This window comes from Homalodisca vitripennis, chromosome 2, assembly GCF_021130785.1.
Source record: "Homalodisca vitripennis isolate AUS2020 chromosome 2, UT_GWSS_2.1, whole genome shotgun sequence".
In the NCBI taxonomy this organism is placed as follows: domain Eukaryota; kingdom Metazoa; phylum Arthropoda; class Insecta; order Hemiptera; family Cicadellidae; genus Homalodisca; species Homalodisca vitripennis.
The window spans coordinates 42,333,218-42,405,306 of record NC_060208.1 but is presented as its reverse complement, the minus strand read 5'-3'; the positions used below and the strand labels follow the sequence as shown (position 1 = coordinate 42,405,306).

General features: G+C 31.3%; 1 protein-coding gene across 2 annotated transcripts; it reads right to left on the bottom strand.

Moving 5' to 3' along the window:
- Positions 1-35,458: 35,458 nt before the first annotated feature.
- On the bottom strand, positions 35,459-43,838 carry LOC124353844. 2 transcript variants are annotated; one of them, XM_046803867.1, is made up of 5 exons: positions 43,720-43,838; positions 38,930-39,227; positions 38,097-38,494; positions 36,877-37,180; positions 35,459-35,941 (listed from the first exon to the last, which is right to left on the bottom strand). In XM_046803867.1, the coding sequence occupies exons 1-5, from the start codon at positions 43,759-43,761 to the stop codon at positions 35,514-35,516; spliced, it is 1,470 nt and encodes a 489-aa protein (XP_046659823.1). In that variant the 5' UTR covers positions 43,762-43,838; the 3' UTR covers positions 35,459-35,513. The 2 variants fall into 2 exon arrangements, with proteins under 2 accessions (XP_046659823.1, XP_046659824.1); XM_046803868.1 differs by lacking the exon at positions 43,720-43,838 and adding an exon at positions 41,520-41,652.
- Between the last annotated feature and the right edge of the window lie 28,251 nt (positions 43,839-72,089).

The window sequence follows — 72,089 nt, the reverse complement described above, 5'->3', positions numbered from 1 at the left end:
CAAGCTCTCGCATTATTTTGTTAATCTAATGCCGCCTGGAACATGTATATAGCTACCTTGTAGAATTTTTGGGGTGGTTCCTTTAGGCAGCCCCTAAACTGACTAAGATATTTGACTCAAAGATATCCTACGCATTTGAAAACAATACTTTGTACTTTGAACAGTTTTTTATTGTTGTTAAATAAATCCTATTACCGTTAAATTCGTTTTAAACCCATTAAAGCTTTTTTATAATTTTCATAATTCTAATAACGCGGTTGATGAAACGTTTGTTTATAGTGCATTTACATTTTTATTTGAATTATAGTGCAATTTTTACGTGTTAAGTGCTGAAAGCTTTTTGTGCTGCTGTTTCTTATATACAAGTTACTACGACATAAACGTAGTCTTTTACTGAAAATTAGTACAGATGCTTACTTATGTACATCATTGGAATAAAAAGTTACATAAATATAAAATAATTTTTTTTACAGGAAATGGTTCCCAATAAAATGATAGTTTATTCTTATACCTGTTATATGAAACACAAAACACCTTGAATAATAAATCACCGTCTAGTTGATGAAAGGCACCTGATTTCTGATAATTTCCCAAGAGATTTGTGGCTTATTGTCTTTTAATATTTAATCAGCTCTACTGCCTGACTGTTCTTATAACAGGGAATCCATACTTAAAACAGTATTTTTAATAATCCCAGCTTACAAATCAAAACTTGCGTAAAACACTAATTCATAATAAAGTAACTTTACCGGCAGGGAATGTATTTTTACTTTATGGTAATTACAACATTCCATCAAAACTTATGACAAATTATAACTGGAATATATTACAATTTATAACTTTCTTGAATTACAAATTGATATTTAATAGTCTTTATTGTAACTGCGCAATTAGAGCAATTTTTGAACGTACTTTGTTTTATAATTTGTCCTAAAAACATATTAAAGGGGAAATTTGCAAATATTCTATGAAGGGTAATTTATTTTTATTATCTTTTAACTATTCAATTATAGAATTATTAAAGTTAAATGTAAGTTATGAATAAAATAATTTTGTTATAAAACTATAGCATCATAGAGAAACATTTTATATGGGAGGATGGGTGAAAGGAACCCAGATATTATTGAACACTAATTGTAACAACAGGAGGACAACGTTTCTTATCCTGACTGATTCAGTAGATTATTGTGTACTCTACTAATATTGTTTCACCTTTTGATAAGGAAAAGTATTACTGGGTTTTGTATGATTTATTCCAACCAGTATGTTCAACAGGGTTGCTTTGAACTTATACAAGTAAAATTGTGTCTGAAAAGTATAAAGTAGACTGTTGGTTTAACAATAAATACCACTGATGCATTTTTCCACGTCACAATGAATAGACTAATAGTATTTGAGCAATCTCATTTATTTCCACTAAATATATAAGCGGTATGGAAGACAAGTAAGATCATTTGGAGCGTATCATGTTGTGGCTTTAATACAAAGTGCTTCTACGTAACTAACCATCAATGTCAGTATGCTCATCACTATCATCCCCCATAAATGTGACGCAGGATAATGCACAATATACGTTATTGGTTGACGGTATATGTAATTTTGTGTAATACATGTTAATGGGTTTGGTAGTTGCTATTTTTAATAATTTAATATTGAAATACAGTATTATGCAAAAAATCGCCTCTGCCGTAAATTGTGATTTCAAGTATCTTATACAAGGTATTTTAATAATAAAATTTATAAATTTTAAGAGTCTCAAATATTGTTAGGACTAGTTGAAATATTACAGAAACTGCAAACCATTATCCGCTTATCCAAAGCTAACATCAGATCAAAATACAGTAACAATAATACTCAGATTTAACTAAGTTTATCACTCCTGGGCTGATAGAAATTAATATATGGCTCTCTGTTTGTCAATCTGCCTGCTTGTCTTTATGATATCTTAAAGTCAAACTGGCCTATAGACTTTAAATTGTGCATAAAGCTTCATTTCTGTACGAGGAACAATGAGTTCGATGATGGTGCATGTTACTACATGAGTGTTAGTGAATATTTATACATTGGTCTTAAAGGTAACCAAATTGACAACGAACAAATAGCAGAATAAGTAAATAACAAGTACTTAAAGAAGTACACAAAATTTGAACTATCTTTTACTCATTAAGTCAGAGACTATTGGTAGTAGAAGCATCATCATGACTTAGTCTCAAAGAATCCACAGTTTTGTTAGTAACAGAAATTACCGGATCATCGGCAAATAAATATGGATATTTGTTGATAGTTCATCCTGCACCTGAGAGGGGAGATCGTTAATATAAATAATAAAAAAGAAGGGGCTAAAACAGAGCCCTGTGGAATTCCGTGCTCTACTAGCTCAAAACTAGGCAACACACCAATTCAAAATCACAGCATGGTATCTATTAGTAAGAGAAAACTTTATAAGAGTAATACTATAGTTAATAAAGCCATAGAAAGAGCACATACTCAACAGAACGGCATGAGACACAGTGTCAAATCTCTTACTTAGATCAAACATCCTACTACCAACACACTGGCCACTTCCAAAGACTATCAGAGCATTTTTGAATAAGAGACATTACAGCCCCTATAGCACGATGCTTAGCTCTGAAGCCATGTTGGCAATTTGAATGGAACATACTTGACATACTTGAGAGCACTTGGAAACTCCAGATTGCATACAAGAGTTAATTACGTAAATTATTAGTTCACTTACAAAATAAGCTGCTTGTTTTAAGATTATTTCATTCAGACCAAACACATCTAAGGCATGACTATTCTGGAGATTCATAATAAAATAAAACAATTTTTCAACACTAATGGGTACAAAATTGAAATCAATACAAGTCTTATTTACGTTTCCTAAGAAATTCATGTAGTTGTTTACACGAGGTGTAAAATCAAACTTAGCAATAAAGAATGTATTAAATTCGTCAGATGTAAACCTATTTACAGAACTAGTAGATTTAGCTTTTGCATTTTTACTGGTCAATGAATTTACAATGAATCAAGGGGCTTTGGGTTTATTTGCTGATTTTTTTTCAAAAGTTTGGTGAAGTAATCACTCTTTGCTTCAGTCAAATTGTTTTTATAGATGCGCCTTAGACCATTATACTCATTTTTCAACCTTTTACAACCACTTTATTTTAAAGAATGACAAAGTATTAATGATAAAGTAAGACAACTATTCTTATTAAATATAGGGCTTATTCACTAGCGCTAAAAATGAAGATAATAAATCATTTGAACTCTATAGAATCACTGAGACAGTTCAAACTAAGCCAATTAAAAGTACTCAAGAGAAAGTTAAATAAAGACAGTCAAAATTTACCAGTCCTCTTGAAGAATGCATAGGCGAGTAGCAGGATCGTGTCCTTAGTTAAGTACAACTTCCATAACTGTAACACTGTGATCGGAAGTCAAATCCGGAACTACCGTTGTAGAAATACGCCCAGTGTGGATGTTTATTACAAACTTACTAATACATGAGCCAACATTGTCAGTACTACTATTAGGTCTGGTGATTTCCATAATAGCAGAACGTAGGCCAAACATACTACTAATATTGAGAAATCCCGAGGAGTTGTACCGTTATTATAGTACATATATTATATTACTTTGGAGCTAATACTTTATAAATCAAAACAACTTTTCGGAAATACTTGATTTATTCCGAATTAAAGTTCACCCCAAAAAATGAACAAAGTTTACAAAACTTTAGATTTGATTTTCTTCAAAAACCTTCTCACAATCGATCAAATCTAATTAAGAGTCTGATAAAAAGAATTAAAATTAAAAATGAAACTCCAAAAGTGGTTTTAAATTAACAAAATAAAATAAAAAGTTCTCTTCTCAAAATATTCAAAAATCAATATAACACAAAACTTGATATTAACTTTACGACCAAAATTTAATTCACAATAATTCAAAAATTGAATTAATTCTCAGACTTTGTAATATGGGAAATTTTACAAAATATAATCACAAACAGTATAAAAATAAAAGATACAGTGGCGAACAAATTAATCCGAACAAGATGAATTTTTGACAGAAAACTTTATTTGTACATGTATAGTATACAATGAAACAACTTACACGCTATTAGTAGTTTTATATGACCTCCCTTATTTTTGATGAGCTCATTAACCCTCTTTGGCATTGATTCCACCAGTGTAAGAACAATGGTTTTTAATGTCTTCATCGTGAAACCAGACCCGAATTAACCGACTTGATTAGTTCATCTTTTCTGCAACAATCCATTTTCCCAAGTTTTTTCTTTCAATATTGCCCAACAGATTCTCTATTGGGTTTAGATCGGGAGAGTTCCCTGGCCACGACAAAACCTCAATATGTTGATTTCCTGAAGAATGCTTTCATTTTTTAGAAGTGTGACATGGCGCAAGATCCTGTTGGAAAATGAGATCTGGATTCCTTTGCATGAGTGGGACGATTTTCTACGTTTGGCATATGTCCATGTACTGGTCCGATTTCATCATTCCTTCTACAGGTACAAGTGCTCCTGTCCCCTCATGGGTAAAATAACCCCAAAACATTTTTTTTGTGGGTATTTTAGGAGCTTGTTTGCAAATGGGCAGGCGACAACTTCTCATCTGCTGACTTACGGACGTAGGTACTTTCTCGCCTTGTACAAAGAAATGCGTCTCATCCGAAAAAATCACATTTTTTCCACATTTCAATAGTCCAGTCTTTATGATTTTTTGCCCATTGGAGTCTTTTTGACATCATGGCTTTGGTCAATAACTGTTTTCTTTTTAGGTTTGATAGCAACCCTCCCAGCTGCGAGCAATCTCCTACGAACTGTCATGTCAGAAACATTGGTCCCCACTAGCTCTTAAATCCTATTAAGATCAACAGTGGTCATTCTCGGATTTATTTTAACTTTTTCTTACCAGTAATCTGTCTTGTGTTGGCGTAGTTTTTCTTTTTTCGGCCACATTTTCCTTTCCTTTTTGGTGTATCACGGAAACGTTTTGATAATGTCATTCACTGTACCTAACCCTACACTACACTCACTAAAGCAATCTGTCTTTGAGTCATTTGTGTGTGATGAGACAATGCAACAATTTTTGAGCGTTTCCGTGGAGTAATATCCATTGCTGCAGACTGTACGTCTTTGTGACTTGATACACTAAATATGGTAATACACAGAAACTAATATAAATCCACTTATATAACCAGATAAAAACACTTAAATCAGTATGTGTACATATCAGCAACATAACCTCAATTACCAAACATGAACTTATTGCATTCTGGGTAAGCAGGCTGCCACTGAGGGGAAAATTCCCAACAATAGACCAAAATTTCCCTTTGTTCGGATTAATTTGTTCGCCACTGTATTAACTAAACGCTGGTACGGACTTACTACTTTGAATAATATGGAGGCTGATAGGAAACTAAAAACGCACTAAAGAAAATTAATAACTTGATTTAAATTTACACCCGATAAAAAGAATTACTCTAGATCCCAAACTATAGGATTTCGAGGAAGAACTACTGCTTCTCAGCTGGACGTCTCTACCCTGTCGTTGTCACTTCAATACTGGTCCCCTCCTCTCTCGGGGAACCGGCTCGGGAACGTATCACCGTAGACATCTCGATCAGCTGATTTACCGGTCTAAACCAACAAACAATATCCACGCACCCGCGTCTCGTTAACAAAAGAGCCTACTTCCTACTGCGATTCAGCATAAATAATTACAACTACGGTACAGAGTTATAGTCTTTAGAAATAAGGTCGACATTAAAAACACTAGTCCCCACAATTTACAAGCAAGAAACTCAGTGAAGACATGGTTTAAAACCTCAAATAATTCCATAGCCATTATAAGTTTATCCTGTATTCTGTACATGTTTTTAACTGCTGTACTGAAGCATGCATAAAAACTGCACACACTTCAAACTCCTTACAACTATTATACTTATTCAAATAATAATATGCATGGTCTTACATTCTACGTTGTCTTTCAAGAATATATCAGACCCACCATTTTAGTACATAACCTGCTATAAACTAGTAGCTACATAGTAACTACATATTGTTATCAGGGCCAATTTATCCACAGATAACCAGTGTTCAATCAAACATAACACATCGGGGTTAAATCCACCTGTCAGCACATTAAGATGGTATAATTTACGTAAAAGGTCCTGTACATTCCAGTTTATGAAATATAGAGTCGAAGTAACACCGCCAAAGTGCTCTACAGCTAACACATTAGGGTTAAATTCACCTGTCAGCACATTAAGATGGTATAATTTACGTAAAAGGTCCTGAACATTCCAGTTTATGAAAGATAGGGTCGAAGTAACACCGCCAAAGTGCTCTACAGCTAACAAATTAGGGTTAAATTCACCTGTCAGCACATTAAGATGGTATAATTTACGTAAAAGGTCCTGTACATTCCAGTTTATGAAAGATAGGGTCGAAGTAACACCGCCAAAGTGCTCTACAGCTAACACATTGTGGTTAAATCCACCTGTCAGCACATTAAGATGGTATAATTTACGTAAAAGGTCCTGTACATTCCAGTTTATGAAAGATAGAGTCGAAGTAACACCGCCAAAGTGCTCTACAGCTAACACATTAGGGTTAAATTCACCTGTCAGCACATTAAGATGGTATAATTTACGTAAAAGGTCCTGTACATTCCAGTTTATGAAAGATAGGGTCGAAGTAACACCGCCAAAGTGCTCTACAGCTAAGCTTTACCGGTTAGATAGACAACACGTGGAGCAAACTATCTTAGAATTCAACACTAACACCAAGCTTGAAAGATTTATGGGAAGAAAATTGGGGAACAACTTCCTCACATAAGTAACCAGAAACATCATTACTGTACCAATTAAGTAGTCTACAACATCAACCTTCGTCACGTTGGTTGGTAACCTAGAAATAAAAAATAAAATGTAATTGATTCAAACTACCCAACTTGGTTATACCATCAACAATAGGCTTTTCACAACAACTGTCAGAGGCCCGACTTTGTGTTTCTTAACGTTGTTACTTTTATTAGCGTCAGTATATATTTTTTTTGCGATAAACACATATTTTCAACAGCTATGTTAGATATTTTATCGCTGTAGTCAGTTAGAGTTTTTAAATAACAATTGTTTACATTTAGGTTAGTTTTAGCTTTTGCAAAAGTATTCGAGCGGTTGACCTCAATACTTGAACTAGCATTGTTACCATTGTTCGAATTCCGTTATCCATGCGACATCTTCTGCACATTTTTAGTGGTCCTTGATTAGTCCCGCTCCACAGGATTCACAGACATAGTCCGAAAGGTATGCAACGTACTGAAAGAACATGGAATATAAAATGAAGCAGACGAATACTGTTTGTTAATTACTCTAACTTGTTGATCCGTTAAAACTCAGTTTATTATTTAATTCCAAGTTGTCATCTATAACCTCGTTAACAAGACTGATAAGGTTATCAACAGTCAAGTGTAAATTTAGAATATCTTCAAAGATATTAATGAAAATATCAAACCGATTTGCACAATATTCACAAAACTACCTCACAATAAAACTTGTCATTAATCTTTTGGCACTGATCTGTTGAACATTCACACAATCAATATGGTACCGTTTTTTACATACACCTTTACACTGTAAACCATTATCTGCTTTATTTGCTACAACTTTATATTTCGCACATAAAGAATCTGTGACACCGCCGGCCATTGCCATCTTGATGTAAAGGTCTGGTCGATTACAGTTTTTACCTTAATTCAACCCCGTTTTTTTATAAAGGGAGCATTCTAATGGACTTTATTGTACCAAAAATACAATAAAATGATTTTACAAAGTTTTGATGTTTTTAAAATATACAAATTAGTGTAAAGGTAAGTTCTAGGATATAAATTGGATAAATTAATTGGGAATAATAAATTATGTTTTTTATATTCTCTAATTAAAACTTAGAATAATTCAGCTGGGTCATGGTTAATCAATTAATTAACTGTAGCAAGCAAACGTGAATATAGGTCATTGTTAATTAATTAATTAACTGTAGCAGCCAAACGTAAAGATTCATGTTTGTTCTCGTGAATACAGTGAAATCTTATTTGAAGTTGTGGTTTTTATATAAATAATTTGTTTAAGTAATCCATAAACCAGTCTTCTGATGCGTAGGCTATTACTTCATGTAATGTGGCATATCGATTTAAGTTCCGTCACAACCTTTCACTCGTCTTCCTAATAACACCATTCTTTATGGAGGATATATTCGTTAACACATGTATAACGGTGCAGTATTTCATGTTTATTCGTTGTGCAGATTATATTTAAATTAGACTTGTTACACAAATACAGTTAGAGTTTACTATAAAGTCCGACACTTAGGAATAGATTTGTTTGTGTCATTGTTAGTTTAGAAACCACTTTTATTCCAAGCAAAAAAATGTCTGAAATATCAACAGCATTCTTGGAATAGATTGATACAAGTCAATTAACCATCGAATCTGATGAGAACAAGTGCTGGTATGTGTGGAAATACAGGTAAACATTATACGCAATATCCATTGTAATCTCAGAACCGTATTTGTAAGTGGAAAAATATGTGTTGGAATACGTGTTATAGGATTAATATTTGTTTCTAATATTCCTCAAGAAATATTTAAATATTCCTCGTAGTTAAATATACGTGGGTAAATGTAAAAAGATTATAATAATAAAATGTAATAAATTTATTATTCGATATAAAATAAAATAAATCAAAATTTTTAAATATACGATAATAAGAATGCAAAATAAGTCGTTCATCAACTTTGTAAATAATAATATATATCCAACATTAGGAATATATTATCTTTTGCCCGTCATTCTTATATGCTGCCCAAAATAAAATGATATATCTCATTGACAACGTAAATGTTACGAGTAACTTAAAATTTGCTTCTGTCAATATTGAAATGCTCATTTCCAAGGCCATTCACTAGTAAGATGATTTTCAACGATTATAGAAAACATAGATTTCTTATTTATGGGAAACGTACATTTTACAGTTGTTATGAAGAACTAGACTTTCACATCATACACAAAACAGAAAATCTAGACGATACGTTATTGATTCATCATGCCTTCTCCTTTAAATCAACATTTTCTTAACATATTACTTTCCTTGGCATATTATTATGTCATGCATAATTTTTATTCAAATATAAAACTTAAATTTTTTGATAAACTTATGGACTTATTTTTCCAATTTTCACCAACAGTAAAATTATTACAAATCATTATACCTTAATTTAATTTTTTTAATATATATATATATATATATATATATATATATATATATGTATATATATATATATATATGCCATATATAGAAAACATTTTGTATATGTAATTAGAAACTTCCTAAATATTAGTTTTTTATTTACGGTTAAAGTTATTTAGTCCAGTATGTGCATATGAAGCTTACCAGTATCATCACAACTTAAATCTTTCCTTTTTCCTTAACTAAGGAAATCTAAAAAGATTATACAAATTAACAAACAAAATTCGTAACTTGTGCTCGGGACTTGCATTCTGTGCAGAGACAACGCCTGGACTGAACTCTAAGCAGCTTTTGGGTATGTTTGAACCGTTTGATTTCCCTTCTTTACTTCTTTCTGTTCTTCATTTTTGTATGTATTACTAACCCTCCTCCCCTAACGAAGAAGTTAGATTCCAATCCTCGAAACACTGTGTTACTTATATCGGTGGCAAATATCCGAAATCCTATAATCCTTACATATTTGTTGCTCTATTAATCATCTTTCTTAAATAGTAATAAACAGTTAGTAATTACTCTTTTGTGGTTAAGCAAACGCTTAAATAATGTTATGAAGACATGATATACACAAGAGTCTCATAACCAAATGAAACGATCCGGTAAATGAGTAATTACAGATCTATAAATAATTACTGACTCATGATAATTATATATCCATTATAATTATGGAAATTAATATATTCAATTATAAGAGAAGGATTCGTCTAATTTTAAACTGATAACTTTAACTGCAATATTAGTTTCCCGCATCTAGATTGAATAAAATGAGTATTATTAGATTTTTCATTAATGCATTGTATAATGTACAGAAAAAATGTCAAAAAGTATCAAATTTCAATTTATTTTTTAATATAATCTCATATGTCTAATATATGAGCATTAGAATAAAAATGGCTCCAGTGTGATTAACTATAGCCCCATTATTCTGTAATTGGTTTTAAAGCAGTAAATAGAAAGTAATATCGCAATAATCCACCATGCCAGCCCACACAATATGACGATATGACTAGCCTTAATACACTGGCAGTTTTATTAAATCTTAAGCCAGCTTACATCATCTTAAATTTCCTATCATATATCAATGCGAGTCTTTTCTGCCCCTAAATCTTTAAAGGTTATTAGGTGAAATTTATAAATGATTATAATTTAAACTGTTTTATAATTTATACTTATTGCAATATATATTAATTTACCCTATACATAACATATCTCAAAATGAAAAAGTAAGCAACCGTTCTTTGAATACTCATAAATTTTCTTTAAATAAATATACTATTCTGAACGGCTCAAATTCTTATAAAGTATGTATTTTCGTACTAAATGTATGGAGTCTCTGAAATAAATATTCATGAAATGAGAATACACTCGTACTTATTAGGGTTAAATAAATAATTACTTCTGTCTATAACATCAGAAGTAGAAAACGAGAATCTTCTAAAAAGATAATCGTATCGGAACATTACAAGCAACAATACACAGGATGATAAACTCAAGGAGGCCACCAATTGGATCTCGGAAAGTATTAATTTTACAGAAAATTTTGAATTGGGAGCTTTAAATTCGGTCACCATTTTAATATTGCAGTCAATTTTGAAATATTGTATGATGGCTCTTATTTTTATAATGAGATATTTGGGTTTGATATGCAATTCTAACACTATTTTATTCTTGGTGTTTGACTTAACCGTCTAGCCACTAGGAACACAGAAAGTTTCAGAAACTCTTCTTTCAGGAAATATTAAAGAGGATTCCTTTATTGCTTGCAAAGCAATAACATTTAACTTATTGAGTCTAATAATAATAATTTACTCAATGGAATGTAAAAAAGATATTGCATGTTCACAAATATTTTATTTTATACAAACCACTTATAACCGTGACATTCGCCACTATTCAAAAATTGGTCTCATCTGTCAAATAATACTGTGTGAGAAACCAGGGTTGTAACAAACACTTCAGCCAGTTAAGCGCAAAACGTGTCTCCTTACTTCATCTCCAGGCATCAAGAACGGGCGTAAACTAGTAAGGGTGGTAATTGTACTTACGAAGTACTTGTGTTATTGATCCGAATGATAAATTAAGCTGACATGACACACTTCTGATTCATGCCTTCGAGTGCACAGCACAATTTGCTAAGATATCTGCGTCAACATTTTCGGTCGCAACTCTGGGTTGGCATTGTTGTTTCTTAACAAAAGAAACATTCCGTCTTAGATTTCCAACCCATATTGTTAACTTTTGGAGCTTGCTGCCCCATCCGGGATCTCTTTCAGCGTAGAGGTTTTTGCTGCCAAGTAAATGTTCTTTCCACATCGAAAATAAATATCCTCGTGTCTATTTTTTCAACGTCAGTAAACTCCATATTTACAACATAAAAATGTGTAACAAAAGAGTATGCTTCCGTATAACCAATTCTTTAAAAGAAAGAACTTTACAATAAATATTTCAAGTAAACTTAAACAACAGTGAAACAGAACTAATAAATATTATATTCAAAACTACTGCAGATCCTGTTTAATTGTACCAACGCCAGAAAGAAAACAAATACTACTAAAGCAGATGAGGTAAAATCAATTTCCTTGATTTAGTCGAGGTTACATCAATTTTGTAGTAACTAATCAGTATCATATTGTACATTTGTGCAAAATGGACTTGAAGCCCTATAACATTAAAGTTTTATTTCCATCAAAAAATTGCACGGTGCTTGTAGAGCATTACTTTTTTATCCAATTTGCAATGTTTCCTGCTATTTTAATCCTAGAGCGACTGGTCCTTTGAGTCATAATATCCAAATGACTAACGAAATCAATTAAAGTGCCTTACATGCAAGTATTTACAATTATGTTGGTAAATACATTTTATAATAATATTTAATTTAATAAATCATAAGGACATTCTGACTTAATAAGACAACTTTCGCACACATTTATAACCAATTAAACACAGTGTTTATATTATATCGTTTACCCATAATTTTAATCTTTTTAACACTTTTTACGTTAATGAGTTACTCTCCATTAAAGGTTAGATCTGCCAAAGTAATAGTTTTTCTTGTATATGAAACAGCTGATTTTCACTCTTCCAAACATAATTTTCCTTATGTAACCAGTTCTTTCCCTATGTAAACATCTCTTGCTCAGCATAAATAATTTAAATGCCTCGTTTGACAACAGGAGCACGAAAGGTTTTTGTTTAAAAATTATGAGAAGAAAGTTATTTGTTTTGACCGTCCATTGTTTAAACAACTTATATTTACTTCAAGATTATTTATACGGTTTCTGAAGGAACAATATTTTCTAGACTGAAATTTCATCTAACCTTTTAAAATACATTGTTTGCTTTATTACCTCGCGAAGAAATATCGTTTTATATTCGTCTCGAAAGATCTATTGCGGACTTCGTTCGATTTTTAAACTTCGACTCGTGCGTAGATACAATCTCTCCTTGCAATAAGTCATATTCAAGACTAGTGATAAAATGTACTATTTCCTAACACATTTTGTAAACAAAGCGCAATTTATTTTTTCACACAGAATTAAATTTAGCTGTTTCAACCGGCTGGCTCATAGTACGCTTGTTAGTGGATTAGAGTGAGTGCCTGATCAACAAGTGCATTTTAGTATTTAGCTGTTTTAAAATAAATAAGAACGTCACATAAAACCAAGATTAGATATTTTTGAAACTCGTGGGGCAGAGCCTTACAGTCGACTGCACTTGTAATCCACCAAAGGCTCGTCTAGGCGTAGTAATTTTTGGTATATGGAAGATAATTATGAAAATAGTAGATTGATTCCAGGCACTCCCGGTTAATAGACTAACACATTACGCAATATAAATTTTACTTCAGATTAAAATTGAGAATACAATGCTTATTTTATAACTTGTAAAAACTATAATTATAATTAACAAGCTATTGAATAATCTTAAAACCTGTTTTGTATAGTTTAGCTAAAAATAATGTTCCTTATTGTGGAATAACGAGCATATTTTCTAACCAGATATTTTTTTGTGGAATACATTTCTGGTAAAGTCCGAGTGATAAGAAAAGTACGAACAAAAGCGTATACAGGAGGTTAAAGAAAGGAACTGCACGACATCTTGTGTTGCTTTGTGTGTAAACTTTTTATGTCCTTTGTTACGAAATATCATTCATCTTGGTAACGAAAAAGGGTACTTAGATTTACCCTGTATTGCCATTGTTCATTCCTTCGCTGAAATGTTAATATCATGCAAGTTTCCAATTAATCATTTTTTTACATGAGTATTGGTCTAAGTAAACGTAGCATTCACTGTAAATTATATTGTTAAAATATGTTATTATATGTAATAATTTACTTAATAATTTATACAAGTAGTAGAGTATACATTTATTATTTCATTCTTTTAGTATTTAGTATTATCAAAAACCGATATTATATCTTTGTTTTAATTTTTCCTGCTCTATTTTTCAATTTTATGTTTTTATAAACAAAGAAAATCTTTTAATACGACTTTTAATTTTCTTAGTGGAACATTCAAAGAGAAAATGTGGGTTATCTATTTAAAAAAAACCAAAGAGATCCCATAATACGAATTGATAGTTACTTAAATATTACAAGTTATTTAAAACCTTTTCCTCTAAAGTTCGTGTCTGAGGAAACATTCCAGTTTTGCGGGACCTTTAGCCCGATCTGTAGAAAATTAGTTAACCCATTGTTGATTATAAATATCCGTTTAAAACAGCGTATTATTTCACGAGTAAGCTAAATTACATAACTTCAATTGCCATATCGAAACGCAGTGTTTTTTATAATCAAATTAACCAAAATATTATTTCACATATATAGTTTTACTATAATAACTACCCCTACACCCTTGAAATAACTATGAAGGAAACGTTATCGGTGTGCTAAAAGATAAGTTAAGTATAGCAGGAATGTAACTTCGTCAGAAAGCTAATCAGTAGTATATTATAATTATTAATAAAGCTTTTATTGTGATCAAAACTTTAATTTGTGTATTAAGAGCTCATAACCATTAATCATATCAGAATTTATGGCATCCTAATAACTCACTACATCCTTTAGATCCTTAAATCAATATGCGTTCATGTTTTTATAAATTAACTAGTATCAAGTATTAGAGCACATGTTTAGAATAATTACTATATTATATCAACTTAAGTTTGAGGTATACGTGAGTTTTATTTTAGTACAAAGCTAATCAAGAGCAACATTTAAAAGAAACTGTTAAGAAATTTCGAAATATTTTTGGAACATTATCGAAACTAGCACTAACTTCATAAATGTTTTGTTTAATAGGTTTCACGAGTAACCAATACTTAATCGTTAACATAACGAGACAGGACTTGATAAGTACCATTTGGAAGGCAGTAGCTAATTTTATAATTAAATAGTACAGATTTTTTCAAAAAATTTGTTCAAGTAAGTAATTATGAAATACTAAATAAACTATACAATTTCTGTTGCACTAACAGTGTTTTCCAACTCTGTATTGGGGTTGTAGCAAATAATCGCATAACAGAAGTATTACATGAATAAAACTGCTTTTATATTTAGCAATAGAAATATTCACATAATTATGTATTTTTTATATTTAAAGGTGAAGTAAATTCGCATATACACATTTTTAACTATTTCACTACCAATACTTGTAGGTAATTTTTTTAGTAGGTAGGTAGGTAGGTAATACTTTAGTAGGTAATTTCTACTAAACAACTTACCAATTTTTCTGTTAACTTCTGTGTGTGAATGAAACTCTGTAGTAAAACGCACTTTTAAAATTGACGTATATTATTCTTAAACTTATATTCTTATAAAATAATAGTACTTGTTTCATGATAAACGTTGTATGCTATTATTCAACAATGTATTGTTGTTAGGATCACATTTTCAAAATATAGTTTTAAACGTAAGAATAACTATAAAATATACACAACCATTTAGATGAATTACCATAATAGACCTATAGAGCAGAAAAACGTATGTATCTGTGATAAATGAGCACCCGTCACCTCAGCCTTATCTGTACAACCAGGTATGCTGGCGCTATCTCACTGGTATTAGGTCGCTGTAAACCTTCCCGAGCGTCTGTTGCTTCTTAAATAAATAATACTACGTAGCTGACACAACCTTCTACACTCTGCAAAATTTTATCAGGGAGTTAATGCTATTTCATTATTACAAAGTGACCCCTGTCTTACTTAAGAATTGGCAGTAATATCTTCTACTTACTCCAGTTATAGTACTACAGTTGATGTCTTGGAACATTTGAATCATTTTTATATTTCTCTATATATTGGCATTCACAAAACGAGTAACAAGTAAAATGAAAAAATAGAGATATTTATTTAAACTTATTGTTTCATGTAAAATTTATAAATTATATTACAAGTACATAATGATGGAAAAGTTTAGTTACAAAATAATACTTGATAGTAACATTTATATCATACAGTTAAGTAAATCGAACGCTCATACGTCCTAAAAAAATCACAAGTTTAATTAAACGAGTTTGTAACTTGCCAAGTACATCATTTTAATTTAAAACCAATAAGGTTCATATTAAAAAAATTTAAGCAGGAAAATTTAAAAGTATCGTTTTTGCCAATCGATTTTAAGGGACGACAATCTAAGTTTTGTTTCTTGTATTGTTACTATGTATTTCATTCCTACTGTGTCCATGCCAATAAATTTTGGTATAAATAATAATTGATATCTTATTAATACCCAATAGTTCTTGACTTAGGTTTATACAAATATTACGTAGTTCCGTACTATATAACTTGCTACGTGAAATAAATACTGTTCATTTAAAAGTTTTTGTGTACGACGACGTCAATTATGATATTATCTCAAGACTACTTCATAAATTAATACAGCCTTGTACATGAGAGCCTATATAGGAACATTTTCAGACGTGAAATGTTTAATCGAATTTTATTTTTGCTCTTATGAGTCATACTAAGAGATAAATCTTAATGCCATTCACCATAGCGTAGGGGTTTGGTTTCCTAACCGAGAAGTCACGGGATCGATTCTCAGGGAGGTCAATAAAAAGTTATGGGATTGGATCGCTATCCCGTAGAAATTTGTTGTAGTGATCAAATAAAAGTAACATTGGTGTAGACTAAAGTGATTTGGGTTTAAATATAACAGTTATCTGGGGCTGTCTTCCAGAATACACTACTTTGGATTATGTGCTTGTAATTTAAAATATTTATTTAACATGTACACTAAAATTTATGTGTAGATAAATATAAGTGAATATTTACAAAACGTAAATTGTTTTCTGATAACGAAATATGAATTATTGAAATTGAAAGGGTCAGTGGACAATGTACCACAAACAAATGGAATTCGTTTCTGGCGTTCGTCAATGTAAAGTTACGTTAGTCACAATGGATCACACTACGGTTGTCACCACTCATATTGTGATTTTCACTGTGGTGATTTACCTCTTCAATGTCAACGTTAAGATCGTATCTTCTCGGTAATTGCTGTTTACCAATCCGTATCCGTATCGGATCAGACGTTTCATAAATGGAGTTTACGAACTCTCCGGAAATATTTCGGAAATTTGTTCTTCATGTCAAGACAAACAAAAACTTAATATAAACTTGGATCAGAAATAATTATTATACCGTTCTTTATTTTGTTTTTTACTTTTTTATTTCCGTAAACTAGTAAAGCAGAAATTTACCACAATTATTTAAGTCTCAAATCAAGAGAATAATTCATAATATATTATCCTCACGTTTTTAGATAGCGTATATTTGATGCTTTTAATGTGTAACATCGTAAAAACTAATACAATTATGAAAATTATTAAATAACTATCAGTTAGCCCTGGCTACACAAGTAATTTTTAAAATAGAAGTGCGTAACCTTTTTGTTGAAAGTATTTATGATGCAGTATAACGCATTATGAGAGTATTTTAACAGAAATAGGCCTAAATAGAGTATTTTTAAATGTAATTTTACATGGTTAAGAGATTTAAAAGTTAAATAAAAGCTTTACTGGTTTATATGGGCGTGGAAAGGCATATATTTCTGGTTTGAATCAATTATATTTCTGGTGCTACTGTTGAGTTTGCCTGCTCGTTCGACAATATTTTTAAGTGCCATAGTTGAGCCTGCCTTTTTAAAATAATTAATAAAATTATATAAATATAATACTTGCGTACGACTGAAAGGTTACTGCGTAAAAAATACCTACTCCGGATGCTTTACATTAACATCGTGTGTAATTGAATTAGCTTCCAATGTAGAATTCGCGTTATTGCCTCAACCAAGAAAATATATACATATATAGGTTTCGTAAACCAACTTACTTTAAGAAGCGTTTATTTCAAAACAAAATATTTCTGTTGCTATACTGTTGATTTTGATTTTTTCTTTGACCAAGAAAATAAGTAGATAAGTAAGCTTACTTTAGTAGAACCATTTTGGTACAAAATGCATCTACTTGTGTTCAGCCTTCGGTATAGTGTGGGGAGAGTAGAAAACACTTGAAACTAATATTTAAAAATAATTGTATATCAAGTTTTGAAATATACATTATGACATCGTTTCGTATTATAGTCTAGGAAAAGAATGGCTCGTTGAGGCATGTTTGTGCCCGTGGTTTTACATTAAACCACGGCAAAAATTCCATTCATAATGTTCAGGGAACCAACCAGTTTTCAGTACCTTCTGTGCAAAGATTTAGAGAATGTTTGTTAAGATGAGTTTTATACCTAAGTTTAAATATTAATTTCGTTTCTTCAACCTGCATTACAGTACTGATCAACTACTGTGATTAACACTCTAAAATTTTACGTAAACGATCATTCCTGTCTCTTCTAACCTTCAAGCTCCAAGAGCTGTTTAGTGTCAGTTAAATCTGGATTATGTTTTTTAAATATTATAATTATTTTTTCTGAATTCTAGAACACTTTTGGAATCGACTTTTACCACCATCTTACCTGTAACTTCAAAGAATGTTAAACAAAATAATTAGTCGGATTGGTCCAGCCGTTTCCGATAATCGTACTTAGCAAACAATTTGGGGATTCAATTTTTATTTAAGGACGATAGCAAAAGTTGCTAAATATAATTTAATTACAAACATTTTGACACTTAAGTTATCATAATTGGTCAGTGAATAATATAGATATTAGCTTTTAACGGTGCTGATGTACGGTTAACAATGCCATTAACAAGTAAACAAATACAATTTTGCCGTACATTACAACAGCTGTAAGCTTACATTTGGATTATTTCTTTGCCAATTTTTTATTTCTTAAGTGTTAAAACTTCGGTTTTTTTGACAATGACTCGTGGAGCTTACCTATTCCCAAAACATAGCCTGCATGATATTTTTGAGTGTTGTGATGTACATTCTTATTATTAAATACTGTTATGAAGCATTACTTAATTATTAAAAAATGTTAATATATAAAGTGGCGAGGTAACTCGTGAAATAATTTATCAGTAGACTTAAAATATTTTATTAACCTTTTATACGTAGACAAGAATGAGCTGTATGATTGTCCCACCATGCGATCTGAATGAATGTATTGAACCAAAATTTCTGTCTAGTCTTCAAGGGGGCTGTAAAATGTTTCTGTCCGATTGTCAGTCTGTTCGCAGCTATAGACAAAATTTTGCGTACTCTTACTTTGCTAAACCCGACACCTATGACTGCAGATGATACCCTGATAAACATCATTTTTAGAAGCCTGCAGGTTAAAAATTAACAACAATTTATGTATATTGAAATATAATATTTTCTAGATGTAGTTGAAAAGCTTTTGTTAGTGAGAAATTCACATTTTTCTAATTTACATAGCAATAGACAGTGGAGGGTTTACTCCTATTAAGAAAATCACAGATTAATTAGGTTTGGTTAGCATTTAGCAGCCATAAGCCAGTTTGCATGACCTTCTTTGATATTAGTGAGGTTTGAATGTTCATCAAGGGATGAACTTGGTTTTACATATATCGGAACATTATATGTTAAATCGAAATCTATAATACTTGTTATCTATTGAACTAGCATGCACATTAAACGGATCCAAAGAAGGTAAAGTAATTAGAGGTATAGCTATTCCGCAGCCCGACATAAACCAAGTCAGTCCCTTGATGAATATTCAAACCTCGGTAATACCAAGCGTTGGAAGGTCACGCAAATTGCCTTATGTCGACTAATTGCTAAACCTACCCTAATTAATCGGTGACTGGCTTTAATAGGAGTAAACCCTCCACTGCCTATTTTAATTTAATTTAAAAAATACTAAATTGTTTAATTATTACAAAATTTGTAACCATGTCTAGAAGAAAACCGTTTTAAAATAAAATAACCATAGCTAATAGCATACAGTGTGTACTTCCCTTATTTAACTTTTATGCCAAATGATATGAAACTGAGTAAGGGTTGAATACTCATTAAATTAGCCATGTTATTGTCAATATAATAAACGCTGCATTGCTAAATGCTAGTTGTTTCATGAAATAGAAATACCATCACCAACCAATCCCAACCTTTACAGAATAAAATTTACATTCGACATGTACTTTCACTGGAACAACGAAAAATACTTTTTAAATTTTTCATTCTGTTCCTTTCTCAAAGTGACTAAATAAAATAAACTGTTCAATTATTGACATCCATATTGTGATGCATTTGAGTAAAGAAAAAAATTAAAACCATGGCTGAAAAACATAGTCCAATAAGTTTATATATAAAATAGCCACGTTACTATCTGGAATATTATATAATGGCTTACATAAAAACACCTACTACACTTATACAATTGCTGTAATAAGAGTGATTTAATTCTTAAAACAACTGTAATGACGCTAAATTAATGCTACTATCATAATAAATGTTGTCTTCCAAGAACTGGTTTAGCTTTGTGCTGCTTGGATCTCTTGTTTAAGAGCACGATTATAATTCCAATACCAATCAGTTGTGTTTTCTCTGACGCTCTACGCCAATAACTCATTGGCGTTCAGGGAGTTTAGCTACTAAGAGTTGTTTGGTACAACAGAAACAATGGTAACTGTTTATTTTGGCAGTTACAAATGATAATATTAAAGGCCATTTATAATAATAAACAAAATATTCATTTAAAGATAATAAAAAATACAAGAACCATTTCTGAAACTATTCTAATATAACATTTTTTTTAAACCTAATTATGTGAAAACCATACTAAATATTATGTGATTACTTTGCGTTCACATATTTTATACTAACTAATTTTCTTATAGTTTTTATGTTGTTTCTGACTTCTAGAAGCGATAACTGTCCTAAAGACTGTCGAATACACTACTGCCCAACCACATCCATTAAATACGCTAGTAAAACCTCACAATATTTTATAGGCCTATTTATTAAAAATAGACATCACTTTTATGTGAATAATTACTTCATATAGGGGTAACCAAATACTTAAGCGAATTCTTGTTTTGTTTTAATTTGGCATACCAAATAAACAAACTTGAGCTAACAAGAACCTTGTTAGAGTTTTGTAAAGGTAAAATGTTTAAAATAAGTCCCAGCTCTCTTCCTGTTGTTTACCTTGCAGCCTTTATTTGGTAATAATTGTAAATGAACTTCTTAATAGGACCATTGATATTAAGTTTAAATTTTTCCAAGTAGTCATTTACAGTTTTAAAAAAGTTTATCATTTCATACGAGTATAAAACTGTAATGAATTACCCGTATTTAAACCCGTGGCCAACTATTAATCCACTTGATGTGTTGTTTGTTATTTATATTATATCTATACGATTTATATTATTAAAATTAGTTAGGGAATAGTATATTATGTTACAGAGTTACAATAATTTACTACTTTTTAACACCCTGGCGCCATCTAGTAGTATTACCTGTTACAATAACTGTGTGGCACAATCATGTCACTAGTGTAATATCTATCTAAAGATAAACTTATGTAAACATTGCAGTCCTTAGTACTTATCTTAAATACTTACAAAATGATTGATACATTGTATGAATTTATCTCTTTGGCATAAATAAATATAGGCATGTTTGTTTATAATTAGTTACGTCTGAACTAATATGTAACAAATAATTTATTATCATTAAACTACAACCAATAAATACATACTCGTTCTATTGATAGCATATGGTAAGAGTACATTATCAGACTTTGTTATCAGCAACTTGCGAAATCACTGAAAATAAAGCGGTAAATATTGTATTACTAGAGACGAAATATTGTGGGTCTGTGATTACGTGTTTTGCAGCAAACAAATTATCATATTTGTAGTAAAATTCATTAAAATCGAAACATTTAAACGTTAAATTTTCCATTTTCCATTAAATTATATTATCACTCAGTATATCGTTTTACTCTATTTCAACTTTAATTCATTTCTTTATTGTGTTGAAGGAAAGAGGAATGATAAATGGGAGTGTTGTAAAGCAAAAATTCAAAATATGTGAACTATAAATATGTAAAATAAAGAGAGTTTTATGATAAAATGTAAGCAAAATTATTAATATCATTAATTGTATTTAAGGCTGTTTAACATAAAATATATAAGTACATGAGTAAAATATAAAAATAACTGTATAGTGAAATCTCTTTTTTGGAAATAAGAAGTCTTTCCCTCTATAGGAAAATATTTCCATTTTTTCTCTACACCTAATCATATTACAGATTATTTTAAATAGCAAAATTGAAAAATTTACAGATAATTTCTTTAATCTTTTGTGTCAACTTCACTATTCTTAATCCATTTATTCGTATTACGCATACCTTCATAAAGTTATACCTTCATCTGATAATATTTTGTAATTGAAAGTGCCCATGTAATATTCAAATAAAAATGTCAGTGCGTGTCTAAACGCCCACAAGAACGAACTGGGCCTTGTAATTTTTACCTTATATTGCTTAAAATTATTATTTAGATTTCTATTCTAATTTGTAAAAAAAATACATATAAACTCAATTTACAAAGAGTATTTTTATATTCTACTTAATAAAATCGATTTCAACAGAGACTTCTATCTCCGGTATTCTGTTTTAAATGTTATGCTTTCTATTTCTAGAACTAAATTTATTATGTTTTTTTTTCAGAATTTAGTCATTATTTTACCTCTGGAATCTACCGTTCACCGAAAATTCTGGAATTACTCGTAGAACTGCTAAATATGCTTCATTTGCCTTTCTAGCTCTAGATGGTCTCCATAAATACTTGTGTCTCTCTAAATATAAACATAAAATAAATAGTTAAATATAAAATATAAAATAATTTAAAAATATAAATATATTTATATTCTATAAATTATCTATGATTGTATCATATTTTATTGCAAACTCCTTAATGAGAAGAAATCCTCTCTGAAAATATGAGACGAAACGAATATTCAGCATAGAGCTTGTTTTCGCTCAATTGACTCGGGTTGTTCCAACCGATTCTTATTCGTATAGAAACCACAGAGTCAACTATCAGTATCAAAACACTCCAGATTTCTTCAATAAAACCAACAATCGTAATATCTAGAGAGTAAATGACTGGTATAAGGCTGTAGATATGCACCGTGGAAAGGGTTTTTGGCCACACCCTTGAGCACTTGAACCTAAAAATGTATAGAATTACAAAGTAAGTCTTATATTTCTTAAAAATATTATTACCATTATTTTCATACATAACACATGAAGAGGAGATGCAATGACCACTCCTGGATTCAATGTTTCCTCTCTAAACTTTAAGCATAATAAAATGTCTGCCTTTTCTTATTTAGTCGCAGTCTATTACCGCGCGTTCTAGGTTTCAAGTACATGTTTGTACTTAATAATGTTGTCAACTGAGGAAGAGTGTAGATTTCAATTTTCGAAACGTAGTGTTACATTTTCAACATATAAAGATGGCAAATGTAGTATCCTTTCAAGTAAATATTCTGAATAAATAAAAAGTCTAATTTTTAATTCAAGACGTCGACTATCATATCTTGATAAATAAGGAAATCATATTTGATTTTGTATGACTTTTTTCTCATTCCACTTTATTAATAGATGACCCTGACAAAGATGAAAAGTATCATAACAATTTTAGAAAAACTTCTTTTCGTCAAGTAAAAGCAAAATCTTTCTGTAATATTTGTTTGTCACATGTACCATAATCTCAAGTACCTATTGAGCTTTTAAATAGCGGGTAGTTCTATGAAAACAGTGCCTGGATTAATCTTCTTTGATTAGTGTGATTTCTACATATGAACGAATCAGATATATTTTTAAGGAAGAGTAGACAGCGGATGATAAGTACATAACACATTTCACTAGTAATCATGTCCATATACAGTATATCTTGATTGAATACTTATCGGTTAACCACAAATTTAATTGTGTTGGCTCATGAAAATTTTGAGTAGGTAGATGAATATAATTTGAATGATGAATATAATTTTAAAAGTTTCCATTCTTTTTCAAATTGAAAAATGATTTAGAATATCATGAAGATATAGATAACAGTACTATTTATCAATAATGCTGTACTGCTTTTTTTCTCTAGAAAACTAGGACACTGCAACAGAGAAATCAACGATACATTGGCATCTGTGTTTGTTCAAAACTATTTGCGTGGGAGAGAGGGGAAAGTTAAGAGATGGATGATAGGGTAGAGTTGGGAAAAGGAATGAATTGAATGTAAAAACATTTATGACGACTGTTTTCATTCCTTCTCAGTCACCTTCAGTGCAAGTAGGAATTCAAATAGAGGCGTATACTTTTACACTCGTAGATTGAAAAAATGTTGTAAATCAATTACAAAGTCATAACTAAATATAAATTTAAACAGAATGTACAACAGCGTTAAATTCAAAGCTTATGTCTCAATTTGACTGGTTTATTTAAATAAGGTTGTTTAAAGCTTTCTAACTTGATGAACAGAACTGGTATCGAAATTATATGTACTCCATTTTTAAAATATCTTTGCTTTTTGTGTGAAATTAAATGCGATTGCTATTTGATTTTTCCATTCTTCAGGATGTATAATAATGGAGCTTTTGGAGTAAGTAAAAAAATATAGCAGATTTATAAACAAACACAATTAAATTCCTCAACTAAATTCTATCTTAAATTTGTTTTTAAAATCAATATTGACATTGAATAATCCCTTCCTATTATAGCTACGTTACTGTTTTTAATATCTTCAGACGAACATGACTCCAGATTCCAGGATTCAAATCTGAAACAGCATCAGATTCCAAATGCTACTCTAAAAGGAAGGTGAACTGTAGCTAAAATCAACATTCACATTAAATAAACCTTATCTACTGTAGCTACGGTATTTTTGGAAAACTCTGTTTCTCAGTCGTACTCTGATATCGTGTCAGAAACACCATAGTACAGTCAATTGTGCACTTGATGTGATTCATCATATGAGAATACCTCTTCACCTAGATTACATTATATATTGTTATCTACGTGTTTCTAATCTTGAATCTTGAATGATGGAAAGAATTCATTTTGCGACTTTTTTCGGTCTCTTCAGACGAACATGACGATTGATTGAAGCAAGTAGCTCAAAAAAGAATGTTATTTCATGTTTACACTCTACCTTATATTATGCACTATAATCCATCAAAGATGATTCTTTGAATAAAACGTGTACACTAATTTTAAAAATATTATATTTAAATACAAATTATCAATATGATCAAGGGGTATTATGTTCATTTATATCACCCTATAATCATAAAATCAATATATACATTTAAATTACAGCTTGATCGTGTCCTTATTTTTTATGTTTGCGGGTTACGAAAAATATGTGAACTCATATCGAAAACTAGCAATTGCTAACTTTATGCTGTTGCTCTTGGAATGTAATGTATGAGAACATTTATTCCTTTCGTTGTTACTGATTAACAATACAAATTTTATAAATAAAGGTAAAGTAACTAAATATTAGTAGACAATTGTTGTACACTGTATAATATTGTATTTGGTAAAATGTAAATTTTAATACGTTAAAAACATTGCTACCAAACGAAAGAGAAGGGGTGTATTACTCTTCACGGAATATGTAAAGTAAGTGAACTGGTATAGCAAAACTGGTAATTGTGAACTGTACGTTGTTGCTCCTGGAATGTATGAGAACATTAATTGTTCCTTTCATAGTTACTGAATAACAACAAAACCTTTATTTACAAGGTTATCGTAACTAAATACATCCGGACAATTATAATATACTATATACTTTTATATTAAGTAAAATTTTAATGTTTATGAATAAAAATATAACCTACGAAATGAAAGTGAAAGAGGTATATAACTTACTCTCCAAATATATTTTTTACGAGTCAGCCATAAAATACGAGAGTGAACGTAAGTTGTGCTTAATCTTCCGGAAGTGATAGAGTTTTCTTCGTTTGTCAACCCGATATCGTTAATACTTAGTACCCTTTCTTCCTCTACTAAACATACTTAGTATAATGTCTCGTACTTCGAACTTTCTTCTTTTACATTTTAGTAGAATAGTTAGAATTTTGAGTACAAGTGAATAGCAGAAGGTGTTGTAGAATTACAATAATTTGCAACGTCAATTTCATTGTTGAGGGAAATCCGATCGTAGGGTATTTCCCTAAGTCAGCACCTTTTTCTACACAAATATTGGAAGCAAATTGAAATGAATGATCTTTTTAAAAAAACAATATCCGAGGTTAGCTGGGGTTAGAACCAAGCAAGAGGAGTCACTAGGCCAAAATCATCATGTATAGGCTATATATATAAATTTTCACCATGAATATTGTTCAGCGCCCTTTGAGATATTAGAGCGGAGTCCTAGAAACAATGTATTGTCTGAGTTAAGTGTCTATGCAGTCAGCTGCTATAATAAGAAAATGTTTTTGTTAAAAGTAACATACGACATTTAGAAGTCAGTGGAGCATAATTCTATAATCGAATAATTTTTAGGTAAAAAATGAAACGGCTAGTCTGTAACAGATTTCAATTTATACCACACACGTATGTAAAATAATAATTTTAGATACTTAAAATCGTCCTAAAATGATAAAGAAATTGTTTTAACAATGAAAATACTGAGATTTAATCAAGTAAAATTTCAAGTCTATAATACACTTCATTTCCAAAATTTCCTGAGGACAGACAGACAGACGGTGAAAAAACATGTTTACATCCACCCGGCAAGCAAAAGAGAAAATCTACCAGCCTATTGAGTGATATGAATCTGTAACTCAGCCAAATCACATGAATATACATACAACATTCCGTTTCATAAATCTTGTAAAACTTTTTGTGAGGAAATAATACATGTAAAATTAAAAATCTACGTACGAAACATTTATAACAGAGTTACAATATTCTTGAAATATCCAACAGGAAATAAACACATAGGCAGATAGATACTCATCCAGACAAACAGAAGAGAAATTTAATCAGAACTTTTGGTCATTGCTAAGGAAAATTTATAAAACTTCAAGTTTATAGCTTAATTCATTCCCGAGATAACATCCTGTGTTTTAGGTTCTCATAACGCTGAGCTAAATCTATGGAGGGACATGCAAAATCATAAAACTCTATTTCGTATTATTTACAAGTACATGTAACACGATGCGTAATGTTGATGACTTCATGACGAGGCCCTATGATATCTGAAAGTGTTGTGTCTGAAGTCAATGCTACTGTGTTTGAATGGGTGTACAATTGTTGGCTGAATGTGTATGAATGTCTCGAAAAGGCACTTATTGAATTAACAAATCTTTTGACAATTACGATACAATCTATATTGTGAGTACAATGCAACGGAAAGATTACTATAATTAACAGAGTATCAAATGCTCCAACAGATCGTAACGATGGTGTTTAGCAAACCACTCAAATTAAGTCATCTTATTACACATGCCTCAATGTGGCATTTTAAATTATAAAATTATTGTACTAAGATTATTAATATATTTATTTATCCTACGGTTTTATCGTTGCCGTCTGGGTTACCCATATGAACAGTGTATATGCGCTACCGCTCAACCAAACCCCATGGAGTGATATATAACATCATCAAACACTATTTCACATATACAGATGTATCTTGCACGATTTTAAGATCAATTCGTTTTAAACGTGTAATACATAGAAACGGAACTTAAATTTTCTCAACCAATCGACTGGTAAGCATCGTTAAAGCTAAGGAAATAAAGTATTATATTTTTAATAATAGATTCCCAACTAGTGAATAGGTCTTATACAACACGTATATAATCCTGATGATTTTATTAATGAAAAGTCAATAAATTGTCCACTGGCTAAATAACGAAGGTCACCTCGCTGTAGCTAGATGGAGATAATATGTGACATCTCCTTTACTAAGTTCTCCTAATTTATTGTTACTATACGGTCCTAGATTTATGGTTGTAGTGACTAGAAAAGGGCTGTTTGATACACTCAGAGTGACCTATTTAAATTATATTTTTTGATAGAAGCTATTTAAATCTACGATATAAATAATTCTGATTACAAAAATACCTGGTAAAATATTTCACAGCATTTCAGTTTTTTACACATCTATTTATTCTATTTTTTGTCAATACTGTAATTTTTACTATTCTTAACACTCTGATATTTTTTGTGTAAACGTCGCTGCCATTTGTAATTTCTCCCAAAAACCGATAGCGCTACTCTTTGGGCCAAAACTAATATAAGTACCAAGTTTAAAGTTCCCATAATATCATCAAGAGTTATCACATATATATATATATATATATATATATATATATATATATATATATATATATATATATATAAAAAATAGGTGGACGAACATAATGGCACCTACACAATATTTGTTGTTCTTTATTTACAGTTTCGAGAATATATGTTTGTATTTATAAGAAACTATCCTGTATTTTCTTGCTGTTCACTTGTAAGCTAAGGACTTTGCTATTTTATCTATTGTGTTAAGAAGCTTTATGGATGTTATTGATTTTACGGTTTTACGTTCAGCTCAATCTTATCGCAAGAGTATTTAATCATAAGTCCACCATGGTTAAACGCTGGACGGTATGTAACGTTACTCAGTCACCCGTATGACATAAGTATATTCTCCGTTAAAATATTACATTAAGAGTATTTGGAGATTTAAACACGATCCATAAATGTAATGAAAAGTACATGCATCACTTGGCACACTTCTTGATTGATCTACCCAAAATTGCAAATACATGATAAAAACTTTTATTTTGTTTTAAGCAATTTAGAGATTGTTTTGAAATTCTAGTTTGTGTCGTAATAATTATGGTGGAAATTGAACAACACCTGTGTAGTAAACTGGGATAGTGTACATACTTTTGCCAGTACACTACTATACAACGATAATAAACTATTTACATTTTTTTAATAACAGTAAAGCTTATGTTTCATAAAGTCCTAAAATTTACATACTGATTTAGTCTCCATAAATAATTGTGATGTTACAAATCACTTTTTTTAGAAGGCCGTGTTATGTTACTAAATCTCTAAAATGTTACTTGCTTACATTTTGACGTAATAAAACGTTATGACGCCTTTATAAAAAGATATCACTGAATGCGTGGACATCTTGGCTAAATCCTTTATTGCAATTTATCAAATAAATCTAATAGATTCATGCCTTAACCAAAGAAATACACATTTACATTCAATAATGCTGACCGTTATAGCTTTGAGCCACAAACAGAAGTTGGGATTGATTTTCAGCTCTGGTGGTGGAGAAACGGTAAAGCCCCCCAGCTATGATAGCGGTGTTTGCTTTTGAGATATTTGTATGGAGTTATTTAACATTGAGGAACGGGGAGGTGGGTATTTATACGCGGGGATGAGGAAGTTAACGTCAATAACATCATACAAATATTAACACGAGACTTTCATCGCTCCCACGTAAATATTACTTTTGCTAAAAAAAATTTCTTTGTGAAACATCCATAATGTACGTATTAGTGTCAAAAACATTTTAAAATGTTGGAAGGAATGTATGCAATATGTACTTCATATTCAATTTTTAACAGTATTTAAAATATTTCACTACAACTTACTAAAGAAGAAGTGTTGAAAAAAAATTAAAAAACTATATTAATATATTGTTTAGCTGAGTTTGTGAAAAAAGTTAATTTACAATGATTTTATTAATATTATTATTTTGAATAGTATAGTATCATTATGAATAATTATTTATACCTAGAATGATATGTAGTAGTTGCATAGTTAAATTCAAGCATGACACGAGTCATAAGACTGTTCTATAATATTTTTATTATTGAAATTGCAACGTGAAAGATACAAAAGCAATGACAGTAAATAATCCTAAAACATTTTGCAATTGGTATATTATTATTACCGATTTGCAGGTATTCTGCAGGCTAAGTAATCTCTTGTCAAGTAAAAGTGATCTATTGTTGTTGATTCAGTTATGCCTTGTTGAAGATGCCATTCTGAGCATCATGAACAAAATGTGAGCTTCAAATTAAGAGCAAACAAGTTAGATTCCAGATTTTCTTGGATGAACATTTCATGTATGCTTATATACATATATGTATATAATTTTTTTCTATAAAAATTCAAGCACAATATATATATAGAGAGAGAGAGAGAGAAAGTCATATAAAGTTATGACTTTGGATCGAGTTGAGCAGGCTCAAGTTTTAATAAAAGTCTTTTGCTAGATTTCTACTCATGAGTTGTAAGATATCAGTTTTGCTACTCAGGCACAGCGTCTACTCCAGTTATTGTAAGTTGCCGAATAAGTATAACAATTCGGAGTAATGGGGAGTTCAAACATTTCTTGCTGTATGTACATAGTTTGGGTCATAAAATCCCATAGGAGAAGCCTTGTGATAGCTGGAACTCATCTTAAAACCCTGCTTGTAACCGACGATTAACAGACAATAAATCGCGAGAGAGTTTATAGCAAGGTCGCCTAGCAACGAGACGCTCCTGTCTCATACTAAAGAAACGTAAACTATTTCCATCGTTCTAAGAATTTGGGTAAGTATAATATAACTAAAAGTACTGTGGAGTTTGAGTATTTCGTGCAGTATATACTACATGTGTATTTATTTTAATACTTTATAACTAGTTTGGCTAACAAATCCTCATAGGAGAAGTCTATCGATGGATAAAACTCATTATAAGAGCCCTGCTTGTAACCGAGAGTAATCAAGTAATAATGAAATGAAAAATTCCTTTATTAAAGGGACATAGTAAGGGATATCAAGCAATATATATACCACTCAACCTCACATCCTATACTGTAAATTTAATATAGTAAATTATTTATTCTTTATAGAAAATAAATAAATGTCTTAACCTATACAAATTGTATTGAAAATAAAGTAAATATCTATGTATTGTAATGAATTAAAAACTATTATATTACATAATAATAATACACATACATAAAATAAACATAATAGTACGGTATGACATTATTACTGTCGTGAGAGACAGTTTATAGCAAGGTTGTCTAGCAACGAGACGATCCTGTCTCACACTTAAGACAAGACAACTACTTATGTAAGCAAGTATATATATATATATATATATATATATATATATATATATATATATATATATATATATAAATAAATATAAATATAAATAAATATAAATAAAAGTCATTTGACAGGTATTTGGTCTTCCGATCATATGTTAGTTTGCTTATTTAAACACATATGTGACAGATACGGCCAAATACAAAATAATTGAATCGGAAAAAGTAAGCGCTCTGTGGTGTAATGGTAGCACATTCACCCGGCAAGTGAGAGAGATCCGGGTTCGACTCCCGGCGGAGCAAGTACTTTTTGTGATTCAATGTTTATTGAAATTAAATAAGGCTATTGCCATTTATACAATTTAACGTATATATATATATATATATATATATATATATATATATATATATATATATATATATATATATATATTCACTTCGGGTGTATAAACGCAGAATTGCTCTATTACAACAATTATTAGACTTCTTGATATAAAGTTCCTTTAATATTTCGGCTTTACCGTTTTCAAAAAGGTATAATAAAAATAACAACACAGCAAACAAAATTTACAATAATAATATATATATATATATATATATATATATATATATATATATATATATATGTGTGTATATATATATATAATGTCTATACATTTCATGGAATAATTTTGGAATTCTCTGATCTGACATTTTTATAACAGCCAATACGGATGCCCTGAAATTTTTAGCGTTATATTTTCACTCACTTTTTTATCGGTTGATTATGACTTATTGGTTACTCCACAATTTTTTTATTTTTAGTTAATAACCACACTAAACGAACCAAAACCTATTCTGTTAGAACAATAATCCTCAGGAAGTATTTCATGACATGATATACACATATACTATATTTGGCTGCAATCTTTAGGAAACAGTAGAAATACATAAAAAGAACACTTTACAAATAATATTTATTATTCTTTTTTACAACCAGAAGTAATAATGATTCGATTTTTACTTTTACTTTTTAACTTATTTAGTCTTACTGTTACTTATTTATCCTACTAAATTAACTTCTGGAGTCCAGTGTATCACAATTTTGTAAAAATAAAAGTATTTATTAATATACTGACTTCAAAACAAAACATAAATTCGTAATTGAAAGATAATATAACATTATTATTGTATGGGTACTGTAGGGACTTCATAGATAATGTTGATTTGTGATTGACTAAAACTTAAACAACTGTATTTAAAAAGTCCACAAACCTAAAAAGTCAACAGAAAACCTTTGTTTAAAATATTACCATTTTCATTCCGAGTTTATAAATTTTTGATCATAAATGCCTCAATCCATTATTTATTAAGCAAGGTTTAAAATATATAACAAGTAAGAAGTAAATTTTCAAAGCGTAACTAAGAAGTGAAACCTGTTTTCCGGGTATAAAACTAGCAGTCATCCTTTCAAACAAACTGTCAACTCTTCATTTCAGCCAATCAATATTTGTGGTGTTGCGATTAAGTGCTTCACTTTAAATAGTCTAATCGTTAACTACTAATGGTATTTTATAGTTTAATATGTCACCAGTTTGGAGAAAATAATGTCGTCAAGCCTATAAAAAAATTTGTTGCCGTCTGTGTTATATTACTACATACAAAGTATGACATTTTCACGTTTATAAGTTTTAAACATTCAAATCCCAAAACATTGCGCATATCAATATGACAGTACAATTTTAAACAGCCAATCACATCAAAGCACCATAGTGGAAGTGTAAGCACTAAGCAAAGTAGATAAAAACACCATTATTTTACACCTTAAATTTGTTTTAGAGACAACATACTCTAAAGTACACAAAAAATGCTCTTTTATAATACACTCGACTGATATAATTAAATCATTACCTAGAATAATGTGCAGTCTGAAACTTAGTTTGTATTTTATTTGTAAGTAGCAACAGCTTTTCATTGCAATATAAATTGATAAAAAAGAGTGATTAATCAGTACATACAATCAATACAGAGAAAGTGGAACGACATTATAAAATTATCTAAATTTTTTATTTATCTCATATCTTCGTTAATGTCCTGATGTATATGGTGGAAATTTAAGGTATTCCTCCAACTGAAAAAGCTCCTAAAGTTTCCTTTTGGCTGCATTTCTGAACCCTCTTGTGCTTGTGTGAATTTCTTAACTAGTCTTTTCTTGTCATGAAACACTTACGCTATACCACGTTTTCCATAATCACAGGACTTCTTTGCTATTACTATGCCTAAAACCTCTATTACCAAACATAACATTTCCTACGTTTCATTTAGCCATAGAATCAATAAGTATTATTTCCAGTGTTTAGAAAGGTAAAAATAAATACATTGTTTGTAAACTAGTTCAAATTATGTTATTTTCCGATTTATTTGGATAAACTTTTTCCCTTAATACACTTTTCGAGTAATCCTCGATCAGCACAATCTCAAAGCATTGTTTTCATTCACTTTATAAAAGTGACAGCTTCTAATCAAGAAATTATGTAGAATCTTGGAGCATTGGAAAAAAAGGGTTTATTGTACTATCACTAGTATAAACAAATTCAACATTTTCCAATATATAATTTTTATTCTGTGCAAGGCCTTTTCTGAATCAAAGATTCCATCATCAGGCACTTCACAAATTATCAAAATGTTTACATTTTTAAATAATAATTAATTTTATAATAACATATGGTTAACAATTTGGATGTATGGTTAGCCAGTATAAAATATTTAATCAGAATTACATTTTTAATTTCTTTATAAATTGAGATGAGAGTAAAACTGAATTTTGAATTGGTCCGTCTTCATTGTTGATAAGTTTTTCTTGATTTGTGTTAATGTAAAATGTTTCCCAAGCATTTAAGTGTATTGTGTTAGTAACTTCAAAATTATATTGTCTTCCCAAAAATATACAAACCTGGAAATGGAAATGCGTCCCATAGTGTCAAACATAAACTCTCCAACCTATTTCTTATCACAATGGTTATCAAAAACACTTCAAAATTTAAGTTCCTTCATTTTCAGTTAAGAATAGATATGATTTTATACAATCAATTAAAGACATTGTTATAGAAGAAGACGAATATCTGATATCCTTTGACGTAGTTTCACTGTATCCTAATGTTCCAATTAGAGATACAATGGAAATAATATTGAATTGGTTGTCTTCCATAAAATTTACAAAAAGAAATAGTTGATGAATATTCCATGTTAATAAACCTGTGTATGAATCATAATACTTTTCAATTTAAAGAATCATACTACACTCAAATTGATGGTACAGCGATGGGAAATCCTCTTTCATGCTTCATTGCAAATATATTTATGAGTTATTTTGAAACTACGGCCAAAAACAAAAATGAAATATTTTCCAAGAAAGTGGATAAGATATGTTGACGATGTCTTCGAAATATTTAATAAGAATGAAATCTACAAAACTTTATTCTCGACCCTAAATTCATTTTACCCTACAATTAAATTTACATACGAAGTTGAGCAAAAACAATACTTTACCATTTTTAGATGTCTTAGTAATTAGAAACCAATCGAAATTTGAATTTGACATTTACAGGAAACCGACGCATATAAATAGATTTATTATCAACGAATCTAACCATCCACCTCAACAAAAAAGAGCTAGTTTCAACTCAATGATTTACAGACTTTTGAATACACCACTATCTATCGATAACTACAACAAAGAGTTAAACTACATAAAACATATTGCTATTTTTAAACGGTTACACCACACAACTTTATTGACAACATACTTAACAAATCCATCAAAAGAAAATTAAGAAAAATCTAGAACAACATTTACTACCCACTTCAAGATAAGAAACAAGAATACATCTGTACAACATACAGTAACATTTCAAATCAATTGCAAAAAATTTTTTTAAAAAGCATACAAACAAATCTATCACTTATAAAACAAACAACAAATTATCACAAATATTAGGAAATCCCAAGGACAAAACCACATTCGAAAACAAATCAGGAATTTATGAAATTAAATGCAACGACTGTGATAAATTGTACATTGGCCAAACTAAAAGGAACATCAAGACACGATTTAAAGAACACTTTGCACATATAAAAATATGGAAGAAATGAAAAATCTGCTGTGGCGAATCACTGTATTGAATCTGGACACACCATCTCTAATAAAAATTTAACGATTATTAAAAGAAAGTTACTAACACAATACACTTAAATGCTTGGAAACATTTTACATTAACACAAATCAAGAAAAACTTATCAACAATGAAGACGGGACAATTCAAAATTCAGTTTTACTCTCATCTCAATTTATAAAGAAATTAAAAATGTAATTCTGATTAAATATTTTATACTGGCTAACCATACATCCAAATTGTTAACCATATGTTATTATAAAAATTAATTATTATTTAAAAATGTAAACATTTGATAATTTGTGAAGTGCCTGATGATGGAATCTTTGATTCAGAAAGGCCTTGCACAGAATAAAAATTATATATTGGAAAATGTTGAATTTGTTTATACTAGTGATAGTACAATAAAGAAATTATGTGTTTCTTAAAGGTTCTCATTCATATAATTATATAACATGGAATGTTGAATAACTGAAGATACATTACATAAATCTGTTTAATGAAACACATCCGTGTTGTCAACAATTGTTCCAGAAACTATGATGGTACTGAGGCCGGAGTAATGACGGCGTATTTAGTACCGGAGTCTTTATATAGACAGCGCTGCAGGTCGTACAGGACCTTCTCTGCTTCCGAGTAGGCTCTCCTGAGTACAGAGTCGCCGCAAGGAAGAGAATTGTTCCCGAAGAAGCTGCTCTCATACCCCAGAAGTATCGCTACGTCCTTCACAACACTGTCGTACACATCCTTGTAATTTACACTGAAATGTGAAGAGGCAACCTTGTAGCAGCTAAGGATGGTTTTCTCCGCGAAGATATATCCTTCACTGAAACAAGAGAGGATTGCCACATTTCCGGTTGCAGGCAAGAGACTGTTCACTGCGGCAAATTCGTTGTTAACTTTGGAGAGACGATATTTGGTGTCGTCGACGATATTCTGGTCACATGCCAAGGCTGCTAAAGATCCTGAAAAAATTGAATTCTTATAATTATTAGGTTTTCATTTGTCTAATACTTTTGTTATACCAGAAATAATATTTGAGTTTCAAGTAAAATTATGATAGTTTTAATACAATAATTGATCTGCACATCTCCAAAACCATATTTTAATTCGAAAAAGCACGTAAAAAGAATAACGTCGTACAATGGTTGATTCCCTTGTCTACAGTACATGCATTTTCAAAACTTCCGATTGTAAATAATCATATCGACACTTTTTATCACCATACCATAGATAACAGTAAATAATACTTTATAAAAGAGGCTCTGTACCTTTTATTAAAACAACGAATAAGCTTGTTTTAACACTTTTATCATAGTTACTGTCAAGTAAAATTTGGTGATAGAGATTAAAAATTAATAATTCGCACAAATGTAAGATCTGAACTATTTCAAAGTATAAATTTGCATGCAATATCTAACAAAATTTATAATAGATGTGTTCTTATTGCATAGTAGTTTTAAACTTCATTAAACGGGACATAAGAATAATTGCAATACAATAATCAAAATCACTCACCGCAGTAAAGGTGTTTGAAAACACTGTTCAGATAATATCAAAAATCTCTTTTTATACATATTTTATGAAAGTGAAGAAAGAATGTAAAAAATAGCACTATTCTTAAAACATGAGAAAATGGCCAGATTTGATGCATGAGGAATTTAAACAAAATCCATTACTAATGGAACATTTGTTTGAATTGGTGTTTTCAATATAAAATTAATTAATTATTATTGAAACATAATATGTACAATTAGAAATTAAATTGTGAATTGAATATAAAAATAATATGAATCTGTATTGTGACTTTAGTACTGTAATACTGAACGTACTATAAACGATAGCACTAAACTGTATATGCGTATATAAACACATTTCTTAGGACGTTATGAAGCATTACCAGAATTCGCAACAGCACTAATAGCCGAGTAAGCTGCGGTGGAACAGTGAACCTCGCCCGGGTTGTCACTGGATGTGGCCGCGATGGTGGAGTAGTATCCCGAGAGATAGCCCACAACTTGAGACAAGTAGTGGCCGGATCCTCTGGATTCTATGACGTAACTCTCCAGAGCTCTCTTCTGCAGATCGTAGTAGAACAACATCTTCTCTTCTATCTGGCTGACTTGTTGGCTGTTGAGGGCCTGAGCTAGCTGGACCTGAGAGGTGAGGTCGTTCTGGGTCAAGTAGTTGGAATATCCTGTGGACTGGAACGTGACCAAAAAACTAAAGATCAGAAAATTTTAGAAATCTGAACTTAGCTAAAGTAAAATTCAATTTATCATTTAACTAACCCTTTATAACCGAAACCATTATTTTTGTTGTCATATATTTATTTTAAAATAATTCAAACAGTTACCCTAAGATAATTTTGACACTGTTTAATATTACTTACACACCACTAAAAGATAGAAGATAGAAGATAAGAAAAGATAGAAATACACCACACCACTTGTCTTGTAATGGACTTCGCTGAGGTTTAATGTAAAATTTTAAGTTCGTAGATTTATTATTAACAGATAGAATGACACACAATCTTAAGGAAAGCAATCCCAACAGGAAATAAAAGATAAATTGTGTCAGCCTACACAGTGATAGTCTTCCATGACGACATGCATTATCATAAAACTCATTTTTTCATTTGTAAATGAAAATATATTTTAGGTAAAATATTTCTTGAGATATCATGCTACACGATACATTCACATTTTTCATTTAACTGGGTCTCATATCTGTGTTTAAGTGAATTTCTACACAAAAAGTTCATATAAAATTATACTTAATGTGTTTGGAAAGTTCGGCTACATTTTTAAATATGTAACATGTAAAAATCTCTTATATGTATACTGACTTTGTTTACACATATTTAATAATAACATTTTCTCGTTGCTATCATGGTTAACCGTAAGACCAATGTAAAAATATTCTTTAATGCTCAGCAAATCCCATGGAGTGACAGGCACTATCATCGAAGTCAGCGTTCCTCATGTCATTGTCAACTAGAAATCTGTAGTTCAGTTCATTTATGAGATATTGTGTGGACAGACTGACAGATAGACTGAAATAAAAATTGTCCAGGCCCTCGCGTAATACTCCATATTTAGATAGTTGCAGATAACTTACCACCTGTTCCTCATACGCCTGCGAGTCTATATTTTCACTCAGTTTCGCGCAGTGTACCAGCTTCTGCAAAAACTCCCATCCCTTGGCGACCACATTTTTCGCAGCAGTTTGAGCGCACTCTGCTGCTGTAGTGAAGATCGTCATGGCCGGACTGACGAAGGCGTTGTAGCTCCTGGTATTGTTTGCCACAGTGAAGTAGTTCTTGTTCCACGCTTCCACACAAGTCTTCAGCCTACTAAGAGAGTCCTTATTGGGGTAGATCCTGACGCAGCTGTCGATCCCTGCTAGAGCCCTGTTGTAAGCGTTCTGGTAGTTGGTAGTTATCCTTGTTAGATTGGCGGCTGCACGACGCAGTCTGGGCAGAACGTCAGCTGCACAATCCTGGTAGGTGGATATCTCTGTGTAAACAAAAGTAATGTGTAAAATATTCGTAAGTGTACTTAATAATTAAAACAGGGTTTCACCAATGTTAAATAGTATTTCAATAACGTTTTTTGACGTTGAATATAAACAAATACCAAAATTTTAATGATTGTTTAGAATAGGCTAATCTGGCTTTGAAATTATAATCTGTTTGACCTCAAGAGCCATTGACGATTGCTACGATCTTATGAAACAGAATATACAGGAGAATCGATATAGTACAAGACAAAAAGTGCTACGGTCATAGACAAGATTTTAATCTGCGCTATCCCTTACCCAGATCGAAAGTCTGACGTTTAATGCAGCTTGGCTATCGGCTCTCCCGTTACATAAAGTGTTTGAAAAAATACAATACAATTCTATTACAACACTTATAACTCGTCAAACTATAAAAATCTATTGTAACCTACCGTTATCTATAGCTTTAGTCATGAAGGTAGATATGCCTTCGACACAGCCCTGTGCGCTTGTCCCCTCCATCATCAACTGCGCAGTCGACAGCTCCTGCGCCTGGTACCATGCGACTCTGCGCAGACTCTCCTCCAGACCCTGCTCCACGCTCTGTGCAGCATTTACTGCGCCGATATTGGTCAAGTTCTCTTCCTGCAGCGCACGACTAGGGAAATATTGGTGCCAGGCCGATATGTCTGCTTTCTTCCAGGAGACATAATCACTCACTTTTATGTCCGCAACGGCCAAGGACAATATCTGCATAGAATAGTTACACAGCTTAGGTTTTGGGAGTACTGCTCTAAAAACAATCACATCTAGGAAAACATAATAAAACAACTAATAAAACATTGTATTTCTATGAAATTTCCTACTTGGGCATAAAGCAAATAATATAAATACGAGTTGTTGAAGGCCCACTTACCCAAACCACTAAATAAAATCCTCGCACCTAGACTCTGACCCATGATTCACATTAGTTAACTACTTCTGTCTAAGCCTTTCTAAATAATTTAAATAGAGTCTCCAATGTACGCTTCTGAGTTTATAATTCAAGATAAACATTTAATATCAAGTAAGTTGACACAGATTTCATTCAAACAGCTTTTTTATATTTTTTTTCCATAGCAGATTTTCATAGAACACAACATTTTGGTTTTTTTAGGCCATTACAGTCCCTTTCTCAGATACAAAGAATAATCCTCTATTCAATGTTGTCACAACCATTAACAGTATATTCTGCTGTGCACATGACTTGTGGGTAGAACGCGCGATCTATGTTTGTATACATTTGATATGCTTTACATTCCACAGACTGGCCGAGCTCGTCATACACGGTGTTAACAATGGGGTGTCACAAACTTATGTGGGTGAGAGTTCTTATTTTTTTTAAAGAAAAAATTTGGTTTAATTATTGATCGACAAATGTCTAGCTTAGCCGCTAGCCGACATTTTTTAATCGTTATGGACAAACTATTATCTCAAAAACTAGGTAGAGAAACCAAGTTTGACACATAATTTTGGATAGAGAAGAGGCAAATTTGTACAATAATTATTAATTGCTTACATTAGCAAAATGGCGTTTGTAGAATATTTGTAATGTAATTTTAAAGGTTCCAGTATAGCATAAGACACATACTAAATACGAACTATTATAAAAATGTATAATTAACTTTATTATTAAAATTCAAACGCAATGCACAAGCCAGGAGCAAGATACCATTGAGCCCTGTCAACTATGACTTGTTTGGAGCTCCTGGCTTGTGAAAGCGTATCTTTAAAATGGTCGTGGTCGCTTATGCATCAACGAATTTCTTTGAAAAATGTACCGTTGCAGTTTCTTTACAAATTTAAAAAAAGTAGGTATCTTGTAAAATTTTTATAAGCTATTTAAAGCAGCTGATACCTATCGAAAGACAAAAGTTTTACTGCTCCCGACTTGTACAAGTATGCATTTAAATGGTTATGTTCGCTTATGCATTTACGAATCTCATTATAACGAGTACCGTCTTAATAAAAATGTTAAAATAGTTGGTATCTAGTAAATATTTTATAAATATACTGATCTTTTTGTTATTTTACTTAACAAATTTGAAATGACGCCATTTTGTTAATATTAAATAAAATAACACATTAAAAAAATATTTCTCATTTATTCAAACATATTTTCCAAAATGGATTTTTTATCTTAACTAGTTTTAAAGATAATGTTTTTTAATAAAAAAATACAAAATGGTGGCAAGCGGCTAAACGAGACACTTCTCAACCTAGTTTAAATGACATTTTTTGTTTGAAATGATAAGTATTATATTACACTGAAGTTTATGACACCCTTATCCAACCATCCTGTATATAAGCCATAATTTAGCTTTTTTGTATGTTAGAAGTGGAAAACTTGTTGGTAATCTGTGCGGTAATATTTTGGTTAAAAAATTCTTGATATTTACTTAAGTAAAGTTGTTCACTTTAAAATGTAGCAAATTCCGTATCAAATTTTCTAACCCACACTTAAGGTGCAGAATTACAGAATAACGTTATCCCATTAAATAGTATAAAATAAAACTGAATTGAAGAAAGTTGGTGTTTAAGTTAGTGAATACTATTCTATTTTAAACGTTTCTGTACTTAAGATTTCACTTAAAACACATTTACATATGATCCGTTCAGAAAACATTGAAGGCCTGTTTAACTTTTAGAGTTTTTAGTGTAGTACTATCAATGGCTATTATTTACAACGATGGAATTCCTCTCAGACTCCAAGATCAATCTAATAGAACTACGTTTGTTTTTAGTTCGTGCCCAAAAAGTATGTGACTACAATAAGAACCTTTACGACTTTTCTGAACAGTTTTAATAAATATAAAATATTCATGAGATTATCTGATTATGAAGTTGATAGAAAGTATATTAATTAATATATTATTTATATTTATATATAGTATATAAGAAATTTTAAGAAATTTTTTCATTAAAACTACTACAAAGGTTTCAAATAATGTCTTCAAGTGCATAAAAAAATCTTCCAAAACTATTAATTAAGGCATTGCTTACCGTGACTACTAATGTAATGAACAACGATGTTGCCATTGTAACACATGTACGAAGGAAATATGTTTAGACTGAAATAATACATGACCAGTTCACTTTATATACAGTCTGAAATATTCAGTTACTTTCCTCGTTCGTAAATAATCCAAACAAACTGTTTTTACTGTAGCTTAAGCTGATTAAACAACAAACACTGTACATGTTACAGTTTGTTAACATACAGCACAGTAGTTCTGCGCTTTCCTCGTTTTAAGACTTTTATCAGTGTCGTAAAGCGCTCGGGATTTTCGTGATTTACAATAGCGGTTTCTCTAAACAGTTGAGCTCGCTTATTATTTTGTCACTACATAGACACACATATATCGGGTATAGATTTATCCCCGTTTAAATATAAACCTGGCATATACGCCCTCGTACAGGGTGGTTAAAAATACGTTAAAAGATTTTAAAATGCTTAATTATGCTAAAAGAAAGAAATATTTCCTTATAAACAAATATCCTAAATTGCTCCGTATTCAGTCAGAACGTACTTTTGTGTTTTTTAGGTAAAATATCATAACTAAGTTCCTTAAGATACAGCATTTCAATTTTACGTGATTATGTGTCTACTTTTCACTGTGCAAAAGATAAATAAAATTATCTTTAATAATTTTCAGGTTTTTAAATTATAATAAATAAAATAATCGCTTCTTATGCTATTTGATACATCAGGTCTTCGGTTCAAAAATAACGGAAAATTGTATTTTTATGAGCAATATCAATTTACAATTTGTATACGTAATATTAATACCCTATTTAAACAGAAGTTAAACACTTTTAACGGCTATTCACAAATCAACTGATTCGCCCTTTAATGATGAATGTATTTTTGAGCAATTCCACATTAATTCCTGGGAATATGTTATTTACATATTTGCATTTTATTCGAAATGACGTAGTTTACGTCACTTTTTTTACAAACTAAGCTGTTTTGAGTGTTATTTGATTTTTTAAATAGAATGTAATAGTAATATTTATTCATAGTATCATTTTCTGAAATAACGCACACGCATTGATCAGCTGATCATAGATAAATTACATATTAGCTTTGGCCTTAATCATGGGGGTTACACAATATTTAAAATCTTTGGGTCCGTAAGAAGGTTAATCTGAGGTTTCAAATTAAATTCACTATTGACTAAATTATTATTATGTACTTAGTTTTTTTAATTTTAAGAACTCAAAAATATCATAAAGGATATAAAAGTAACGATTATCTTACAATAAACTTAATGTGCATACCTAAATAGACGAGTAAAATTATGAACTCGTTTCCAAGTCCCTTTGTTAATCTTTGTTAATTTGAAGCAATTTTTCGTTGCATAAGTAAATAAATGTATTAGGTTACATTGTATATTATTTTATATATATATATATATATATATATATATATATATATATATATATATATATATACAATAGAAATTGTATTTACAAAAGATCTTACTTTGAAAAAATAGACTAATAAGTTGGTACAACACTTTTTATCACATATAGGCTATACCGTATGAAATTCAAAATAGGTGCAATAATAGTTTTGTTAAAGACCTTCGTTTACGTATACTTCTAGAATTAATGTTTATTTCATTTAATTATTTGACTTTGACTTTTTTATTTTAATTCAACTGCAACTTGATACAAAGCTCGGAACTATAAACTGTACAAAGTCGAACAAGCCCTTTAAATCTGTTCACGATGTACAATATTTTGTAAGTAAAGAAGGAGAATTTCCTCAATATTTTAGGATTTTTCTTCTTTTTATATGGACAATCAATTGAGCAAATTCTCCTTCTTTACATATCAAATCTTATAGAAAAAATTACTAAAATTGGATTACATGTATAAAGTAAAATATATTTCCTTAAAATAAATATATGGAATTAGCTATTTGGAAAGTAATGTCACAGATGTGGTTTACATATCATAAGGAAGACTTAGTATTGTAGATTTTAATAGATAAAAGTAATAATTCAACACTTTGAGCCCCAGGCGAGTATATTATTCTGCAGTAAGTGTGAACATTATAATCATGATATATCTCGTCCAGAGTGTTAAGCAAATAAACATTTTTAAGGTTGACTTTCAGGAGAATCTCCAATCTTTACGTAATAGAATTATAACAAAATGTTATACCGTATAACGGAAATTTTGAAGAAACACTTACCACCGAGATTAAGAAGACACGTGAATAGAAGCTATCACCCATTGTTGTATTGGACAGTAATTCTTCATACGGTGTAAGCCAAAGCACCAGAACTTATAAATGAAACAGTAGACAGTTTGAAAAGCAGAACGAATGAGTAAACGAATATGTTTTATGTATTAAGTAAAGGTGTGTCTAATTTGAGGAAAGTAAACTCATGGCAGCTGCGTTATCTCCATAAATGTGCATATATCTTTATGTAACTACAAATCAGGAAATTGAACCGTTGTTCAACTGCTGTACTTGACTCAGTAGCGTATAAAGAAAAGATTGCGGAAACTCTAAATACTAGCAAATATACAGTTTAAATAAAGACCCGACTGATTTATTTGAACGCAAGTAGCAAACACGTTAATAAAACACAAAGCATATTTTTCAGATAAATGTAGATCTAAATCAACTCCTCACCATACAATAATCCTCTATATGTATAGCCTTCCCAAAATCCACAAACCTATCACTCCTTTCCTGTCCTTCATTTGTTCACGCGATTTACCTTGTAGGGAATTGTCTAAAGTCCTCTTGACCATTTTATAACGATTGGTAGGAAAAACTAACTCTTTTATCAAACATTCCAGGAATTTTGTAGAGAAGTCAAAATCCATGAAGTTGACTGAAACTGACAAACTAGTAAGTTTTGACGTTGAAATTCTGTTCACAAATGTCCCAGTTTCAGAAACTCTCGGAATCATTAAATCACGTCTCAAATAAGACCAAATATTAAATGAAAGAATTAAACTTCCGGCGCCAGTAATTATACAACTGTTAGAACTATGCACTCAATGCAATTATTTAGAGTTAGAGGGTCAAATTCATCGTCAAGATGAGGGGATGGCAATGAGTTCTCTATTGTCTCCTATTTTCGAAAGTATGTTTCCGGAGGAATGTTTGAAAAAAGCTTTGGCTTCAGCTCAGTTCAAACTGACGATTTGGTGGAGGTATTTGGATGGTACCTTTGTTATTTTTCCTCATGGAGACACTAAATTCAATGAGTTTTTGAATCGCACTATTAGTATTACTCCTTCCACCCACCTTACAAAGGAAGTGGAAGTCCAAAACAAGCTTCCTTTTTTTGATGTGTGTGTATTAGAAGATATGGATGTCCTTAAGGCCACTATTTTTCGAAAGAAAACACAGAAAAATATCTGAAGTAGTCTTCAAAAATCTGTCAAAGATGATTTTGACATTTTTTAGGGAATTTAAGGAAAATATTTGTTCAGAGAGCAAACTATGAAGATTATTTTTCTATCACGCAATGGGCAGGTTTTTATAAATGATGACAGCCCATTAATTTTTGCATATATTCTTAATTTTTAAAGTGTTTAAATCTATAATGACTGGTTCAAACTAAATGGAAAGTTAGAGATCTCATCTTCAAATTCCAGCCTTAAAAATAGTGCAACCGATAATTTTGTGGCAAATTATTTTGTTTATATTATCTTTATAGACGATTTAGATCACTTTCATGGAGGCGGACAGAGTAAACTCCATAAGGAATTAAGCATGAATGTTATAACTTAGGAATTCAGAAAAACTTATAACTAGATCACTAGAAAAAGTCAGATGGAATTTTTTTTACGGTACCTATATACTAAAACGGTTACGTTTTGTAAAAAAATCATATGCTTTTGAAATATTTATCTTTAGGTCTAATTATGGAATTTTCCAAAATTATGCTTAAAATTTCTACTACTCCTCGTAGAATAATAAACATTTTTTTATTTTAACATATTAACAAAACGTATCTTAAAGAGCTGTGACAAAAATTCTATTTATAAATAACAAACTCCAAAAATAATGCATCACCTTAACAGCTTAGACAAGCACCGTCGAAAAAGATTTAAAAACCTACATTAAAGTTTTCGTGCATTGCATTTTTTATCATATAATACAGCGCAATAGTCAGTTAATCTTAAGTTATAATACTTTACATAATTCACGAAAATCAATTAAAGTTTATTACTTATCCTTCATACACTACCTTTTGCAGTTATAAAATAATTTCAGTTTATTTTTAGGGAAAAGTGTATAATATTAAAATCTTATTTGAAGTATAACATTTGAGTTCAGCTCTGTTTATCATTATGCATAGTGCAGCGTCTGAAACATAACACTGTGAGAGACTTGACTCTTGGAATCCAGAGTCCACATCTGAAGAGATACAAATTCTGGCGAAGAAGAAGTTCAGAAGCTCACTCTTTGAATTATTTCAATATCAGATAAAAGAATTATATCTGAATACAGCCACCCAGTGTACAACTGACAAAGAGGTTTTCTCATTGCCTCATCAGATTCACAAATTGATCATGGCCATTATACAGTTCTTTAAAACGAAAATATATTACGCTGTGTATTCAGTAGAAAATCTGAAAAAGCTTAGCGAATGACATTTTTAGGATCTAATTAATCTACTTCATTGACTGTAGGGTTCTCATTATTTCATATGCCACATTTTAAGATGATGCTCCAGTTTTGAATCCCGTAAATCTGTGTTAGGCCAGTCAAACATACTTGGTACTACTGGGCTTACATTTTCACCTATTGAATGTAGGAGATTTATTGCTTTTTATGCCATATTTCCAGATGATGCTCCAGTGTGTAATTCGCGTGAATCTGCGACAGATAAGTCAAACAGAGGTGGTACAACAGTCATTAAATCTCCTTCCCTTGATTATTTCAGAGGTTACTAAAATCAGTGTAAACTTTGTGTTTGGTGATTTGTGCAAGAAAATGTTGATTTAAAGTTTCCGTTGCCAATATTCTCACTGTAGGTCGTATGTGTGTTATATGTCAGGTTGGTGCACGACGGTTTTATAAACGATTACATTTCTCGAAAGGCCCATTACTTACTTTCGTAATTGTTTCAGACTCTCAATAGATTCTTCTTCAAAATACCCTTGGCACATATCCTTCAGCAAATGAGTAAAAATATCTTTAAGAAATAAGTTTCCTAAGTGCACGATTGTGTATTCATTCCATATTTTCAAGTTTCTAGTGACGCAGTTAAAAGACAGGTTTAATTCTACTCTATCAAGATAGAAAAAATAAGCATATATTAGTACTTACTCCTATTTTAATGGCACGCACATGTGCAGTTCATTTATATCACCTATATTGTCTTAGAACATTTATATGCTATTAACACATTTTCAGATTAGTCCCCGTCGAAACCCATCCTCGGAATGATAATACTTATTGAGCTAAGTATCATGATACACATCGGCAATGCTGAGTAAATGTTGATGCTCATGTTAACGTTATGTTATTCTATTGCTGACTAAATGTATTTAGTAAATCTTTTTAAACACTTGGCGTGTTTTTCCAATCGATCACGGTTAACCAAAGAGATATATTTTTTCGCTTCAGGCGAAGTCGAGCGAAAATATCCCGAAGTTGAACGGATAATTTAAACTGTTAACAAATAACGAATATTTATAAAATGACATGAATACCTCGTAATTTTAATTTAGTAATTTTATAATTGTCATACGACAAAACAAGATGTTTCCCTTATTACTCATTTTCCATGGATGATCAAAAAGTCCTAATTCCTAGTTTACAGGGTTAAAATTGTACTTAACTATCCTTTTGAGGATCAAATATTTTATATGTGTTATATGTGATGCAAAAGAAAATTGCATCTATATTGATATATTTTATACCTATGAACGTGTAAAAATGTTTCATTTTAATTACTGAACGTAGTGTACACAAATTTTAAATAGTATGAGACTAAATTTTACCAATAAACTAAAGTTGCCCGAAACATATTTTGTAATACTGAATTGAAACAAATAAATCTATCACTAACTTAGGGAAGTATTTTTATTAGAGACAGAAGGAAATCGTTTAACACGACGTGCTGTATTTAAAGAAGTAACAAGCTCGGCTTATCAGATAGAGAGTAACCTTCCTTAAGCTCTTGACTGAAGATGCTCTTACTAAGAAACTTTGTGAAAGTTCTCAAGTGTTACAGGGAGACACTTACATGAAGTATCTGATGAGCTAATGATAGGTGAATAAAATGAGGTTTAAACCTTTACAGTAATCTTTCTAATTAGTAGTACATTACTGAGATGGAATAGAGGTCTACAATTTTACCTCGTAGTCCACCAATTAACTCGGATAGGCTCTCTAGTAACAAAGTTTAAATAAAAGTGAAGTTATGCATACTTATAATCCTACCGAACTGCAATATTCATATATTTGACTTTCATTGTGTACTATCGTGTGCTACGTACATTACAGCATTAGGGAAATTTACGGAGAGGGTTTTTATATTTATAGATTTGTTTCCTCTTAATATCGTAAGATACCTAATCTTACATGGCATTTATATCCATTTTAGTAAAAACTATTACATGGAAGATTAATTGAGTAATTGAAACATTTCTTTACAATGTTACTAAATATTAATAAATATAATACTTTTCCAAACCCATTTAGAAAACTATTGTCTTTATTAACATGTAGTAAAATTTAACAATTACAAAGTTTTAATTTGTTAAAATTTTAGTTTATAACTAAATCTAAAAGTATTTACCGAGAAAAAATGTTTTTAGACACAACCAAATTAATAAAATAATAACCAATTTAAATTTGAAAGAATTACGTCATTTTGGACATTTCCCCTGTTGTATTTTACAAAAAATTATGTAGATTCAAACCAACTACACGGATATGTTCTGGCTTATCGGTGTCTAGGCTAAAGTACACAAAGTTGATGAGAGAACTGACATTTTAAAATTGACATTTAAAATGCATAAACAGTAAACCTGTGTATTTTAGTTAGTAAAAATGAGAAAATGTTTCTAATATAATTTCATTAAGAATTTAGTTAGTATATTGAGTCATTTTTCATATTAACATTTTTTATTATTATGAAACAAAAACTGAAGTTTGTACAGACTTTAATCTCTTCATTTTAACTTTTCACTGTCGAGTACTGTATTTTTCTTCTTCCTTTATGTTACGGATGAAGAAAATCTTGTTTCAAACACTGAAATCGGAAAATATATTTCCTGCCCATCCCTTAAAAATGGGCTATCTGGTATTAAATTGATTTTCAGTAATTTATAACTTTATTTACGAAGATTTTGTCTCAACGTAGTAAAAACACTTTTTAAATGTTTTGAAACTACTCTTTAATAGATTTTCTAGATTATAACTGATTTTAAAGAAATAAATAAAATATGATTAGCAGTTTCATTTTCAAACCCAATAACAAGATCATAAACCTAATTATGAATATAAAGTAACTAATTTATACCTTGACGGTGGTCTTTGATGATTGAAAGCATGTTTTATTTTTGAATAATGTTTATTATGAGGAAAAGCTTAAATTGTGTGGGATAGACTATTTTTGTAATTTCACGAAGGGTTAGTATGAATTTATTTTCACACTTTCTGGGAATAAACAGCAATATCAACGCTATAAATCTGTTTGTTGATGAATGTCCTTTGATCTTAGCACAGCTGCTCAGCTGAAAACTTATAAAACCTTTGAATCATGCATACAGTTTTATACAATGTATTTTTAAAATAAAATGTGCTTTAATTATTATTTTATCATTCATATTGAAAGTTGAAAAAGCAAAGTTGCCTGTACTTGTGTAAAACTAGACTATCCTGGAAGAATGTGAAATACACTGATTAATGTAACAACTTACACAGATTATTAAGGTACTCCGATTAATCTATTTTTTCTTATTAGGCATTTGCTATTATAATACTAATGTTATATAAGGTGTTCCACACAAATATATATATATATATATATATATATATATATATATATATATATATATAATATCAATAAATTGAAATAAAACTAATAAATTTACCTACATAATTTAAAATTTTTTATTTAGACAAACCTTTTACTAAAAATTGGAAAGACATTAAGAGGTATAAACTTGTTAATCGATAGTTATTATCAAATTATTTGTTAATTATCCAACTTAGAGATAGTATATTAATCGTAATTTTTAATAACTATAATAAATTAACAACAACAATACATAAAAATTTTAATTTAATCAAGTTAAAAATAACATTTAAAAAATAGGAAACCAGCTTCGACCTATACCTAATCAGAAATTCTTTACAATATTTACAGATTGCCTGGATAGCAGTAAGCAACTGATTTTATGGAATGAGAGTTAATAGTTCTCTCCATAGGTTTTAACCAAATGCATGTTTTTAAACCAATTTCATCAAGTTTTAAATATTTATCAAATGATTTCCTCATATTCGTCGACATTTCAAAATCCTCCAAAAATTAGTTCCTTCTTGTTTTTTTTATTTTTTACAGTGTTTTTACATTATTCTAATTAATAAGTTAGAATCTTATTTTGAGTTAAAAACAATCGAAAAATGTGTAAAACAACCTAATAAAGAGTGTATCCCAAATATTTATTACTTGCATGCTGTAATTGACTTTATTAATGAAGAATTGAGCATAGCAAATCAGAAAAAGCCCTACGCATTCTGTCTGAGAGACACTTTAACGCCATCGATTTGTCCTCAACTAAATTTAATCTGCCAGGGTGGAATTCAGAGCAGGAAATATTAAAGCCCATTCAGAGCGTGGTTAATATTTATGAATGAAACACAAATGCTCCTATAACAAGCTATTCAAGAGACCTTTCAATGTTCCAGCGTGGAATTATCGAGTTGCTACCATTTCGAAAACCTGTTTACACACAAGATTTAACACTCATTTATTCAACTTACACACTATTGTAAAATAATATTATTTGATCAATAAATTAAACTAAAATAATAGTGTTTTTCTACCAGTAGAAATCTGATCAAGAATATCTTTTAAACTTATTTATGATGCACTCAAAACACTAAACAATATGTATGTTTAGGAGTATTGTAAACATTATTTAAATAGAGCAAGAGAATTGTATTTCATTTACAAGATACCACTGTTCATCTTTTGTTTATTACTTAATATTGGCGTGAGTAATCACAACCGTAATTCATTTCCACTCGCTTTAGGGAAAATACTAAAATAATTAAAAAATACTAATACTGAAACCTATAAATATTTTGAGAATAAGCCTATATTAACCCCAGGGTCTGTAAGAATGTCTATGTAAAGTTTTGATACAATTAGTTGAATATTTTACGCTTAAATTCAAAACAAACACACAGAGGCACTTTTGAATTTATAATATCAATAGGATGTTAATAATATAAACTGGAATTCTAGAAACGTCATAACGTCAGAGCTCTCAGACAATAATAAGCTAATTACCTTGTACATCTTTAATGAATTTCCGTATAAAAATGAAGTTTATTTTAAAGGCACTAAAAATAATAACATTTAAAGAATTTTTCTATTCTTTTTTGTACGATTTGCTTAGTTGATTTAATTTAACTAAAAATTTGTACCAAAAGTTTATTGGCAAACTTAACCTCTAAATATTAATCAAGGGATTAAAATCATGTATTTGCGATGGGTTGAGGAATTGCTTATAGCAGATACATTAAGCTGGACATCTGAACAAGGACTGAGCGGTGGCGTCGGTACGCCTGGTTATTTTAGGCATTGCTCCTATATGGATAAGCATTGCCTAATTCTCTTTCCCTGTCTCTCTCACTCTATCTTCATACAATAAAACGCTGATGCGGGTTCAAATCAATGTCTATTACAGATTAACGCTAAATAAATTACGTAAAATTTTATTAAATTATAACACTTATAATTTAGAGAAATAGTGCTTAATTAAAATATACTAAAACTAATAATTCAATATTCTCCAGAATAATATATTTGTTTTTTTGTGTTTTTTAAATTCAAATTTATATTTTTACGTTCTATTCCTTATGAATGCATTTCCAAAATATATTATCTAGTTTAAAAGAATTTTTTTATAACTGAGCAGCACTAAGGGAACAAGCGAAGGGTGAGAAGGAGGGGAGGTAAAAAAACTGTCAGCTGTAAAAACTCATTTCGTAATTTTCAGTCTGGAGCGAACTCAACTAGAAACAGATTTTTTCCGTGAAACTGCACAAAGGTGGCGATTTACATACATTGTGTAGCGCTATGAAAGCTGCCTGTTTATTTATCATGATTTACTTGCGTTATTACATTATTCACTATTTGCTTGAAATATAAATTACGGAGCTACAACATATCTGACAATGTCTATTTTGACCTAAAAGCCTAGTAGAAGTATACAACTATTTGTCCATACATAAATAAATGAACTTAAAGTATAATTAAAATACCGCGTATATTTTATTTATTTTTTTTTTTTTGTCATAGAAACTAGAATATTAAGAGATTTTTAAAGTTTTATTGGAATCAGAATTTCGTTTGCATAGTTTATTATGTAAGAGCGCGGACCTTACTCTAGACTGAGTAACTAATTTCAAATTATACCTAGTGATAATTGTACAGTAAACAATATTTTTGTGATATTGTGTTACAATAAACTCACGTCATATGAGATAAACACACAGAATTGAACGTTTCCCGGAACATATTTCAGCGGTGTTTCAATATCAGCATGGCAAAAAGATATGATTAAATACACAAAAAGTGGATTGTCGTTGAATTTTACCTATTATAAATAACCTTAATAGCATTACAAATATTTTTGTGATATGTATTTAAAGACTGTCAGTAAGGAGTAAGGAGAGAGCAACACTTGTAAAACACCTTCTTACTGTTTATATTTTCTAGAATATTCACCCGTCATCTGCCGTTTTATTTTCAAGTTTCTGACGAAACTCTACATCATATAAGTAAACATTGAAGCATTTTTTACCAAAATAAGAGTAAAGCGTTCTGCCTTAGTAATTAGACATTCTTGACATGAACTTATTAAAAACTGTGGGAAATCACGAATAATGCACAAAACGAATAAAAAGCATTAATACTGATAATATAAATTATTTTTGAAACTTGGCATAAGAAGTATGAAGTGCTAGATGTTCCATAAGTTTAATACTAGTATCTAAAATCGGGAAATTAGGAATAATGGTATGACACAATGTAGTGAAGATATTTTTTTTATTTTCTTTTGTGCTTTTTTATATTAAGTATTAAAAAGACTTATTATGTGGTCTAATAAAACATCACGCTTTGTTTACTATACTGTACTATATATCATACAGTATATAGAATATATAGAAATTATTTGTATTAGATGTATTGCATAATATTTAGCCGCATACTTATCAGCGGGGTGCTATTTAAGTATATTTTAATAATTAGTAACTTATAGTCGTACATAGTATTATCATATTATAAGAAAGTATTAAGAAAAATCATAATAGTATTATTAGTACCACATTCATGGACTTCTTTTACTCTAAGCTTGTTTATAAATCGTACACTACATTGTAATACTTAGTATGCATTGTCTGATCTGTTCTTATAACAGGGACACCATAATATGAGTAATGAATAATTTACCCATCAGATATATTAAGAAGAAATTGTGAAAAATCCTACAAAGCTTAATTTATAATAATTATTATTTTAAATTATCGTATTATAATAATTAAAATTATAATCCAAATTTTAAATTTAGGCCCAATGTTTTCTAACAACGGAAATAAAATAACAATGTGTCGTTACAAAACCATAAATGCAATAATTAACATAAAAAACATTCTTTACTGGCATTGCGTTTTAAAGGAAACAATATAAGTGGAGAAGGAACACAGAGATTTCCAATCGTTAAGTGTTACAAAAAAAGAAATATGACGTTTTGACAAATTGGTCCTGCATTACTTTTTCACCTCTTTTTTACTTTATTCCCTTGATATTGTGCAGGTTTGCTATGTTGAAGTATGAAAGAATAGTAGCAAATATAAATCTTGCAAATTTCATATATTATGGACGTCAATGCTGACAAATGTAATTGACATACTGATAGCAAACAACTGAAATTCTTGTTTGAAGAAGGGACGAGACGATTCGGAGAATTATATTGGAAAATCCGTATATACGAGAATGTATCACACAAACGGATATTACACTGACATCTAAGTAAAAACTTATTTTGGAATTTCTAAAAGAAGACCTTAGAGCGTATATATTTTTGTGGTTCCCGTACGGATGAATATGCTCTTCAGGTGGAATAAAAGACCATGGAGTGTAGATATTTCTCGCAACGAACTTGAGAAAGATTAGTCTACCTGTTAGCAGCGCACGTATCGGTGCCACAAACATTCTAGGCTGAAGAGAGCCAGTTCTGATGTTGGAGGAGATATGAATAATGATCTCCACCGTCATTGCAGATACTTCTTCTCGAAGTAATGGTATTCAATATTGGCCCTGCTAGAATCCATAAGCCACAAGTTAGGATAAGATATATAGGGATATAGGCAAGGAATATTTAATTTGAATTCATTGGTAATGCTATATTAGATTACATTGACAATTTATTAGGTATTCTTACCTCCATAAAATCCAAAAACAACCTTGAAGTTTTCTCTAAAAGTTACATTTGTTGGAGACCAGAACTATAGGTTAAAATATAATCCACCGAAAGTAAGAACGAATCCTTTCTGTGAATCGTATTTTAACCTAAGTTCTGGCAAACAAATTTCCAAAACATGTAACTTTTTAGAACACCTTACGGTCGTTTTTGGATTTAACAAATGTAAGACTATCTAATTCGTTAAACATTTCATATGTTACATTTAATTTCAGGAACACTACATCTCTGACGAGGGTGAGTTCTTCAGAAGTAGATACTTATTTTATAGAGCCTACACATTTGTATGGTCCTCGTAAATTATATACAATAATAAACCTTTTGAACACTTTTCATATATTTTTTTATTTTGTACGATGCACATTTCAAATTCTATGAATTCTTCTTCAGGTACCTAAAAATGAACACGACGATGAATTCATAGAATTTGAAATGTACATCGTACGAAATAAAAAATATATCAATGTGTTCAAAATGCTTATTATTGTATATAATTTCATTAAACACTCGTAAATTAGTATCATAGGAGGCTTCATATCTCAATATCTTCATAACTACGATTACATCTGTGTAACTTTGAATCTATGTCACATCTAGATAAGGATTCCCTGTCCTGATGGAAGTTGGAACGAAAAAATAATCATTATTAAAAAAATAGTCACAAAACTTTACGTTGTTATTTTAAACTATAATCATTAGTGCCTGTTTCACACAAACTTTTGATATCTGATAAATTACACAGGGTCTAAAATAATAACTCTAACGCCCGTTATAAAATATTACTAATTACATTAAATATTCCTGTCCTCCAGTCCTGTTAGATTATTTTGGGGTTTTGCGTAAACAGGTGATAAATGTACAACATAATTTCCTTTAATTTGTTAAAGTGAATATGTTGCATTGTACGACTATGGCTCAATGGTGATTTTCCTTTACTATCCTGGACTTGTATAGTTTACATCAATGAATGTTTTGTAGGTTTTAGTGGCTGGAGTTACAGGGTGTAGTAAAAATTACGTAATTGAAACATTAAATTAATAGAGTGCTTTAAACACATTTGGAGGAAGCAGGAGTTTTCCTTCCATCTTACAAAAAACAACTTCAAACAAAGAATGAAATGTTTGTCTGATAAACTTATGAGGTATACTGTGCCTTTGACAATCCATGTCGACTAAATGTATTAGCGTTATTGAGGACAAGTAACAATATTTGGATCCTATCATGATGTGGCTGTAACACAAAGTGCTTCTACGTAACTAACCATCAATGTCAATATGCTCATCACTATCATCCCCCATAACTCATTAGTCCTGTAGTGAACTGTGACGCTGCATAATGCATAATATACGTTAGTGGTTGACGGTATATTTAATTTTGTGTAATATATGTTGATGAATATGGTATTTACGGTTATTAATCTTTTAAGATTGAAAGAAAGATTTATGGAAACCTGAAAACCTTTCTTTGTCGTAAATTGTGATTTTACGTACCTAATACGGGGAATTTAGCAATAACATTTGGAAAGTGACAAAATGTGTATGAACAGTCTAAGGTATTGTAAGGAATAAATACATTTTAAAGTTAATGCAAACTTTAATCGGCTTATGAAAAGCTTGAAAAGCTGAAAATGCAATAATAATAATGATTTGAACTAGATTCTGATTTCGTTTCTGTCTGTCAATAAATTTTCCCACTGGATATCTCGAAAACGAACAAACCTGCAGACTTAAAATTTTTCATTGAACGTCATTTATACACTAGAAGAAATAATAAGTTTGATGATGTTGTATGTCACTTAAGGAAATTCTGGAGTCATATTGGGCAAAAAAAAAACTACATTTCACTTTTTTATTATTTCTTTCCTGGACATTTTTCTACAACAACAAAATTCATTTTCCATGCATTTGGCGTTTATTTCCCAAAGAAAATGAATATGTCAGAATACAAACTAAACAAGCCCAGTCTTAGGCTTTCATTGGCTAGAAAAAAAGGAAAACCGCCTACAGGAACAAATTGAGAAAGCTCAGGTGGAAGAAGAGGAGAAGCTGGAAGAAAAAGAAGGCCAGATGTATGAAGCTGGACAGTTTTGAGCATGTATGTTGTTTATTTTGTTCTAAAATGTTATTTTATGTTACATTATAACTATTAATAATTTGACTTAGGCCTGTATAAAGCAAATGGACATTGTAATTTATGTTTATGAGTAATTATTTTCAGTTTTTATAAAGCCTATGTTATAACCTTTTTATAATGATGGTAGCATTTTGTTTACTGAATAAAAATTGTGTATAGTTCAGGTTTAATTTGGAGTTTGTTTCTTTCAAAACCTAACAAATCTATAGATGCTGTTTTACACACTGAAATCACGTTTTACCCTAGCTTTCAAAGAATAAATGTTATTAACTCAGGTAATAGACAGCCTAGAAAGTTAAAACTTGTATCACATAGAAAGAAACTTTCGATGGATTTTAAAATAATTTTTTATAATATGTAGTTGAATATTTTTAAAAGCTATTTTTCATACATGTGTAGGAAAAAATATGTATGGTACGAGCAACAAATACCCAAAAATTAGCTACAACATGACACTAATTTTAAAGTGATTTCTTATATATTGATCAGTCAATATGAAAAAGAAGTAAGGTTTTTAGCCTATATAACAATTTATAAAATGGTAAATGTGGTGTATATATTTTTCAGCCATATAAAATGAGGTTTTTAAATCCAATCAGTGTTTCTTTTATATATAACATTTCTTCAAATATATAAAAACAGGAATTCTCCGCTTTATCGGATTTGGCTAAGCGTTAGTAATGTGGTTAACGACAATGGAAACTAGAAAATAACAAAATAAACAAACTTCAGAACATCCTTAAGACATTCAAACTGTGAGATATTAACACATAAATATGACGTAAATGATTTCGTATTTAGACTTTAAATTTGGGACTGAACTTCTTTTTTACACTAATTAGTATGCTGTGTCATTTTCCTGACAACTTCATTTATAGTGAGACGTCTACCTTGTTATAAAATATTAAAAAGAAATAGACTCGTAATAAAGCACAAACTAATAAAAGAATTTATAGAACTATTAGGTTAAACACAAAGAAATATACAATGGCCTTAGACAGAAGAGTAATTTGCAAAGGGTTTCAGTCAGTAACTATTACGTGGTAAAAGAATGAATAATATACATTTTTTAACTAGGTATGCCAAAATTGTCAAACCAAAATTAAATTTATAAATATCTTGGATTACATGTTAACGAAATACTATTGCGTTATAAAATTACACCTTCAGCCTGATATAACACAACTGATTAGTTAAAATAATGATTGATAACAATATTGTATAAGCAGAATATTTTTACTGGCAAGACTTCTTTCCACATTATTAAAGGTTGCGTGAATCGTTACAATTGACGATTATATGCGGATGTCAGCAACCCAGAGGTCTAACGGAAAACATTAGAAAGACTGGTGGAGAGGCACCCTGAGAAAGGGAGTTCTCTCAGACACTCCCCTTCATCGCAACCAACATGCATACCAGCAAGGCAAATCCTGTGAATCAGCACTGCACCAATTAGTCAGTAGGATTGAGGATAGCCTGTCCGCCAAGGAATTGGCATTGTGCACCTTCATAGACATTGAAGGAGCTTTCGACAATGCCAAATTCACTGCAATGGTAAGTGGAGCACAGCGACGTGGCCTCGAGCCGGCTCTGTGCCGGTGGTTAGGGCCATGCTGTGCTCCAGACGGATCAGGGCCGATCTCAATGAAGTATCGCTTGTGATCGCACCCACAAGGGGATGTCCTCAAGGAGGCATCCTGTCACCTCTACTGTGGAATCTAGTAGTAGATGGTCCTACTTGAAGGACCTTACTAACAACGGAATCTATGTCCAAGGATATGCAGACGACATAGTCCTTATGGTACAGGGAAAATACACAAATGTTGTTGTTGATATCATGAATACCAACCTTCAACATGTACACAACTGGTGTCAGGGAGAGGGACTGAAAGTAAATCCCTCTAAGACAGTAGTTGTACCATTCACTAGAAAAAAAGAACCTAGAGTCTCTTTCTAGGCTGAAACTCGCATCCACTCAGCTGGAGTGGTCAAAGACAGTCAAATATTTAGGACTGACTCTAGACCATAAGCTTACGTGGAATGATCATCTTAATAATATCCTGCACAAAGCAAAGTGGGCGCTCATGACGTCCAGGAGACTTGCAGGAATCTCATGGGGCGTAAAACCCCATATAGCACTATGGCTTTACAAAGCAGTTGTAAGGCCTCAAAATCACTTATGGTTCATTAGTCTGGTGGACAAAGGTGAATCAGGTAACTGCCAAAGCCAAGCTTGAAAGCTTACAAAGGCTTGGCACAATCTTTGTAACCGGGAGCATTCAGGAGCAGTCCCTCAGCGACCCTCGAGGTGGCTTTAGGACTTCTACCTCTTGATGTTCATATAAAAGCTGAAGCGCGTAAGTCAGCTTATCGGCTGATGGTTGCTGGCTTGTGGAGGAATGGCGCGTCTAACGCGAGCCATGGCGCCATCACTGAAGCTGTAAAACCCAAGCGCTATTCTCGAAAATGGTCCTCCGACACAATGAGAACGGAGTTCGTATTCAATAAGCCATTCTCTGTTGACTTCTACTCCAGAGATGAGTGGAAATCGCAAGATAACATCCCAACAATAAGAAAGAGCTTTGTCTGGTACACGGATGGCTCGCTTATTAAGGGTAGAACTGGATATGGAGTGTTTAGTCAATCCCCCTAGAACTGCCCTTAGCGGCAGTTTGGGTCGGAACTGCTCCATATTTCAAGCCGAAATCTATGGTATCCTAGCCTGTGCCAACCTAGGCCTCACCAGAAGGTACCAGGAAATGAACATCTGTATAATGTCAGACAGTCAGGCAGCTCTTAAAGCTCTTGACCTCCAACAGCATTTCATCCAAGCTTGTGTGGGAGTGCTTTAACACTCTTTGCAAGCTTGGATCACGCAACTGTGTGCGTCTTGGGCTGGGTACCGGGCCACACAGGCATAGGTGGCAACGAATGCGCCGACAGGCTTGCCAAAAGCGGAGCAAGCATGCCATACACCGGTCCAGAACCGAGTTGTGGTATAAGCAAGTCAGCCGCTTATCAAAGTATAAACAAATGGTCCAGGAAGAACACCGCTTGCGGTGGCAGAGTCACCAAGGACAAGCACTCGGCAAAAGACTGCTTGCCGATTCTAGCTCCGGATTCACCAGATGGCTGATGGGGCTGGGGAGGGATCGGGTTTAAGCAAGTGATTGCCTTGATCACTGGACACGGCCACTTCAGGAAACACCTAAACACTCTAGGTTTACGAAATGAGGACTCGGAGTGTAGACTCTGCAATAAGTCTGAAGAGACTGCAAAAACACATAATACTGGGACTGTGAGAGACTGGGAGCAAGGAGAAGGGCTATTTTCGGTGATAAACAACCAGGCGACGAACCAGATGCTAGTATCGGGGAAAAGCTTCTTAGCCTAATTAAGGGCACGAGATAGGCTTACCCCTCTAACATCAAAGGGGCACACAATAAGCTCAGGTTGACGTGTGAGGATCTAGGAATCCACCCCAATATCCCAAAGGAAAAAAAAAAAAAAAAAAAAAAAAAACCCAGAGAGGTGATTTAGTACGCCCTTTTTCCTACAAGGTAAAAGTAGAATCGAGTTGCTGATCCTTAAAAAACTGCAATATTCCAAGAGTATTGTGGACCACGCTTATAAAGTATAGTCATGCAATAAATAAAGCAACATTTGTCAGGCTTTTTAGTTTCCTGATGGTATGCCAGTAAATCCAATTTTTCTGATTTAATTTCTAAAATATAAATCTTGGTGTTATGTTGCGCAGAAAATATCTAGTACCTGAAGCATTTGAGTATTTGCTCTTGAAATACTTTCAAAGGAAAGAATGTAATAAACCCAGCGATAGCAATTCTGGCTCTACCTCCTACATTGATTGATCGGACCTGGATGGATACTGGCTACAGATTTAATATTTGTCGCCAATAGAAAGCTCAAATTGAAAATTGAAGAGAAATCTGAAATAAAGTCTAGTTGTCTATCATTTACGAGCCATAAACAAACTTTTTATTTTTGTATGTTCAACATTTTGAACACCATAACTTCAATCATTTGAAAAATTTAGAAACGTGTACTCCGCTATAAAGCATTAGTAAATAACAGACAAATGATAAAGCACGTATCAGTTAAAAAGTAAAAAATAAAGTTAACAAAGTAACAAGTTGTATATCGATTTGGTTATTTGTTATCTGATTTAATGTAGAATATTTTTTGTCCACATACAATGTAAAGTTATCCTCTGATTCTTTTTTTAAGAGGGGAAATAGTTTCTTAGCTTATAATAAATTAAAAACTAAAATGTTCGTGTGAGCATACAGTACATTCGTACATTATATTATCTTTGCTGTATAATGTGACCGATACGTGACATTTATTATTATTGACTGTTCAAATAGCACGTAAATTAAACACATCCAAATCATTAAATCAGGTATGGTTATTCCACAACCCGTGTAAACCAAGTGAGTCCCTTGATGAATATTCAAACTTTGCTAATAGCTACCATTGGAAGGTCACGCAGATTGGCTTATGTCGGCTAATTGCTAATCTACCCTAATTAGTAGTTGACTGACTTAACAGTAAACTTTGTACTATCTATTCCAATTTAATTTAGAACACATTAAATTTTTTAACAGCACATGCTTTGTAACTATACCTAGAAAACGACGTGTCAGAATTTAAAAACCGTAAAATAAAGAATTTAATCTGTTTAGTTAGCTAGTTTAGCACCAAATATGTACAAACAAAGCCTTTTATCTTGTATCTTATAGTCTAACATGAATGTTCTATAAAAAAATAATATCAGTTTTAACTGGATTTATGCCCAAGGAGGTAAAGGTAAAAGATTAGTTTATGTAACTACTATAGCACTGCGGATAAATGTATTTGATCAACAATTATGTTATGTGAGCCTTTATTTTGACTGAAAAATGTATTTAGTTTTTCTTAAATATATACATTGATGTGAAGAGATGGGTTGTTCTAAACAGATAGTATACTATTATCCAAAAAAAGTATTACATAACAAAATTTAAGTTTTATCACTATATTAAAAACATGAATTTATTATGATACATGAATTTATGTTGTTTCCCAATGAATATGTCGTATAATCCTTAAACAGATTAACCTACAACATTCCTTTAAATTTTAACGTTCTTTATTGTTTTTAGAAATGTTCTTAGAATAGATTCGTCTGTCTCCACAAAATAATGGTTGACTCCAGTGAACGCCCCTAGCTATACCTCATTTGTCTGTAAGTCCTTTATAGTCACGTTCTGCAGTAGAGGTTTTAAAAAATATGCTACAGCTAGAACTGTAAAATGTATTTTAGTTCATGGACCCCTCATGATTTCCGGGAGGAGTCATCATCATCATGTCAATAAATAATACTATAGCAAAAGATTTAAATTTTTATTGCTTTAATACGACTTCATCACAAAACTAAATTCTTCAACTTAGTTATTTGTCTTCTGGTGAACATATGTAAATGTATAAGAGTGTCATCCAAACTTAGGAATTTCTTTAGTACTCTGACTAGCTATTTGGGGTACTATCACTTCAGAGGCGTTATGAGACACATGTACTCTCAACTGAATAATCCAAATCACACTTGATAAAGACACATTTTAAAGAGCGGCTTTGATATTGAACGTGATAAAATTGATTTGAACATAGAAAACTATCTCCGAAAATTATATCTTTGAACTTTCCACTTTATATTTCTAGAAATAAATGTATTATGATTTGTTATTACATTGGTATTCATTCAACCTCTGGAATCTACTGATCATTGAAAGTCTTGGATTGACTCCTAAAACTAACAATTATGAATCATTTTCCTTTTGAATCAGGTAAGTCTAGCAACTCCTCAGAACACTAGTGTCTCCTATATATCTAGATATTATAGTTTTGAATTTTCTAATCATCTAGAATTTGGAATGTTCTTCTTCCTCCGATGACGTTTTTAGTTTATTGTATTTTCAACTCCATAAAGACAACCAAACTTAGAAAATATTAAGCGACAGGAATATTCAGAATACAGCTTGTTTCAAATAAACTGACTCTGGTTGCTCCAACCGATTCCTGCAAGTGGACAAGAAACGTAGATCGTCGTATATTCTACGATTCATATAGGAATTACAAAGTCCAAGATCAGTATTTTAAGAGCTGTAATGTTCTGTAATCAAAACAAGAACCACAAAATCAAGAGGAAATGACTAGTATACTGTATATATTAGTAAAATATGTAGTTGACTGACATCAGGGAAATATTGTTTTTCCACGTCACCAATCACCTAAACCAAATAGGTATAGAATTATAAAGCAACTCCTATATTTCCTAAGACTAATATACCAAACATAACAATTGAGTTGAATACCAAGAAGGCTGTCCTTGTTACCATTTTCTGTCCCGACGGGATCTTACAATTCATATGCTGGTAACCCGAATTCACCAAGAATATTGTATTTAGTGTTAAAATACGCCTACATACCTTTGAATATTACATAGTAAATATTACTTCATAATATTCTTAACGTGACCACATATTCTTTGTTTGAGGTTTGTTGTTGGTGATGGAAGTTTTGCAATGATAATAGGATTTCTAACATTTACCATCCTAATATATCACAAAATGTATAACACTAATAAAAAAGAAAAGACAGAAATTTTTACCATATCCGACATCTGCTTAAAGTCCAGACAGGATAAAAATGAATGCAGGCGATGCCATTGTATTTACTCTCAATGAATTAATGCAATAATGGGAATGATAAATACAATGAGTACTAAGCAAAAAGTTTGCTTGGTGTATTTCTTCAAACGCAAACTTTACGAGGCTTCGTGCATATGATTAGGAGACCAACCGCTAAGTCAATATTCGGTGAAGGTTAGGCCACTTTGGGTACCTATGATAAAAAAAGATTTAACTAGGAAGCGTAAAAAGATTTCAACAATGAAAAAATCTAACCAACTAAATATTCATGCACACGCCATGACATTAACTTGGAGGACCAAAACATAGGGCCGGAGTCGATTTCATTTACACTTACTACTCCTGATCATCATTTTTGCCTTTTATTCGTAGTATTCCAAGGGAATTTTTCTTTAATTTAAAGAAAGAAGCCGTAGTGAAACATGTATTATCGTGATAGGTATGGACATCAATATATTTTGAGGTGTTTGTGTGATAATAGCTGGGCTTTTCCTCATTCCACTTTATTGAGAGAGGATGCTAGTGAAAATGACAAGTATCTTATTCAAGGAGAACCAACCTCTTTCTGCGAAATTTGCCATATGTACCACACTCACAAGAACCTAATGGGCTTTTAAACCACAGATAACCTTATAGGAAACTGTACTTTAATGATCTTGCTTGATTAGTGTGATTTCAATAAATAAGGTCCATATAAACATTTTTGTAATGTAAAGAAGAGTTGGCACAATTCGGACAGGAGCGTTAAGTATATAAATTTATTAGTATTTACGTCCATATAAAATGATTAATCACAAATATAATCGTGTTGGCATGTATACCTGAGGTAAAGTTAAATTTGTCAAGTAAATAAGTATGATTTTAAAATCTTTTCATTTTTGATACTGAAATTAATTAGCTTAGTAATAATTAATAGCTTAAAAATGTAAGTCATTTTATTATTGACAATAATGCAGTATTTTCTGCTTTGTTCTTCTGCAAACTGAGGAAGAGGTACAGAGACATCCATGACAACACTGACAGAAGTGTTTGTTCAGAACTGTTTGCGCGGGGCAGAGTGGAAAGTAGCAAGTTACGGGATGGAGGAGAGGTTTGTGCTGGGAAAGGAATTCCTTGAATGTCGAGCAAAAACATTTCTGCTGTCTATTTTCATTCCTTCTCATTTATCTTCAGTGTAAAGTGTAAATTGGAATTCAAATAGTGGCGTACACCTTTTCACTCGTGGAATGAAATTAAATTATAAATATCATTACATATTTTAAAGTAATAACGATACACGAACGCCTTTAAAGATAGTAATAATGTAAACAGGAAGTACAGGAATTTAAAAGGATGTGTCAATGTGTCTGGTAGATTTAAATGAGATTGACTGAAGCAATCGAAAGAGATGAATTTTTTTTTGAACCGCAAAAATGCATTCTATTCCGAAAATACCTTTGCTTCACATAATACGCACATAGCTATTGTGCGTAGGATTAATTTAATGTAAATGTTATATTTAGCTCCAGTTGACTTGCCTCCTAGTGCAGCGTCTGGAATCTTATGCTGTTACAGACTTGACTTCAGCGAGTCATTGTTGGCAGAGAGTACAGTTCGAGGGTTTTACCGGCGAGCGTAGCGTTAAGTGTATGGTGATATGTGGGAGGGGTGGCGGGGTAGCGTTATGCGCTACGTCCCGAAAACATTTCCTGTAATCCATCGACAACACCTTCCTATCTCGGAATCTTACTGACACAATAAACTCATCTCGCTCGCTAAAAATCAGGCTGTTTTGTGACGGTGCTGAGTGTGGGGGTTGGTGGAACTTTGTTTTTACTGATAATTTCTAATGAGTTAAAGTCGAAATTCAAATGTAGAATATAATTCCCGACATCGTGAGTAATGTTTATACATTTATGAAGGAAGAGACAGACCATCAAACCGTTAATATCCCGTTGTCGAAGGCTCGTCAAAGAACTGCTCCAACAACTGGTGTATCAGAGTGAGTTGTGACTCAATTAAATGATGAGCGTAAAGATTGAAGGTTAGTAACCAGTGCTAAGGCAAGTTTCACTATACAAGAAAGCCGAGGACGGCGAACAGTTACTTATTTAGATAACTCGATAAGTGTGTAGTGAGAAGACTAGTGTAGAATTTCACATTCTAGAGCATCGGATACGAACTGCAAAACTTTTGAAGGAGGCGCTAAGGAAAAAAATAAACTTCCAGGGCTGTGAGAGAAGTTTGAGGTTGATATTAAAGGACCTGAGATTTATTTGGCGAAGGACAGCAAAGAAGAGGAAATTATTTATTGAAAAACCAGAAATCCGGAAGAAAAGAATAACACATTTCAGAGCATTAAAACATTACAGAAGCAAGGACGCCAAATATTTTGAGTTCTATATACCAACGTCTCACGTATTTAACCAAAATTGGTCTGATGGCTCAAATAGAGGGTTAAACGTTGTGATGTACAAGGAAGAGAGACTGATGATTATTTATGTGGATGCAGGAAAAGGGTTCGTGCCTAATGATTTTACCTGTTGGAAGTAAGCAACCAAAGTGGGCACTATCACAACATCGTAAATAGGGAAATATTTGTGAAGTTGGTGAAGGAAAAAGTGTTGCCGAATTTAGAACCAAATTCACTACGAATCGTCGATACGGTGCTTTACCACAAGAAACAAATTGATAGGGCTTCTACAAAAGTATGAAGCAATATATGAAGGCGTGGTTTTCAAAAAAGGGAATGCCATTCATTGACATGTTTTTACCTGAAATATACAAAATTGTGTAGTTATATAAACCAAGACATGTCCGTTACATCTTGGACGAAACTGTTCCACGGGAGGGTCATGACAACTTACAACTTAGACGTAAGCACCCTACTAACTAGACCTTAATCCCATTGAAATAATTTGTGTCAAAGTCAAAGGTTATGTAGCTGAAAGGATTACATCATACCTTTGTCTCAAATTAAAGCTCTCTGAGAAGACAAGTACCAAGTATGGGCGCAGAAGGGATATTATTAATGTTATTTATTTAATGGTTAATGCACACTGATGATGGTTAAATACCTAAACACGTGTATGGCAATAAAATGTAAAACAGGGTTTTAGTAACATATTCATTACAATAATGTAAAGTTAACCCTGTAATGTGGAGTTAACTCATGTTCAATTGAATTGCTGTGTAAATTCAATAATGTTTAATTGTTGTAGCTTTGAGTTACAAACAAAAGATTGTATTGATTTTCAGCTCTGGTAGTGGAGAAACGCTAAAGCTACCAGCTATGATAGCGGTGTTTACTTTTGAGATATTTGTATGAAGTTATTTAATATTGAGGAACGGGGAGGTGGGTGTTTATACGCGGAGGAGGAAGAAGAACGTCAACAAAATCATACAAATATTGACTCTTTCATCATTGCCACATAAGTACTATATTCGTGAGCCACATTTAAGAACTAAATTGTTCTGTGTAAAATAACAATAAAGTCTTATAATGTCTCATAAATACATTTAAAAATTAGGAAAGGAATTCATGCAATGATAGACTATATATTTATATCTTTAAATTTTTTAAAAGTTTCAATGCAACTGATTAAAGAAGAAGTTTTACATGATTATAACGAACACTATACAAATCCATTGTTTAAATGCGTTTATTAAAAAATCAAGTAAAAAATTTAAATTTTCGGAATTGAATACTCTTTTGCAGGCGAATTAATTTCTTGCCAAGTAAGGACGATACATTATTGTCGATTCAGTTATACTGTTAATTCCATTGCTCTTTTTCTGTTCACGAGTTTTGAGACAGGTCTATTTTGTTGACAGCCATATCAAATACTTCAATTCCAAGTTGTGAAAAAGTATAACGAGTTGCAGTAATATGGAAGTTCAAGGATTTCTTGCTGTATGTACGCAGTTGGGCTGAGGAAATCCCATAGGAGAAGCCTAGTGATGAATGGAACTTATCACAAGAGCCCTGCATGTAACCGAGAGTTAACGGACAATAAAGCGCGGGAGACAGTTTATAGCAAGGTTACCTAGCAACGAGACGGCCTGTCTCACAGACAACTCCGTTGATATAGGTAAGCGAATTAATGGACAGATATAATGTCAAAGTCACAATATTATAGAATAATTATATCACTGTAGACAACACTTAGGCATATACATTTCACGACTTAATTTTGAAATTCTCTTATCTCACTTTCTCATAACAGTCAATACGGATACTCTGTCAGCTCAGCATGATATTTTCTCTCACTTATTCGTTAGTTGAGTATAGCTTCCATTTTTAAGTTGTCAAAGCGTATTAAATGACTTACTTTTTAGACACTCTGCAGATTTATTGTTTAGTTAAAGAGCACACGAAGAACATATTTCGTTAGAACAACAATTCTCAGAAGTATTTCACTATATAATATACGCATATCAAGTATATATGGCTGCACGGTTTTATGAAACAGTAAAATTTCATAAAAAGAACACTTAAAAAATAATGTATACTACACAGAGTGGCGTATATGTCAGTTTTCCCAGAAGAAAAATTTACGTTAAAAATTTACGTAGAAAAAAAATACGTTAGAGATTATTTGAATAAAACACTTTTAGGCAAGAAAACAAATTCATTATAAGAAATTAATCAAAAAATTTCCATACAATGTTATAGCAGTTCGAAATTTCCACCTTGATTTTGAATACACTTCATACGACTGAAAACAGAATCATAAATTTTTAGCAATAAAAGTTAATCGTTATTAACAAGTTCAAATGCATTTATAATTAGGTTTCTGAGTTCGTCAAGATTTTGCATTTTTGAAGCGCACACAGTCTCCTCTATAATACTCCACAGTGAAAAATCACATGGGGTCAGGTCTGGCGAGCGCAGGCCAATCGATTGTACCACGAGAACTAATCCATTCAATAAATTTTTTATTTAAATCATCTCGAACTTGGATACCGAGATGTGTTGGGGCACCATCTTGGTGCCAGAAAAGCGAAAGAATATTGAAAATAGGATTGTTTCTGAGCTCGAGAACTACTACTTCTTGCAGCAACCGTGAGTAACTTTCCAAGTTAACATTTTATTGAAAAAAAAATAAGGACCAATCAGTGCAGTACTCGAAATGTCTCCCCATACCATAACACCAGGCACATTGAGATCTGCTTGGATTACGTTATGAGGATTTACATCCGACCAGTACATACAGTTAATGCCTCCATTATTAAATGTTTATAAACCATTTTATTGCGTGTAATCTTTTAGTCATCCCGTAGGTAAAGTAATGCCGCAATCTTCATTCTTGAAAAATTAAGTTTGAAAAAATATTACAAAAAGAAAGAAGTAAGTTTTCAAAGCGTAACTAAAAAGAAAAACTTGTTTTCTGGATATAAAACTAGCAAGAATCCTTTCAACTAAACCGTAATCTCTTCATTGAATCCAATAAACACTTTTGGGGTTACGATTAAGTGCTTCACTAAGATTTAAAAAAATACCCTAACAAATTGTGTAATGAATATTTTGAGTTGCCATAGGAATTAATATATATATATATTTATTTAAATATAAATTTAAGGAAAGAAAATCAACATAGTAGTAAAACCCACACCCAGGACCTGCATACGGCACATACCACTATTAATTAGGCACCGTAGTGAAAGTGTAAGCACTAAGCAAAGTACATAAGCACGCCGTTATTTTATTACTTATATTTCCTTTATAAACAGCAGACTCTAAATTACACTAAAATTATCATCATAGAATTGTCAGATCTAATTAAAACATTACCTAGTATTATTTATTTATTTATTTTGACTTATAAATAGCTACAGGTCATCAGTTACCTAAATTAGCTATATTAAATAAAACAAAAAATTAAACAAAAATTATACTATCTCTAACCTAAGTGCAGTGCAAATTACAAATAATTAATAATTATACTAGCTCAAAAAAACAAAATGAACGATGTTATTCTTAACAATAGAGGAAAAAAAACTTTCACCTTGAAATAAATAAACATGCACAACATCTTAAAAATTATATAAGAATTAAATTGAAAGAGCAAAATGAAAACACTTCTAAACAAATAATATCTAGATTGGTTAACATGAATAACATACAAAAAATCCTACAAATAATCCAAAAACTTAACTTATTGGTAAGTAATACTAAGAATTAAACAGATTATTACAGCTTTTCGAGTAAAAGTCTCAAACTAAAGGTTTTAATTTTCCAATAAAATCTTTTGCACTTCCTACATGTACATCAATATAAGAATGGTTGTTATTAATAAATCTAAAACTCCTAAACAAAGAAAAAAATAATAATGGCTGATTGTGTTACATCTAGGAATAAAAAACAATATTTTGGACCTTGAATGAACTTAGGGACATAAAAGTTTATATTTTTAAGTAAATGTGAACTATCAATCAGGTTTATTTAGTAATTTAAATAAAAAAGATAGATTAAAATTAGTCTTCTTGCTGAAAGTTTTTGAAAATTAAATAAATTTCTTAAAGAATCAGTGGGGAAATTTCTATCACAATATGTGTTGTGTTTTTTTAGATACAAATATCTTAAAAATTTATTTTGAATAATTTCAACGGACTGAATATTTGTTAATGTATAGGGTTCCCAAATAATTGAACAGTACTCCAATCCACTTCTAACAAAAGAAAAATATATGGATTTGATTGCGTCAATGGATGAAAAATATTTTGCATTCCTCATAACAAAACCTAGCATTTTGTAAGCCTTACTGATGGTAACGTCTAAATGTTTGTCGAACTTAAAAGAAGAATCAAACATAACTCCTAGATCTTTAATTTCTTTCAGATTTTCCAGTTTGTACCCATTTATAAAATAATTAAAAAGTTCTACCCTTTTTTGATCTGGAGTAAGTCATGCAGAAACATTTTTTTTACATTTAAATGTAACCTATTACAGTTACACCATTCAAAAAGGTTATCCAGAGATTCTTGCAAGAGTTTAGAATCATACTCATTGTAAATTGGTCTGTATAGTTTTAGATCATCAGCATAAAGAAGCGGTTTTGAATTCTGTAACTTTCTTCAGAAGGTCATGATAAAAGCTATGAATAAAAGGGGTCCCAGGTTAGACCCTTGAGGCACACCTGAAGCACTTAAATACTGTTTTGATTTTAAATTTGATATTGATACATATTGTAATCTATTTTTGAGGTAAGACTCAATAAAAAGTACAAACCCATTGTTAAATTCGAACTTTAACAGCTTCCTTAACAGAGAAATCATGATTGACCTTATCAAAAAGCTTTGGCAAAGTCCGTATATATTACATCTACCCTTCCACCATTGTCTAATTCAGCAGAAATATCCAAGGAAAACTCCATTAAATTTGAAACAACTGAGCGACGTGGGAGAAACCCATGCTGCTGAGCTGACAGTCTACCTATTAATATTTGTATATATATGTTTGTAAATTAACAGCTCAAAAACCTTGGCAAATGAATTTAATAAAGATATTGGACGATAATTTTCTACGTTTTCAGCTTGGCCTGACTTAAAGACAGGAACAACCTTTGCTTCTTTCCAACGTTGGGGAAAATTAAAACTTGACAAGGACAAATTAAAGAGATAGCACAGTGGTTCTGCTAAAACTTCTCCACAACCTTTTACAACATATGAAGGAATATTGGTCAGGACCTGAGGACCTCCTTGATTTCATTTCATTGATAGCTTCTATGACATCTGATACCGAAAAAAAACTTTCTTTATTTCTTTACATAAGACAGTTGGGTGTATTGAGTTTGCAAGTCATAAGCAGAAGATTCTGGTCAAACACCGAAGAGAAATATGAAGCAAAAGCATTTGGGACATCCTGCTTAATCACTGCATTATTTTTATATTTCATGTCAGCTTGACCTAAATTATAACATGAATTGCGCTTGGAGCTAATGTAGTTCCAAAAATACTTTGGGTCAGTCTTTATTCTTTCTTCAACAAAAGATAAATAATTTTTATGAGAAATCTGAATCATCGTTTTAAGTTTAGTTCTGAGATGTTTAAACATTATATCATGGTATTTGGAATATTTTCTCTTTTTGGACAATCTGTTTTCAGTTTAATGTTCTTAATTATTTCATTTGAAAACCAAATAGGATACTTTGTATTTCTACAATTGCGTTTTTTAGGCACAAACTGATCGATACATGAGAACACTGTGTTGTAAAATAAATCTACTGCTTCATCGATGTCTTTAGTCTTAAACAATGAACTCCAGTCACTATCTCTAAACGCACAGTAAAGTTGGAAAAATTTTGCATTGTTAAAAGAGTAGTATTCAATTGAATCTGTTGTACTTGAGGGATTTAATTTGGGTACTGTATGCTGAGTAAAGGGACTATCAAAAACTAATGGGGGGTGATGAACATCAACTGTCACTAGTGGATTATTTGTGTGTTCGACCGTAAGTTTATTGTTACTTAAAACCAGATCTAGCGTTACGTTATTTGAATTGCAAATATTATTATAAGAGTTTAAGTTATAAAATGTCATTAAGTTGTGAATAGTTTTAGAAATAATTGAACCAGTCAACAAGTTATAATGAATTCCACTAATTTCAGCAATGTTAAAATCCCCCAATATAATAATTTTTCCGTCAAACATATCAGTAATACTATAAAGCTCAGAACAATAATCATAATATTTGCTGCGTACTGTTTGGAGGAAAATAAAACGACGTTTATGTAAAAGAGCGTGATGTGAGTGCGGCGGCGGTGCCGCCACCTTGACGCGGAGCGTGTCTGCGATCAGCTGACGTCGCTGACCAGACAGCCGGCGTGCATGTAGCCGCTTGTTCACAGCTAAACAACACTCCGCCGCCGCGGCACTTGCCACTCGTCTCCGCATCTCTGTCACTCCTATACACTACATAGCGCGCATCAAATAGTTTCCCTATCAGATGTTCCTGAATGCAACCAGGTTTCAGTTAAAGCTATTACATCGTAATTCTCACTTAAAACTGATTCAAAATCATGTGTGATTTAGTTCGAAGGCCCCT

Coding starts and splice junctions, on each gene's coding strand:
- LOC124353844 (XM_046803867.1), bottom strand. CDS start 43,761: ATGGGTGATAGCTTCTATTCACGTGTCTTCTTAATCTCGGTG. Junction 39,228..43,719: donor GTGTCTTCTTAATCTCGGTG/GTAAGTGTTTCT, acceptor TATTCTATGCAG/ATATTGTCCTTGGCCGTTGC. Junction 37,181..38,096: donor AGGCGTATGAGGAACAGGTG/GTAAGTTATCTG, acceptor GTCACGTTCCAG/TCCACAGGATATTCCAACTA.